Here is a 71,258-nt window from a genome sequence, read left to right as displayed (position 1 = left end):
ATCTCAAGATAAACATAATATATAAAGACATAACATGCATTAAACTAAATTCTTTGACAATACTGCTTCCTCATTGTGTAACTAGAGAATAAAAAAATAGCTATAAACTCATTAAACTGCTTTCGAAATCGATAAAACAGCCCCTTCAGGTGGACAAAAGCTAATGTCACTTTTTATTAGTATTTAATGCAGTAATTACAGTTTAAAGTGGAACGTAATCGAGAATTGTCAAGAAAAAAACCCAGACTATTAGTAAGGCCTTATAAATGTGCACCAATAACGTTTATTAAGAGGCAGGCAAATCAGCATGGTCTGCATAACTGTAATTGCACATGGTGCAACCAGAAAGTGACCCGGATTAATATTTTTTGTTGTCTTAAAAGCAATCAAATTCGATATACCAATGAAATATGTCGATATAAAAGAGCATGTTCTTCCACTCATCCAAAAAATAAGTACAAAAATGTATCCATGCTTTCAGAGGTTACGTAGTTCATTTGAAAAGAAGTTATGCATGTTTTACAACAAGAAGCTATAGCTGTCCATGGAATGACATTGGAAGCTATTGAGCTTCTTTTCCCCCTAAATATTGATGGACATTTTTGTTTGTTTTCCTTTTAAGTTTTCGTTCATTCATGGAGGTCTACGTTTAATTGTATGTAGTGGGTATTCATCAGTTCTTAGAACGGTAAATGATCAGTGGTAGACAGATGAATCTTGTGCTCTTTTTATTAAAAACAGACAGAACTTGGGAATAGAGTATGCAAATTACGTGATATTTTCACAGTTACTAGTCAATAGCATGCACTGTAACGGGGCGAGCCACATATTTTTTTCCTAATTCGATCAGCGTTCTTTTTGACTCACCCTGTATAGTTTTGTTTTGATTTTACGTAAGCGGTAAAATGAGCAAAAATGATTCATCTTTTGAAATGTTTCCTAGAAATACCGTCAATATAATGTGTCGCCATTTTGTTCTTATGCAGGTTTCAGTAAGGAGATACTGCGGTCTGCAAGCAACCCCGGACACAAATCTTCATCGCAGGAGAAGATTGAACACACGTACTTCACAAAGGAGTAGCGCTTCTGTGATAGCTTATGAAGATGAATATTAGATGTTTATCGTTTTACATTTATATGTAGTTTCTGAGCTGAAGTGTGGCTCTCAGAAATAGCCATATCATTTATATTCATATGATTAACAGTCATGTGATTAATAATCATGTGATTGATTAATGAACCCTGTACTCTAGAAGTGTGGCCAGGCGCAGACGAGCTCCGTCAAAACAAGGTTTTTTTTCGTAGAAATTCATGAGAAATAATGCGAACCCCCCCCCCCCAAAAAAATTGACTGGTAATAATGTCCGCCTGTGCACAAAATACGGACAGAGCCAGCTTGGTTAGGGAGTATTGGTACACTATTGTGTAATAATAGTGTGAATAATCGTCGGATTTGAAAGGCGCCCCCATTGAAAGTACAGGACGAGCCTCCCCCACCTACCACCGCCTGTTGATTTTCCGAGGCCAAGTGTCCGGACAAAAAAAACTGTCTACATTTCAGCAATGATTTGCTGATGACATCCCCCCCCCCCCGCCAAAATTCCTGGATCCGCCTCTGGTAGCCACGTTAGAAGTGTATTTTGACAAGTGATTCGTTTGCAACTTTTCTGATTTGCTGTTGTACAATGGTTTTGTCTATCATGAGTATCATTATGATCTATATGACACTTTATGCGCTACTCGAACTAAAAACAACACCCCATTGTTTATTATTGTGTACAAAATGTACTTATCTTCCTCTGGGGTTCAGGAGTCCTTATTTATCATCTGTCATTTGATATGACACTTGCATTATGAGGAAAGGGAATTAGTATCTGCATTTGAAGTAAGATAATGAAAACTGAAAGGAAATGTTCTTTTAAAGGATTGCATTTATTTTCAAGGAAGCAGTGTTTGAGCAAAAGCAAAGATGCGAATATTAAACAGGCACTTAATTTTTATATAGTAGGAGATTGCACGCATGGGATGAGTTTTGTCGATTTTATTGAGAATATAAGGCAGAATTCGATTTTGTTTTTAAAATTATGTAAATAGTTTTCTTTTGTGATATCCTTACCACACAAAAAAGGAAAGGATTAAACCCAAGGTAATGAAGAATTGAAATACGGCCAATTATGGAAATACAGGTTAGACTCTTTTCAGGGGCAGATCTAGCTTAAAGAAAACGTGTGGGGTGTTGATGTGGAAGGGGGAGGGGTTTGCAAGAACGGATCTAGCTTTCAGGAAGGGGGCGGTTGATTCGAAGGTGGAGGGGAGGGTTGAGTTAAGGCCTGTCGAATTGAAAGATGTCCAGGGGAAAAATTAGTTTTTTTCCCAAACGAGATCCGACAATATCAGAAGAGGGCGCTCTCTTTGCGTTATGCATATTCATGATGTCCAGGGTTTAAAAGAATAAGTCATTTAACAAGGATGGTGTTACACCGCTGATTCGTGAACTGGTTGGAAGTAATCCTGACTTATCCGAATACGAATCATAGTGAGCGTTTTCACTTCCCATTTTACCTTTAAAAGAACTGAAGCGAGGAAGGAACATATCTCACAAGACGTAAAGCCTATCTAGGGTTTGTGTTGTGGAGAACAAGGCATTAGATATGTAATGGACCAATCAGAAGATGGGAAACGGATGTCGTTTGGGAAAAAACAACTCGCGTCCGGGGTCCGGGTGCTTGCCCCCGGGAAATAAAAAAACTAAACAACTACTGTAACCATGCATGCTTTCTCCACGCAAATAGAATTATATTATAACTTTTACAGTGCAACTATTTGGAAACCAATTTGTACGATTTGCTACGCAAAAAATATTAAAAAGTATGGATTTCTTGAATTGGAAACGCTCTGATGACTAGTCAAGCAGTAATTTTTCGATCTATATATAGAATAGACTATAAGTTTGTTCTTGGGAAAGTAGCCCCAAAATAGGGTCGGTCGAAAATGCGCCTTTGTGATCACAAATAGTTCCAGTTTTAAATAACTGCAGGACTAAGGGGCCATTCAGAATTTTCAATGTCTTAAAATTTCGACTTTTTTTCCAAATTATTTTGACCCACCCACCCACCCCTAATTTCGATTAAAAAAAAAAAAACCTGAACATGTACATGTACATGTACATGTACATGTACATGTACATGTACATGTACATGCACTTGCATGTACATATACTTGATCATGAACATGTATACCCCTGTACATGTGTGTCTAGTTCAGTGACGGCGTGAGGTTGTCATTCTTTTGCACTGGGCAGGTGACCTTCAGTTTTCTTGTGTTTTGCCAGCTGATATGCTGTTGGGAATGACAGGTTGCAGTTTTGGAAGCCACAAAGATGACCGTGGTTTTTTCTTTTTTTTCTGGATGAGGTGGATGACATTGTGACATACGAAGTTGTGCCTGTCACGTGAGGTAGCTGAGAAAAACGCTCGTACCCCCCCCCCCCTCCCCCTCCCTGTTTACAGGGCGGGGGTACGAGCGAAAGAAAAACATCAGGTTGGGGCAGACATCACATCACAGGCTGTGGTCCTCGTAGTCTTGGAGTCCAGTGGTTGAATTTTCCAGTTTTTATAGCGATTGGTAATCTACGCCCGCGGCGTGTTATAGAGCCGATCTAGTACACCTGGTACCCTGCTGCCTCTGCACGGCCTAACCGCTACAAACGCCCGGCGTCCAAGTCTACTGAAAAACCACCTCCCTCTCATGCCACAGTGGGTCTATATACACATACATGACGTACATGTACAGTGCATACAGGGGACGAAGTTGGAAAAGAAACACGCATCGCGATATCGGAACGCTTGCGCGTAGTTCAGGCAAGTCAAAAGATCTATCTTTCTTTTCTTTTTTTATCTTTTTCCATGGAAAGTGAATTTCGATTTTCAATTATTTAGCTTGACCCACCCACCCACAATTTGGAAAAAAGATCGAAATTTTAAAACATTGAAAATTCAGAATGGCCCCTAACATGGATGGAATGGGTGCCTTTGCAATCACAAACAGTTTAATGTATGTAAGGCGAAATAAAATAAAAACATGTTAAGCGTCCTGCAAGGAAGCGGGAGGCCCTTTTTGTTTTTCCCCCTTCAAAATAATGGCCACCCGACCGGGCTATTTTTCAAGATGGCCGCCAGTTTTATTTTTTAAATGGCCGCCAATGGGCTCAGGAAATGACATAACAGCATTATTATGGGCTATAATTATGTAGCAGATAAAGAGGGCAAAATGATGTCACTGTTAAAAATTTATCATTTGTTCGGTTTGAAAAAAAAAGGAGGCGGCCTCCAAAAAGGAAGCGGGCGGGGACGCTAAACATGTTGTTTGTTTATATTTCGCCTAACCTGTAACTAACAATTGTATTATGAACGCATGTGGTCATGTGACACAATGAATTGTTTTAGGTTTCCGCATGCTGCTTGCATGGCTTAGTACAGAAGAATTTGCCGCACGAACAATCGTCATGTCCTCTTAATAAAAAAATGGCAAGACCAGTTTATAATCAGTCAGTCAATCTGTTGCGGTACTTCACCATGGAAGGTATGCACAGGGATCTTTGTAGGCACCTACTTTATTTGTTTCTGTTCATAATACTGACTGCGAGTGGGCAACTGACTGGGCTAAACGTCTGTGATGAGAGGTGGGTACCGCATCAAGTAATTCAGTGGTATTTAATGTTGGAGTTATGTGACGATGAATTTCCTTTTAAAACCAATTGAGCATGTAGAGTATAAAATATGGATTTCAGCTTTTTCTCTCATATCAACGGCACTGAATGACTGTTTTCTTGTGTACTGTTTCTCTTGAAGAGTGAGTGTCAGATTGTCAAGATCAATCAAGCAGTCGTACATCGAGTATGCCGTTGAAAACTGCCGTGGCCAACCAGCGCCATGTGTACTGTCGAGGTACGTTTGTGATGGTTAGAATGCGGTATAAATAAACCGAAATAAGTAAATTAATTTGTGGAAATATTTTGAGGTTTATAATTATAATCAATGAAAATGTCACATTCAACATTGTCTCTAAGGAACAAGACTGAATACTACATGAGCGAGAAGACTGTTTGGTTCTGTTGCTCAGGATGGAATCAAATCGGCAACGAGTGCTCACAACGTAAGTTCATGTTTTTTATATTCAATTTATATTATCTTCAATATAGGCCTATCCCGAAACAAATACATTTGTGCAGAAAAGACGAAAATTGGAAGCAGTTTTTGCATTATTGTTACGATGAATTTTAGTAAAAAGTGGATTCTTGATAGGTTCCGTTAGAGAAAGCATAGTTATGACGCCAAACATGCAATTCAAAATTTTCCTTAAATACCAAAATGGCAAAATGTTATGATTACTAGTGTTTTTAAACGGGTGCCATGGATATCCTGTGGGATTTGTTTCGGTAGCGCATACCATATTGACCTCCGATAAAAGTTAGGAAAGTCACCAAATTTCATGCATATCGCCCGAAGCCTTCCGTAGCAATTATAAGACGTTTCTGACAATGTTATCCCAGACATCAATGACAAACTAGTTCATCTATCATATGCTCTGCTCTTATAAAAGCGATTTTTGTTATGATTTTCTTTCTCTTTCCACTGACAGCATGTCTCAATAACACCTATGGACGCGGCTGCACCCAGACCTGCAATTGTACTAATGCGAACAACTTCTGCAACCCTTCCTTGGGGTGTTTATGTAACCCTGGCTACAAGACACCAAACTGCACCGTCCTTTGTGATGAGGGTTCATATGGACACAGCTGTACCCAGGAATGCACCTGTCTAAATGGTGCGACCTGCGATCCGGTAAACGGGTCTTGTTCCTGCACTCCTGGTTGGGTGGGTGCCGACTGCAACACGACTTGTCCCGCTGGCCGCTTTGGTGCCGACTGCGTTGGAAACTGTTCTTGTGGCACCGGTTTTACATGTGACCATGTTACGGGAAACTGCACACTCTCTGAGAATACTTCTCCAGATCCTACAAAACCAGTCAACTCCACGACAGGTAGGACAACTCTTACTGGTCAGATAAAGATCGATTTAGTGTCCAATGTTACTGTCAAACACAATAAATTTGCGATAAGGAATGTCTTAAAATGTAAGTTAAGCCTAGTAAAGCTGGTTCCAGAGCGCACCAAATTCTACTGAAGTGATTCAGAATGGTCTTTCACTAGAAGTCTGTTCACACATCTAGTTTGCACAATGAACTGGATTCGACCAATTGAGTTTGTGTTACAAGGTGCTCCTTGACGATATCACTGTCCAGCTGTCAGTAGCTGACAGCCAGTTGGCGATTGTACAAAGATGACACCAGACCTGCACTCTGGGACCAGTAAAAAAGAATAGTAACATAGTTTATTTTAAAGGAAAACATTCCAGTGTTCATTCCGCCTCGGAGCACATTATCCTTTCAAACTAATGATCAATATAATCTGTAACGCTTAACACTCCTTGAGTTTAAACTTAAATATTTAGACCATGCCAAACCTTTTGTCTTGTATTGTTCTTACTAAGTAGGATTAAGTTTTGTTGTAATATATTTTTTGAAAAGAAACTAAGAAGTAAAAGCGTGGTTTTTAAAAAATGTTTTGTGTACATCAACATTATTATTACTGCTGATTAATCAATGCAGAAAACTTCCCAGCCTATACAACTTTGATATACATTGACGGTGATCATCATGTCTTCAATGCAGGTATATGCCTCTATAACATTTTATGCATGCGGAAAATGTTTGAAAAGCATATCTTGAATGTGAGCAACCTAATGAATCCGCTTTCACACCTTTCAATTCTTACCAAGTACTCGCCTATAGCGAAGGGAGAAATCACCGGCCGTGGAAAAATCAAGGCAACACTGAAAAAAAAACCCTTCATGTTGTTTAAATATACATTAAACTAGAGGTTGTAGGAACAACCACACTGTGTTGGGCCATGGACTACCGCAAACTTTTCAAAACTATTCGACTCAAAATGCATGTTTTAATCCATGTTTTATTTAGTCAACATGCCGCTAGAGGACGCTGTCACATTTTATGACGTCACCTGTAATATTTTTGTAAAGTATAGCCTAGGCAGAAATTCACATCGTTGAAAGCAAGTGCACATCTTTTGCCAAATCTAAATTATAAGGCACTTCCGGTTTCGACCGGAAGGAAGGGTTACATGATTTTGCACTTAATACCTAAAATGAAGACCCTGCAATATTGTATCGATTGTAATAAAAAACAAAATCAAATCTGTAGTGGTTGATTTTATATTGATTGTTAAAGATTGAATATGGAAATCTTTATTTGCTTGTAATATGACACTTGATGACGTCATTGTGACGTCATCGCCAGAAACCTCCAGAGCTATATTAACTGTACTATATATAGCCACATCTTGATTATATCTGTCACGGTTGATGTTTTAGCAATTGTTTAAGGTTAAAGGTCTTTTCTTTATAACTTCCGGTATGATGACGTAATCCATTTATTTTCGTGCCCAGGTCTTTTCTGCATTAAGTTCATCACGTATATTAAGTTTGAAGCGATTACCACAAATTTCGCCACATACATCAAGTGATAACGTATTTTTCACGTTTTTTTTAACCTGCGCTAGAGGGCGCTCTAACATTTTATGACGTCACCTGTAATATGCTACTGAAGTACAGCCTAGGCAGACACTCACATCGTTGAAAGCAAGTTCGTATCTTCTGCACATTTTTAATTATAAGGCACTTCCGGTTTCGACCGGAAGGAGGGGTCACGTGATTTTGCACTTAATACCAAAAATGAAGACCCTGCAATATTGTATCGATTGCCAGAACAAAATCAAATCTGTAGTGGTTGATTTTACATTGATTTTCAAGGATTTAATCTAGAAATCTTTGATTGCTTGTAATAAGACAACTGATGACGTCATTATGACGTCATTACCAGAAACCTATATTGACTGTGCTGTATACAGCCGAATATTTATTATATCTATCACGGTATTTTTTCTAGCAATTTTTTAAGATTTAAAGGTCTTTTTATTGTAACTTCCGGTCTGATGACGCAATCATTTTTTTTTTGCGCACAGGTGTTGTCTGCATTATGGTCATTATGTACATTAATTTTGAAGCGATTACCGCAAACTTCGCCACATACATCAAGTGAAAATGCGTTTTTGATGTTTTTAACCAGCCGCTAGAGGGCGCTCCAACACTTCATGGCATCACCCATTACTTTTTTTGAAAGGTCAATCCAGGCAGACACTTAAATCGTTAAAAGCAAGTTCATATCTGTTTCCATTTTTAAATTACGCGCACAACATAAAATGAATATCATGTATTACCATGTCGATTCCCGCAAATTTCAGGTTCCTCACGGTTGATTTCATATGGAATTTCACAGATTAGTGACCCATGATGGCGTTATGATTACGTAATTGCCAAAAAAACACATCTGCGTTGGATTGGGCATTCACGTATTGACAAATGAAGTTCATATATGATTCCATTTTTCCAAACAGTTCTGGAGAAGGATTTGCTGAGAATATGCTGAGAAGAACAAAAAAAGTAAATTCTTACAAAACTAATAGGTGTTGGGCTCAAGGCCCAACACCTAATTAACAGTGTTTATGTGGCTTGGCTGATGCAGTACTGCATGCGGAGATGCTTTGCTTGACGGCTGCGCTATAACCGCTGTGGGCATTGGCTGAGCGGGGTCCGGTCTGTTCCTGCTGGTTCCTTGATTAATATCGTAGGACGTGATTACACGCACGGCTGACGGGTTAAGACGTCAAGATTGCCTCCGGGTGATGTCTAATCACGCTAATCCCTCGTGCCTTTTGAACACACACACACCAAAGTCACCCAACACGTTTTTACTATATTCATGAGGACCTGCCCCTTTCCTTCTTTTGTTCCCTTTTCATTGTATTCTAACTTTTTCTCGACATGTCCCATAAGGTTTGTACACGCAATTCTCCCGAGGACCTGGGCCCAGGTCCTCGCGTCCATTGAAATCGCACACACCCCATTGTCCCAAGTCCTCAGTCTGAATGGATAACCAACCCATGTATGCGCGGACCGTGTGTTGATCTTGACTTGGCCGTTGTGCATGGCCTATTGTTGTACAATTTACGCTCCAGTACAAACCACGCATTGAAACGTGAGGTTGCGGCAAGAAATATCGTACAAATACAGTTGAAGTGACTCTTGCTCAACAGTATTTGTGGGTGTTTGGCTGCAGGCCAATATCAGAAGTTGGCTGGAAAATTATTCCTTTTTTCGAAAATCGAAATTGCGCGTAATCCCTGTGCATATAGTGGTTATTCAGGCCAGTTATATTCGGCCGAATACAATTTACTTCTATTTGCGAATTACTCTTATCTACCGGCTTGCTATTTAATGTTTTTGTCTGTCTTATAATTTGCTTCTTGTCTTCTGGTTTATCGCCATCTTCGTGCTACAGTTGCAGAAACTGCCTCTCTTTCCACTACTGTTTTAAGCAATACCCAATTCAAAAGACACTTTCGAATATTTGCATGTGAATCATTCTTAATGAGGGTCCAAAGACAGTGTAACATTTCTCATGCGCTGTTACCTTGTCGCTCTGTAATGTGCCATCTTCAAGTATCATTATAAAAAGCATGACTTCAAATCATGTTCTTATTTGTTGGGTAGGTAGTTTGCTATTCATTTTTTCTTGGAGGATGACTGCATGAAGGAGTGCATCAGAATTATAAAATAACAGATGTAATATAGAATGACCCATTATGTTTGTACATGAAAATCATACATCTCTGTCATTGTTTTCTGTCTCTGTTTATTTGTTGTGTCATCTCATTAATTGTTTGGTTTTGTATTTCACATTCTCTATTACTATACTTGTTTATTTCATAGACAGTCGCCTGGTGTTAATTGTCTCGTCCCTTGCTGGTGCCATTGTCATCGTTGTCATAGCCATTGGTGTCATTATGTGCTTCATTAGCAAGCGATACAAACGATTCATTGACACGTAAGATGTTGCAGATAGCAGCAATAGAGCGTGCAAGTCTCGCGAGTCCACGTTCACTTTTTATGTGAACTTCTCGGTACCAAACACTGACTAGTCTAGTCACAGACTCCCGTGTTTGAATTTTACCCAATTATTGAACGGAAGTTGAATTCAATCATTCCAATTGTTTTTATTTCATAATAGTAATCAATTTGCAGAATTTTTAATTTTTATTTTAAATTTGATGTGTTTGTTTTCTTTTTCGAAATACCCATTTTAATTGCCCTTGAGTGGATGAACCCAGTTAGGACACAAAATAAATGCAAAAAAGAAAGAAAGAAATAAAAAAGAAAGAACCTCGGATGTACGGTATTCTCGTAAAATCTCGCAGGTTTTTTTAGGTCAACTTGCACGCTCTATTTATAAGCGCATTTTATATTGAGGTGTTGGATTGTACTTGGGGGCAACCAATCTTAGTAGATCATGTGATCTTAACCCTTTTCCAGAATCATGAATGGGCCACTTCATATATTGTTCCTTTTTTTCAAACAGCAAGATGATCTAGCATCAGTAGGCTAAACCAATAGCTCTGTCTAACCTTCATGCATAAGTTGTGAGATGATTTTGTACAATGCTGGCAGTTTTTGCTTCTAAATAGTAGAGCATTCGGGCCAAGAATATGTATATTATGTTTTACTGAATGTTTTGTAAAATCATCCAGGACACACAACTAAGTGTCCGTCATCTCGTCAGTTCCTCCAGCGCTTCAGTTCTGAAAAAGTGAATAGAAAAGTCGAATAAAAATGCGTATTCAGGAAAAGACGATTTTTCCCCATACAACTGCGACTGATCCAAGATTATGCGATTACTCTTTCTGTTACAGAGTCTCCGGGTTGAGAGGCAATTTCGGCGAACTACAAAAGAGAGGTAAGACATTTATGAGTAGAACATCGAAAGGCCTATCAATGATTAATTTTGATCGTTCTTCCCTAATAAGCGGCATAAAAATTCAAGGGTGTATCTGGGGGTGCACCAAGTTTTCATTGGGGGGGGGGGGGGGGGTTGGCACTGAAGGCAACTGATATATTGCTTTTTATATGCAATTCAAAATTGTAAATGGGGGGGGGGGGCACCTGGGGGCACGGACCTCCGATAATTACGCCAGTGTCCTTGATGTATTGTTACCTGCCTTTGCAGTTTGCTTGTTTTTGGGGTCACCTTGTCTAATTGTCTGTCTTTTTGTAGCTGTTTTTAAATTGACATATGCTATACAGGGTGAGTAAAAAAAAACCGAAACCCAAATATCGGGACCATTGTTTTAGTGAAGTTCTACATGTAGCACTTTTAAAATCTAGGATATAAAAGCCCAATTTATAAGCTTTCTTTTAGTTTAAGAATCATTCAAATCACTCTTGTACTTTTCAAGTTTTAAACAAAACCACCGTTTTAAAGTTCTGTCCACGGATCACAAAAAGGCGTGCGTTGTTTCATCAAAACTAAACAATTCACACACGTCCCTATGTGATTTGTTTTCGTTTTGCTGAAAGAACACTATTTTTTTTATTGTGATCCGTGGATCGACAGAACCTTAAAACGGTGGTTGTGTTTAAAATTCCTTAACTTGAAAAGTACATAAGTGATTTAAATAATTCTTGTACTAAACAAAGCTTATGAATTGGGCTTTTATATCCTAGATTTTAAAAGTGCTACATGTAGAACTTCACTAAAAAAAAATGGTCCCGACATTTGGGTTTCGTTTTTTTTTACTCACCCTGTAGTTATATAATCGTCCTCAACACCTGTTTGTTTTAATCCTCAAGTTTTATATCAGAAAATATTTCTTTTTGCTGTTTCTTTTATATTGTAGTGTATATTTTTCCTTATTTGTATTTTTTGCTGGTCCCAGAGAGACAAACCAAAATAGTCCTCTTTGGACCCGACTGACGGACTGACTCATCGACTAAATGACTGTCACTTGTGAGTTAGCTTATCCTATACGAATCCCTGAGCCATCCCAGCTCAGCTGAATCTAGTTTTGTGCGTTCTAATTGTACCAGCTTGCTTTACTGGACTAATACCTAGTCTTGTTTTAACGGGCCCACTTCAGGTCTCAGTACCCAACAATCAGAGGATCAACGCGAGGACACAGTGGAGGACACATTACCACCAGCACCCTCACCGAGCCTCGAAGAGGGAGAAACTACCGAGGAAGACGGGCCAGCACCGGGGAACCCTGCCGATGGACCGGCAGCTCCCACCACGGTGACCGTGCACGGTGAGAACAACGAGGCAGCGGCTGAAGCCCCAGCAGCACCCGTAGTGGCTGAAGCCCCAGCAGCACCCGTAGCGGCCGGGCCAGTCCGAGCGGGCACGGCACGCCGGCACAAGCGGGACGAGCTCCCACCGACCCTGCCTCGTCCACCGTGCTCCTGGGCCGAAGACGAGAATGCGTACTGCGAGCTTGGAGGTGGACACAAACCAGCAATAGGCAAGACATTTTAATAAAAATTCAGTCTTTAACTCAATATTCTCGAAAGGACAGTTCATCAACCTTTGAGATGCATCTTTTATGTAAACGTCTGGGTGCCAAACACAACTATTATCCAGTCATTGACTAATCAGATACATCACTGTGCTTGAATGAACAGGCTTCTGTGATCATAATTTTGGTCATAATTTCCAAAATCTCTCGATTTTATTTTTGAATTGTACGGTCGCTTAAATATTGAATATCACTGGCAAATCAAACAGGAATGTCGTACATCATTCCGTTTTTAGCACCCAAACCGAAACCGAAGGCCCGGACCTTTGAGAGACAGTCGCCAGCTGGTAGAGGAGAAGAAACGACTGGAGATGCGACTACAAAAAATCCAGTGGATCCAGTCTATCACGTCTTGAACCCAGACCACTCTGAGAATGATTGATGGTATTCCAGACTATAAGTTGACTTTTGATAAGCTTACATGGGCTTAATAATTTTGACTTAAGATCATTTCCACTTCACGAATATCCAAGTTGTCACAAATATACAAACTTCAAAGTTTAGGGGTTTAGTTTGGCAAAAATTAAATGGTTCTGAGGTGCGGGGATGAGACAAAATTGGACACGATGTCGAAGTTTGAAAAAAAAAAGCCTTGGTTATTAAGAGCTATACTATAGACTTTGTTCACTTTTGAACGTTTTGAAGCCATTTTTGATCGTATTCCCTGAACGGTATCTATATTGTAAACTGTTGTTTAGACACAAATCTTAAATTATTCATCAGAGCAGATTGGTATTAATTTGAAATCAACTTTAGTGCATTGCTTTCATTTCTTTTCTTTCATTTCAAGTTCCCAAAATGAAGATCTTACCTCGCTTTCAATTTAATATGGCCGACGCGTGAATAAAGCCTATAGTTAACCTTTATTGAAAGCAAATTTATTCCGTTGATAGTTTTACATTCAGTTATGCATTTTGGAGCTAATTTTGTGTAAATCATGCTTGAGGGTAATGTTGGACTGATATCATTGTAGAAATATATATTTATTTTAAAATCAGAAAGAAAAGAACATTATTTTGATATCGTGTTACAGAATTTTCCCATGAAGGAAAACTGGTACATATACATTCAGGAAATACAAGAAGCGAAAGTTTAGATTAAACCAACCATCGTTATTGAAGATCTAGAATAAAGAGCATGCATGGCTTTGATAACACGTTCTGGATAGATAACACATTGTTCTGTTTTTTTTGGAAACAAACTCCGGGAAATGTTTATTTGAACCCTGTGAGCAATATACCAGGGATAACTTCCTTGTCAAACAGCGAGTGACAAATAAAATACACAAAACAAATCCAAACTAATGATGTTCAAGAACGAAACCTGATAGGCCTACATCACTAAGTCTTATTATTGCTATTTGTTTTGTTAACTTTAAATATTTTATTCACCTCGACATATATCAAAACCAAAATACATACATTCCTGTCACCACCACGTTAATATATAAAGGAAAAACAGTAAAACAAATACGAAAGTAAATAAACCAGTAAAAAGGATACAAAACACAGCCTCGGCGATGGTCATGTAAAACAGTAACCCGAATGAGTACAAAATAAGCATCGAAAATAATAGTTAAAACTACAAGGCAAGAATTCAAGCAGAAAACAATTATAAAAGGTGTTAAAGTAAAAAAAAAAATGGAATAACAATACAAAATGTCTCCCTACGTTGCTGCACATCATGGAGTTCTGGGAAACATGAAACAAACAGAGCTCCGTAAATAATAAAAAAAGAGAGTTGAAATTCGCATTATATATAATGCGAACATAAATAATATATACTGTACATAGATTTCAGTTTGCGTCTCGGCTTGAAAGAAAATGTGCTTAAGGCCCTCATTCATCTGGACAAAGTGAAGTTATCGTTGAATTCACAAACTTGAAAAAAAATCCAGAAAAACACACGGTTCATATCGCTATCAGTTTTTGTACATTTTCGGAAGTTTTATATTTTAATATATATACCTTTGTGTATTTTTTTTACAAATTTTTAACGGTAAGAAAGTGTGTGCAGTAAATAAGTCATTTAATAAATGCAAAAAGACAAACACGTAGTGAAGAAATTTTGATTCGAAAAAAACAACACCCCACAAACACATAAACACGTGTTGCATGTTTGAAACCTATTTTCCTTCATGATGGCATTTTCATTTATATACCTTCATTTCATTTATATGACTTTTTATTTAATCGTTGCTTTTAAATACTTTTTTGGTTTCATGTTCAATTAGGCTCTTATGGTTTTAGCACTGTAGTATAAATGTGTAAATGTAGTATTGTCCACAATTGTGTGTATACCGGTAATGCTTTGACCGTTTCGCGATATTCAGGAAGACGCCACCATGGAAACACATCATTTAACAAACAGGGATTTCCTGAGTGCATAGGTCAATCGAACGTTACGGTGACCTATTGGCACCTAGTAAAAACATAGTGAACGAACCCAACAGGCTACAGCAAGTGGTTCATGTATTTCTTTCCGTTTTCCCTGCACTCAAAGAACAAGCAGGGCAACTCGGTTGCTGTTTGCCCAAATTGGTCGGCATACACTATTTTGCAAATTTCTCCCAAATGTTGGTCAATTAATACCCGAATTAATCAAGAATTGAGTAAGTTTTACACTCATGTTGGCCAAATGAACTTGCTCAATCCGATTTAAAATTTATACCCAACTGTTTTTAAACTGTACAGGCTAAATTAAACCAAGTGAAGTTCTTAATCACTCCACGACGCAAAAGTAGATTAGCAGATGTTAATGTTCGGAGTATGAAATGGGGGTCATGAAGTGGAAACCACGTGCCCACAGCATTCCCGTTCTCAAAATAAATCTTAAGGGTCTTTATAAGATATAATAAGGCAATTGATTTGTTCCATATAAACAGATTGATAGCAATCTATAGCGATTTAACGATTTCAGTTTGCAAATGATGGTGCATAATATTCAGTTCGAACAACATGCGTTAAAGTCAAATCCATGTTAATCAGTATATATGTTCGTTTCAAGTGATCATTTTCTCTGATACATATACGCGGATTAAATAAAATCAAATAATTATTGTGATATTGCATTATAAGCGGTAATTGTTATTAACGCTATTACATGTCCAAGTTAGACGGAGCCTAATGCGTATACATCTAAGAGCGATTCGCTTTATAAATTAAGATGAAGTATTGTAAAGAAAGAATTTTCGAAGCTGTTAATGCGGAATGTTTACAAATGTGTAATGATTGCCCAAAAAAAAGTAAGAATAAACGTCAGAATAATGACTATATGTCCATCATGAATTCTACCTTTTCCAGTTCTTGAAAACCTACTGTACATCACACGATGCACTCGAAAAAAAACCCGGGTATATTTTTGTTTTCCACCGCAGACTTCCATTAAATAATCCTGAATACAGATCAGTGTTGTACATTTGTACATGAAGTGGGGTCGACATAAATACGGGTATGAGTATACAAGGTATTTGTTCATACTCGAATTCGAGTAGGTTTCCATACGAGCATGTACCTTCCATGACAACGAGTACTTTGCTGGTATACACCAGCGGTGCAGCAACGCGGGGGGCGGGGGGGCGTGGGAGGGGGGACACGCACGATCCCAATTAGAAAAATCGTCCAGCCCCCACCCACCCCCGCCCTTTGAATTTAAAGAGGCCGGGTGTCCGGTGAAAAAAACAACCTGTCTACCTTTGGGCACGAATGAAACTGGGCGCCCCTTCACTGTAACATCCAGCCCCACCCCCCACTCGCCCCACCCCCTAAGATGACAACCCTGGCTATGCTGCTGGGGTACACTTGTCCTCGGGTGTGTTTTAGTGTCAAACTTGGTGTTAGACAAACGCAAAAGCCTGACAAAAAGTAGAAAATGGGAGGGGGGGTGTGCTTCGCTCGTATAAGTCGCCCTCAAACGGGGCACGGGGAGCAGCTATTATATCTTTGCTGTGAAGGAAGCATAGCTTACTCCCTCATGCACGTTCAGTCTTTCGCTCGTACCCACCACCCTGCAAACAGGGCGCTGAGAAGGGTGATGAGCTTAACAGAATCTTGTGAAGGAAGTGGGAATGGCATCCTGGGTAATTTATCATGACCTATGATAAACATTACCTATGATCGCTGTTCAAGAGCGCAGTTAGCCAATGCGCGTAAATGCTATCCGAAAACTTTCTCATAGAAATGCACATATTCCATACCGGATGTAATCTTTTTAATTGCGGACCATTGTGGACAAATTTTGAGCGTCGCAAAATGCAATCATTGACCCGGGGTACGAGCAAAGTACATTCTGTGATGCGCAGGCGGAAGGGTTGACCTGTTTTAATTTTCAAACAAATTCGATCCAATGAGGGCTCGAAGAATTGACGTCATGCATCCAGAAGATAGCAGCCCTTCCCATGAAGCGCACTGTTTGAGGGTATACTTCAGTTCGAGTACTACAACATGTCTAACAGATTTTTAAAAAAAATCATTTCTAGTGATTCATAATTCGTTTCAGGAGTGGTAGTTACTATTCGGGTTCGCCATACCCGTTTCTGACTAAACAGGTTCCGAGAAAGTTTGGATATGATGCATCCTTTCTACTTATAGTATTGTAATCAGGAAAAGAAAAACAGAAAATTATTGTCAAATAGAAAAAGATTCTAATCCTTAGGTGTGATGAATTTAAAAGAAACATGAACTGACGTTCAAAACGCCGTGTTAATACCAATTTCTTTTGAAAGCCTTTTCCATTTTTTTGAAGGATAAGTTCAAATATATATATATATTTTAGAATATTTTAGACTGTGGGTAATAAAGGCCCAATCGCAGCAAATTAAAAAAGTCCCAGATCTACTCACTTGTAATACGATATGACTACATACATGTTTTTCCCTATGACTAAACCCGACACTGTCTTGTCATTTCCTGGTCATCATATGACCGTATAATAATAACCGAAGGAAGAGGCGTGTTGCTATTTTAAAAGAACGAAACAAGCTTTCACTTCGTGTTTTCGTTATTTATTTAACAAAGTTTGTTTATGCAGACCCATCAAAATCACTTTCACGTGCCGATGAATAACAAAAGCTTGACACGTAATGGTATCGAGAATGATTCATACATTTACAGTGAAAGCAGTTGTATTGTTTTTGAAACTCTGTTTCCTCGTTTTATTTTAAAACCGCCCAAGAACAATTATCATTCAAAAGCTTTGTAAACTATTGTATGAAGAAAACAGGTTTGTTATAAACAGTAAAGAGTCTCTCAAAGGAATGAAAGTTTAACAAACTGTCAAAATGAGCAGCTCTGTAACAGCGACAGAAACGAAGAACTATTCACAATTTTAACGGATTATTTTCAGGCCTTTTGTCAGGAGTTTGTCCGGGGATGGCGGGGTTAAAGGACCTACCCAGAGTTCGATGTGATTCCACTGTTCGATTTTTCATTCTAACTGTCAACCTAAAATTGTTTAATATTGCTTTACAGCCCCATAGGTTAAATGTATGCTATATGCCTTTATGTGCACCAGCCTACATATTTCTGGCAGTTGTACTTGTAACATTGATATTATATTTTAGTTTAAAATTGTGCCGATTTTTACTTCAAAGGTCCACTTAAAAAAAGATTAATAAATAAAAAACACCCCACACTAGGCTGGCTACAAAGGCTTGGTTTTGAATCCACGTCGGATTTTATTAATGACATATGACGATGTTGAAATTCGATGTGTCAAACTTACAAATCATGGATCAGATATTACTTTGACCCTTCGCTTCCTTTTCATTGTTCAACTCAAAGCGCAACAGGAGACCTGTGAACTAAAATGGCGCCCCACGACAATGAACTCGCGAGAGGGCGCTTGTACACAACTGGCACGCGCAGGGCCTAGGAACCACAATACTCCCTGCAGGCTTTCACGTTGTTATATCATTTTCTTTTGAATCAGCGATTAAAATTTGTCACTTTGGCATGCTGGAGAGAGGAGGATCCTATATCGGGCGGGGGGGGGGGGGGGGTTCTCCCCCGGTTCGCTGCAAAAATAGAAAAATCATGCAGGAACCATAATTATGCCTACTAAACACCCCCGACAGCTCCTCCCCTTGAGCCAACTTGGATCTGCCCTTAAGATTGAAACACCTCCCAGCAAGACTACAAACCATTTTTTTTGGGGGGGGGGGCTGGATGTTACAGTAGAGGGGCTCCCCAATATCATCCATGGCGGAAGGTATATAGAGACCTTTTTTTACCGGAACACAACCTCCATAAAATAAAAAGGGGGTGGGGGGGGGGGTCCCTGGACACCATCTTCCCACGGGGCGCTGTTCAAAATCGACATCATGGTCAATAGATGGCACTATTCGCTTTCCACAGGGTTTTCGTGAAAAATAAACAACAATCGTGAAAAAAGACACTCTATTATGTTACACGCTAATCGGGGTAAGTTATAGCACTGTGTTTTTCTCCAGTTGAATAATTATTTTCAAGTTGGGGAGGAGGGGGGGGGGGCAACTGGGAGGGGGAGGATTGTTGCCCCTCACTCCCGGTAGATACGCCACTGGCCAAAAATAGTTCAAAACCAGCTCGGTTCTGCTTAGTTAGTCTGTTTAAAACTGCATCGCACAACGTTGATCTTTGCTGTGAAGTCTGCTATACCGGAATTCAGACTGTTTTCATACTTAAATAATACCGAAGAACAGGTGAAACAATAAGGCCGTTCGGCAAGCACGATGTCATAATTACTACATCATTACAACATTCGTCATTGACTTTTACGATGTTATTATCCCACAACTGCTCAAAACTCAAGAAATCTTTATCAGTCATAATGCACTCTTTCTCGGCATCAAAAGGGAACAAAAGTTGGGACGTCTGTCTGCAGCGGCATGCCACAGAACGGCGTCGGGGACTAAATTCACACAGATTGGATTGTTCTCCTGAAATATCCATTAAAACTAAGATATGCAATAATGAATACGGTCATTCGGACGGAAACCGTAATTAGTTGGACTAAAAATGTGCTGGTTAGCACCTGTGTAAGCATACCGTCAGACATGCTCTGCTTTTACAAAGACTAAAATCAAAATAGGAAATCATACTAAAGGCAGACGGCTGTTTTATGTTTTATCAATAAGGGAAAAGTAGAGCTACCGTGTGACTCAGATCCTTCTTCGAGGGACACAAATAAATGTTCTTTCGCAAATAACTGACTTTTGGGGGACACTCTCCCTGCACTGTAAGTTTGACACCTACGGTTCGTGTGGTGCTGTGGTCCAGTGGTTACGGTGTTCGACTTGTGTGCCATGGTACATGGGTTCGAATCCTGACGGGGAACATGTTGCTTGTGCGCTTGGGCAAGGCACTTTACAACGATTGCCTCTCTCCACCCAGGTGTAGTAAATAGGTACCTGGTAGGAAGAAATGCCTTCAGTGCTTGAGCGCCGTAATGGCAGCCGTGCTAAAGCCAGGGTAATAATAAGAGCACCAGGGATAGGAGCGTCACTTCGTGACGGACATGAGCGCTATTCAAGACGCCATTATTAAGTTCATGCACCTCTTGCAGTGATTAATGAGAAACAGAGGAAGTCAACTGGTTTTTGTCCTACCTCGTGATAGAAACTTTTTTCTTTTTTTTAATAATAACTTTTTCGGTTCAAAGTCATAAGCCTCTGTCCTTAATCTAACGTGTGTTTAACGTATTATCCCTTACATATTTTTTTAAACATAATTATATAGAAAGTTATTTTTTCAGCGCAGACAAGATCACTGACTTCAACATTGTTTGTGGTATGTGCTTTTCGCGAAGATCGATACATACGTACAACACGGCGTATTTAGTCTGCAACCATTTATGGCAGGCCGTTTAAGTTCAATGCTCCCATCAGGGCGGCAAAGGGATTTCAAAGAGGCTGTGATTGGTTATAAAATTATAAACGATTATCACAGAAGTTTCACAAAAATAATGTTTGAAATACGATATCGATAATGAACAACCTGCTGGCTGTATGCGCGCCTCTTGCCGGCAGCGCGTATACGCTCTCCGCGCAATACGCGCGCGCGTCCCCAATCCAGCTCCGCGTCCATGCGCGTAATTCAAACTGTATGTGACGTGACGCTCACATCACTGTGTTTCTGCACTGTTCTGTTGTCGAGTGTAAAAGTTCGAAACAAATCGTTTCGCAACCACTGGAAACAGAACCCGGCTTAGTGGGTGCCTCATTTTTTGTCTTGAAGAGGAAGCTGCGGGGGTGAAGTTCCATTGTCTGAAGATGTTGCCCTGTGATGTGCTTTCAGGTAAGATCAATAAAAACTCTGCAAGTTATACTAGTGCCGAAGGTTTCAGAAAGTTTGCCTAGGCCTAGATCTACCTCAATGCATCCCATACGGAGCCTTACTCCTTGAAATCATCACAGTGAAGTCTAACATCGTATTTTCAAACGATTGTGTAGTTACGGGCCATGTTCCTATTTCTATAGCCTAAGAATTTTAAGAGAACAACATTTTACGTAGGCCTAGGCTAGGCCTAGGTCTTCGGCCCAGGTTGGACGATGTCTTCATTGCATTACGACTGTACACAACGGAGTCCAACCACGGCTACCTAGGCCTTGTACTTTCAACTACAGTTAGCGACAGATAAATAGTAGGGAAACACTAACAGTATAGCCTAACACTAGGCCTAACACTAACAGGAGTATTGTGGACAGAGGGCAAGGTTTTGGTTTATTATAGGGAAACGTTTGGGTAAAACAGTGATGATGACGACAAAATCGAACACGAAAATAAAATAAAAATGAAACGCCTATGTTTCTTAGTCAGTGTTAGTCTTACACACGGCATTTGCGTTCGATTAAAGTCTTGAACTTCATAGGCATAGGGCCTATTGATCTCTAACCAAGTAACACCTAACCCATTTTTGTATTTTCTCTTCAACAGTTTTCCTTTTGGCAGCTCTGACCCCTTTCGGTGAGTTTTTCCAATAAACACTTGGCTCTCGGTCGATTTTATATAGAAATGAAACCGAAATGAACAAACTTTCATGACTTTAGACCTATAGGCCTAGCTCTGTCAAGGAAGGGTGATAAGGGGGCCTAAATTGCGGATCATCTCGGTTTTAGATGAGACAATAACCACAATTTGTCACTACAACTATAAAGTCCCCCTACGAGTTATTTTATTTTCGCCACAAGGAAAACCATATGTATTTACTTGTCTATGCTCTGCCTGTATGATTTGCTTGATTAGACCATTCAATTTCTATTTTGAAGATCGTCGTATAGGGCCTACTGACTCTGATTTTTTTGTATGTTGTTTTGGCTCGGGAACTTTTGTGAAGTAAGCGTCCGTCTGTATTTAAATTCCCGCCAGACATTGAATATAAATGCATCTTCTGAAGGCCATTTTCAACTCTTCGATAATGGGCAAGTTTCAACTTTGTTCAGAAGACGCTTTGAAGAGAAAATAACCCTGCTAATACTTTCTTTTGTTTTCGTCCCTTATAGCTTCTGCGTCGACGGGTGGTACGTATCTTCTTATTTTGTCTTTCGTCTGTCAAAATTTATTTTGCGTGGGGAAAAATATTCACCTCTCTTGTTTTCAATTGAATGACTGAAGCTTTTGCTAAAACAAAAACAAATTTTTTTTTTACACACCTGCCCTAATTTAACAGGGGTATATTTTCGAAAGAATTTGAAGTTTTGCATGGGGAAGATAAAGTTTACGGTTGCATGAAATATTTTGCAATGTCTCTCATGCACCTTGATATATATATTGTTATTTTTTTAAGATAAATATATTTACATATTTTTATTTGGCAACCGACTTTGCCGAACATTGGTTTCTGCGGCATGAAATTTTGGTACCATCATCGCGGTTCCATAACAGAGATCTGGAAGACGGAAATCGAATCCAAATATAGAGAAACCTTTAAAAAAAACTCACAAAAAAATATAAAATCATGAACAGTTTTCTTTTTGAATTTGACTGTTATTTTCCTTCTCCTTTCCCCCACAGCTCCTCAAACAAATGGTAAGTATTTTTTTCTCAATTGTATTATATTTCTGCTTCTAAATCTTTCTAATTGAGATCAGACTTCCATTAATATTTCCAGCGAAATTTGTATGCGGCCATTGAATTTCGAATACAGCTTTTAACCTGTTCCAACAAAGCAGTAGGTGGATATACAAGTGCTGGGATTTTGACATGAGAAAAATCAACGATCACTCAACAATTGTTTCACTTTTACTCGGTGAGACCGGAAGATTTATTCAGAACCTACAAAGAGTACCAAAATCGTAAAACCCATTATCTTGAATTTCCAATGTAAAAAGTAGAATACAAACGAAATTGATAATACAATTTGTTTCAACACCTTTTTGCCTTTCAGCCCCAGTTGTGGTCGTCGAGGAAGAGGTGATCATCGGTGTGGGTAACGTGGACGTCCGCTGCTACACCTGCGACAACGTGTATGATAATGACGAGTGTAACGGTGTGCATGTGAGTAGAATTATGTCCGTTTTGCACTGCCAGAGCCGCACTATTACTATGTGTGTGACACTTTCCGGACATTGCAAGAGCGCCGGCGGGAGGGGGGGGGGGCAGATTGCTAGACACCATTAGAAACTAGTTGGTGCTGTTGACAGAAAAATCTATGCACAATCTGGGCAGCATGTACAAAATGAACGTAGGCCCTATGCGCGGAGATTTATAGCAATAACGATTTGCACCATATTTTATACAAGTTTGATTTCAGATTGGCTGTGATCCTATTTCTTTCCTGTTTCAATGTTCTTTATTCCCCCAAATATAACCCAAATTCTCATTGGCGTCGCCAGGATTTTTTTCTAGGGGGGGGGGGGCAAAGTATATCCCCACCCCCCAAAATGCCTATTTTTGGAGGGTGGGCAGAGATATTGCCCCCCCCCCACCACCACCACCCATTAAATTAGCAACAATATGATTTCGCCCTCTTTTTCTTTGTTTTTTTCCTTTTCTTCTGCAAGCTCCCCCCCCCCCCCTCGCGACGCCTATGCAAATTCTCACTATAACGCAAAATGTCATTCTTTCTAAAAAATATATAGGCTATCAGGCCTACGGGAATTGGACGCTAATGGTCCAGGGAAATTTAAGGTCTAAAGACGTCAGGACTCGGGGCACATTTCGTTTATCGGGTTCTCAATCTTTCTCGGATGTTTGTTTGTAATTTCAGCTGGGAGGGAACGGCACACTAACCCAGTGCACCCAGGAGCGCTCCAACTGTTTCTCCATCCTCAAGATGAATTCGGCCGGTGACGGCTACACAACTCAGAAGGGCTGCATGGATTGGGTAAGTTCATCGTCCACACTAGATGTTACGCCCCAACTTGAGCAATGACAAAACTACTCCCAACTATAGTTGGGGCAGTCTCAATGTAGTTTGGACGATCCTACAACAATTGATGCAGTTGGGACGATACTATGGGCTTCGTCATTAATCTCCATTAGAAAGACTATCCTTTTTACGGATAGATCGGAAGTGTGCAGTGAAGGTATGCTGCGCGTTGCATCCTGGGACAGTTTGAGCGGCGAATGGACGTTTGTACAGCTCAAAATGACCCACAATGCATCACAACAGAAATATTCAGTGGCGCCTATCGGTAAAAAGGTCTATGGCTTAACAGCAGTCTTTCTGCTGACAGTTCTACATGTCCCTTTTCCAATTGCCCTCAGGTCGCCCTTACGACGACACAAAACAGTCGGCGACTGACTGTTCAGGATCAAGTAGACCCTGAGCTATGACCGTAGGCCAAACTATCTGAGTGCGATCTGATCAGAGTGCAAACTGCGACGATATTAAGGCGATAGTCATCAGTCGGCGCTCAAAGTAGAAACATTTGTCATATGTGGTATCTTTGCGTCTTCAATAAAAAAACCCATCATTTATGCCGTCGCTCGATAAAAAGTTGGATTTACGGATATATTCTGCGAACTAGTACATTGTACCGTTTTGTTTGTCTTTCCGTCCATACATTTCAATGGCAACAGGACGAGTGCTACGACAGGTTCTACGAGATGATGGCAGACCCCATCGTAGGTGGCGAGTGCATGCGCATCACCGTTATGGACCACGACAACGTCGCGCCCGACGCGGAGTGCTTCTTTTGCTGCTTCTCAGTCGAAGGCGGGTCCCAAGACGCCTGCAACCACGCCATGGGAGTCCAGTACCTTGCCCTTCCCGAGACCAACAACTGGGATCCGTCCGTGGACAAGTGGGAGGGCCACGAGCCGGTGGAGAACACGGTGGCTCCAGACGTCACCGAGGGCGCAGAGGCAGTTGCCCGTCCTCTGGCCACAGTCATCGGTCTGAACGTACTCTTGTTATACGTTCTTCTCGCTTAGCACAACTTTATCCATTTAATCAGCTGCAGAGACATAACCCATCCGGCAGCGGGAGATAGCTTCATTTGAAATATTCATTACTCTAAATAAGTAGGACTGACAATGAAATGGAATGGTCGAAATAATGTGTCCGAATGTGGATCAACCTTATGATTTTACCGAATTCGATCAACAAAGTTGTCAAACCAGCCTTTTCCTGCACTCCTTCTTGACCGAAATTCAAGACTTTTCTAAAACAACAAATCGAATCTAGTTACACATCTACAATACCATTCTTTTCAAATGAATATATTCACTAATTTATTGAAAGAGTTTTACCTTACGTTTAACAAAAAATTGTGCAGTTTTACAATATTATCAATATGCTGTAAAAATGTAAATATCGGTTTGTACGTTTCAAAAAAAAAAAAAAAAAAAAAAATAAGCCATGTATGAATTCTGGAAAATCTATTAACATAATAAACAAATAACTTCGAAAAGAAAAGAAAAAGAAAACCAATACAGCAAACAAAGAGGTTTATTTACATCTACATGGAAACGTATTGCATCATCGAGTTTAAGGTATTTAATATTTCATGCAATTTTTTTTTTGGAAAAAAAGCATGTAAGAAACGGCCTTCCAAAGAAATCCCGTGAAGACGTGAAAAAATCAACACTATAATATACATGCGCTATTATCCATTATAACTGGCCTCTTATGACGCTTTTGAAATAAAAAAGCCGATGTTCAAGACGGTCCAATTTCGATAACTGGAAACAGCCTGGAAATCCCTTTTTGAGTGTTTGTAATTTTGTCCTATTTGTAATTGCATAGTGCCTGCTTGTTATAATATGCTCTTCGGTAAATTCGTTTTCAGGTCGTTGTTTGTCCATTATAGTTGGCCCTATATACTTGCAAAGAGTACACAATGAACTGAATACACTCTTAAATAGAAAGAAGGCTTTAATAATTAATAGCCTGTTGGTATACAGTGTAAATGAAGCTTTCATGCATAAACGTTTTTAATTGAGGTTCATGTCGTGGACAAAACTTAATAACTCATCGCTAGAAAATTAGCAATTTATATCACGCATTTATGTGTCAGGGTGCATGTTATATATACAACGCCCCAATGGCCTATAAAATATCAACTCTCTCATCCCATCTTCGCCTTATTCAGTGAGGATGTTGAACCTCAGGCCTCGCGAGGCTGGGAAAGAGTGAAGTAGTTCGTACTCATTTAGAGGCAAGTCTATTTCTGGGCAATTTCAGGAAGATGTTATTAAGGTAGGCTACTAAGCACAAAGAATTCGATTTTCAAGTTCTGCTTTGCAAGATAGGTTACCATAAAAATGTTTCATGTTATTTATAATATTGCCTTTGGCTGGTTCTTTGCAGCCTCATGCAATTACTGGTCCTTAGTTCTTACTGACGACCAGAGCCAGCAGCAGCCCGGCACTTCAATTTGACGCAGCGGCGCAGCACGCTCCCCGTCGGCTTGCCAATGACCTTTGCCCTCCGTTTCCCGGTCTTCTGTTGCTTCAAATGGCTGCAGATCCGGGCGGCGTCTGCGCAGGTCTTGTCGCTCAGGTCCAGTTGGTACTCGATGTCCCGGATGTCCAACGGCTGCCCTACGTCCAGTGATGCCTGGGACTGGTTCGGGTCGAGGTACGGATTGACTAGGCCTTGTCTCGGTGACTTGCCGCGGCCCTTGTGGTACAGCTCTACCTGCCAGAGAGCGGACCGGCTGACCCGGTTGCTTTCGGGGGCCACGTCGGCGTGCAGGTCTAGGGTGACGTGGTTGAGGGTGCCGGCGGTGACGGCGCCCGATGTCACAGTCAAGTCGATGTTAGTGATGACAATCACTGTATGGGAAACGTTGAAACATAGACTCTTTTAGAGGTAGATAGGGAGTGTATAATAAACACTTCCACACGGTTGAGTTGCTGGAATGGACCAATGAAATGCCGTGGTTGCTTGAACGGACCAATGAAATGCCGTGGTTGCTTGAACATAGTAAAACGAAAGAGCATGTGTAAACTTGCACTGTATTGTGGGAAATTAACGTCAACGAATGGGGTTCACTTGTGCCTCTCCTGGAAATAGGCCTAGAGAACTCACAGACAAAAGTAAATAAATATGCTACGAGTTAATATTATACATACATGTATAGCATCATTTACTGTTTTTGCGAGATTTTTTTTCGTTCTAAGCAACAATTTTGCTCAAAATTTAAGACGGGTGCACAATGAGTAATTTATTGAAGTTTTAGCTCAGTAGCATTGAGAAAACAAAGAAAACGTATGCACACTTTTTGGGGGTTCTCGCAACTAGATTCCGTTGCTAACGCACGTAAAAAAACACCCTGTGCCACAGGACACACCTTCTTTAACCACTTTCAATGAACTTGTCTTCTGAATGATACCATTTTTTGCCAGAACTATCTGACAGGATAAAAGACACCAATCCCACTTTCAGTTTGAGCAAGGATGTTCTCGTTAAATCAGTAGGAATGTTTCCGGCTGATTGCAGATGTTCTTTCGTATCGTGCCCTTTCTAAAAAGCAAGTGTCAATTTTATGAAACCATCTCTATAGCCCCAACTCCCCCTTCCGGCCGTTTTCGCCCCGGCTGACATATCCATTCCATTTTCGCATAAAGCTATAGCCACTACATGCCATGCAATGATGTGCTTTCGAAGCTGCCTCCTATTATCCTTACTCGATCAAAACAAATTCTAAAACTCGATTGAAAGAAAATAATGTACCTTGTTTGTGATTCTTTTTGAGCTTCTTTGGTCTCTTCCGCGGTGATGAAACTTCTTGTCTTGCTGAAACCTGAACCGGCTGTTGTTGTTGTTGTTGTTGTTGTTGTTCGATATTCTGCGACGGTACGGCCGCCATGCCCCCCTCGACATCAGTTACGGCATTGCCATCGGCGGCCAGTCCGATGTCGCCGCGCCCTGTATCGGTAGCCAGCGGGCAGGGGCATTCCCCTCGGCAGGCCAGGTACAGTGAATGCTCCCTGCAGGCCGCGGCGCAAAGGGCGCACTCGTTGCCGTACGTCGTGCCGTCACTGCCGCAGACTGGACTCAGCATGCGCGTGCAGCCAATCCGGCACCTGAGCCTGGCGGCGGACGAGACCTGACCTTTCGCCTTCCCTGGGGAAGACAATGAGAAAAAATGAAGTCAATTCATTCAGAGATCCATGGTCAAAGATACACCTCACAGTATCGATTCGGTCCTAATCGTCAAGCATGGACACCAGCCGAATAATAATGCAACCTGACTTACGTTGAAACTATCTGTTTACAGGGTGAGTAAAAAAAATCCCCGAAACCCACATGCCGGGACCATTTTTCAGTGAAGTTCTGCTTGTAGCACTTTCAAAATATAGGATATGAAAGCCCAATTCATAAGCTTTCTTTTAGTACAAAAATCATTCAAATCACTCATGTACTTTTCAAGTTACAGAATTTTAAACACAGCCTCTGTTTTAAAGTTCTGTCCACAGATCACAAGAAGGTAAGTGTTCTCTCAGCAAAACGACAACAAATCACAAACATGGATGTGTGTGAAGTGTTTTCGTTTTGCTGAAAGAACGCACACTTTTGTGTGATCCGTGGACAGAACTTTAAAACGGTGGTTGTGTTTAAAATTCCGTAACTTGAAAAGTACTTAAGTGATTTGAATGATTCGTGTACTAAAAGAAAGCTTATGAATTGGGCTTTCATGTCCTAGATTTTAAAAGTGCTAGAGCTTCACTAAAACAATAGTCCCAACATTTGGGTTTCGCTCAAGACTAACCCAAATTTTGAGTGACACACCTGTTTGTAGTTCCGCTACTACATTATCAAAAAAAAAGTTTTCTTCTAAGACAACCAGAAGAAGGAGTGGGGAAAAAAAACCTACCCTTGCCTAACCCTCATTTTATTTATCACTTGATTCCCATTTATCTTGAATCTCATACCTGCACGTCGCCTGGTGAGCGCGCCCACTGCTGGATCTGACGCGCACGTGGCGTAGTAGTTATTGTTTGCCGATGACGTCACGCCCAGTGCCGGCAGCAAGAACAGAATGGCTGTCACTAATCTCATCGTGGTATATAAATTCACTGAAAAGAGGAAAGGATTGATTCATTAATTTCACCATTTCTCGAACTCCGACCATCGCGTCTGAAACTCCACACTTTGAATACGTGACAACGAATGTGATTTTACTGTTCATAAGATAAATTTGCGTCGGTATTAGGTTTTGCCCTTCACCGACGTATACTCAGTGTGTTACCTCACGAGTGAAAGTTTGAAAAATCACTCGGGTAGTCGGGTGGGACTCGAACCCAGGACCTCCTGCTTTCTAATGCAGGCGTCTTGCCACTCGACCACCGAGCTTGCGGGGTCGGTTGGCTAGTTCGAATCTGATGTACATGTAGCAGCGGGTATACCGCAATTAAACTATTCACAAGGTGAATTTGTGTCGGGGTGATGTAAATCAAAATGAATGTGATTTTTCTATGACAAACCTTATCTTTCAAGCAGGCTGTTTCAACCCAACCTTACAAGGAGGACCCTTGTGATGGATTCAGTGTCTTGTATGTTTTCATGTATTGTCTAACCAAACGGGACATAGCTCTGAGGTTTTGACCATTCTACCTAAATGGACAGACCACAGTTACCTACAATCCCGGCCCAAATGGTTGGGACACTTGGAAATAACCTAAGCCTCCAACGGTCACCAACTACCCCGCTCCCGATCCCCCGGTCAATGTTGTTGTCTTCAGCGGATGGTGCACACACCGGCGACACCGCGCATTGAGAGACAACATTGAGCGGGGACTGGGGGGGGGGGGGGTTGGGGGCCCAGCGAGATTTGGCCAGGATTGTAGCTCTTTTTTAGAGACCGCAAATTGAGGGGGGGGGGGGAGGAGAGGGGTGGCTGGAAATCATCTTACATAATGAATGAACCGGGGCACACCCCTTCAGCCCCTCTACAGCATTATCGTACTGAAGTTTTAGTTTATTCCCTTATTGACAATGGCATACCGTCTTGAAGGAACCGTCTGGGAATATATTTTCCAACTTGGTCGCATTAGCCCCCCCCCCCCCCAAAAAAAGTCTCCGGTTTCTGGTATGCGCGCGCGTCGCCGTAGCCATGCGCGTCGGCAAAATGAAAAAGGTTTTTTTTCAATGAAAGATGATGTCTCAAAACCGCCAAACTCACTGGTTTGACTGGAATTCTGCTGCTGCGCAATTTCAACGTGTTTTTAGATGGGGTTATGATCGAGAATAAGCTTTATGTGGCCTCTCTGGACTCCCATATATTTGCACTAAGTTTAGTCGGGCACCATTTGCAGTCATCAGCCGACATTTGAAGCAAAAAAGTCGGGTAAAAAAAAAAGCAAAAAAAAGCTCCATACCAGAAACCGGAGACTTTTTGGGGGGGGCCTTACTCATTAGGCCTGCATTTCCCAAACATCTAATGTCCGATAATCCAGATGTTATCGATCTGTTTGATAACTACACTGGTTCCAGGAACTACTCCAGCCAGCTGAAACCTAAAGGCCTCATGCATGTTTGCAGATCGGGAACCAGTCTCAGTGATATCGCAAGCGCTGTCCTCGTCCCCAGGGATATCGCTTATCTCTCTCAACATTGATTATTAACCCCTTGATCTTTAGCCCACATTGTGGTTCAAGGTGCGCTCTGCGGTTAAGGTTGCTGCTCGAGGTTGACTTCAGGACCGTGGGAACGGGGAGTCCACTGGATCGGAGTTTGTTTTGAAAGCTTAAAAGTGCATACAGAATGGAGGATGATTACAAACACAAGATTGTCTTCTGAATTTGATAATTGAGGTTCTTCGCTTACGAAAAATAGACATCCTAGGTTTGTGAAGAATTAAATTTTTGGGCTAAGTTATTTCTCCGTTGGACATAGAGGGGCCAGCCTATTGGGTGGTGCAAAAAGAAGGAGAAACACCTTTGACAGCAATTTTCACCTACTTGTTGCGCATATTTCAAGAATTCAAATAACCTGTATTAAAATATTGATCTTTAAACATATTGACGAAAAATGATCGCAATTGCATATTTTGTCTCTGGGATATGGTAGTTTTAAAACGTCGTGTCCCAAACCTGTTTGTCCACGGACGTATTTATTCTATCCGCTTGACTGAGCTCCGAACCTTGATTTGAAGACAGAAAACACTACACTAGACTAACCTGTGGAAAACAGTGATTTTGGTGACTTGTATTCAAATTAGCACAATAACACTATTCTTTCAATTTTTTTTAAAGATTTTTTTTCATCACTATGGTTGAAGAGCTATACTTCACTACATTATAAAAAAAAACAGTGTAAATAAATTAAGTAAGTAGCTTAAAATTCCTGTCAAAAGTGGGTTTCCTTCTTTCTTTTTTTGCACCACTCTGTAGCGTCCTCTTACCCAACTGACTGACTGTCACCTGTGAACCGGGCAGTGCTATCGTATGAGATTACCCCGAGCCACGGAATGTGCTAAACGTGTACTTCGATCCGGCCCATGCCTATACCGACAGCCCACTGTTTGTGTACACACGTACAGCTGTCCCTCTACCCACAAACACAATAATACGAACAAGCTACGAACGTATCATATAGTTTTATCATAAAATAGGGGCAGTATATACGTTTTGTCATATCGACTCCACTACAGCCGTCACTGCATTGAACCACATCATCAAAGTGTAACACTACTCTGACGCAAGTAGCATCTGGGAATCTTATCACGACCGTAATAACATTTAACACTGCTGCGGGATTTAGGCGCGCATACGGATTTTCGATTTGTAACAGCATGCAGGGGTGAGATAAACTAGGTCTCGATTTCTCACCCTGGATGGGTCATAATAAAGCAGCTGATTGATGGTGTACCAGTAACTGTAAATTGTCACGAATAAAACAAAACATTATACAAGATAATTATTCAACTGTAAAAATGAATCCCAAACAGACAAATCTGTCAAAATAATGGTCGAATCGTCATCCCTAGTATTTGGGGGATGGATTGGAATTATTATGGCATGAAATTCTGCATGAAAGCCCTTTGTTTGAAGTTTTGCCCCAAAACGAAACTGGACAGTGGACATTTGAAACTTATTCAGCATCCGCATCCGGTTGGGAAATACGTAATGTACTTTACAGATACGGAAGGTTCAATGAACGTATGTATAGTTGGCGTGATAACACTGCATGCAGCTTTTCTTGATCTCCATATATCCATATAGCCATACGAGTGGCTCATTTTTTACCCAAAATTGTAATCTTAATGAAGTAGGTTTTTTCCCAATTGTCTCAAACTTCTCTGTTCAGAAATATCTCGAGGTCACTCTTGCGCAATGATTCGCTCGGGCAATCCTGGACTGACCGTCACGCATTAAGAGCACTGTCACACACACGACACACACTACTTTCTGTCAATTTCGATTTGCATCGATGGGAAATTTAATGAAAATTGCGAGTTTTGGAGTTGCGAAGATTAAGGTTACAAGTCCAATGTAACATCTGGTCTCAACGGGATATGTTCACAACCGCGACAGAGAAAAGACATCTTGGTTTCTGAATTTCAAAGTTTAAAACAGTCTATTTTGCAATTTTTTTTTCATTTTTTTTTGTTTTAGAAATGATAAAAAGTTATAATTAATGTAAGAATATTGTTTTCTGTCATATAACCGTCATCTATTGGCCAAATCTTTATAGTGTATACTTTTGATTGGTTGATACGTAAGTTGTTAATTCTGTTATAATATGATTTGTGTTGAGTTCATACCTTCAACTTTATAACAAATTAACCTAAAACATTTGTCCACCTAGTTTAGACAGTTAAAGAAAGACTTGGGCAATAATATATGCAGTTAAAATTTGCCAATAGAATAGAAATAATGTCTGAAATATATTTTTTTTCTTAAAAATAGTGCCTTAACCAGATTTACGCTAAATTGTTACGTGCATTGACAACAACCATGGAGGAATAAGAACATGCAACAACCAATGGAGTTTTACGTGATAACTCTGACCACCGCACGTACGTGTAGTCCGCACGTGTACGCGTGATTGTGAAGGTTCGAGAATAAACGCACGAACACAATTTGACACCCGGACACGGATATACGTAGGCTTTGAACGGGAGTAGCTAGTACGTACCCTTCAGGAAAATGAAACCAAAAGGTGCTCGAAGTCTGACCTTTACTGTAATTGTCGGGTCATGCATGTGCCCCGGCCTCCCAGGTGGCGGGCATGGGGGGGGGGTGTATAAAAGTCAAAACCCGGAACCCCATCTTCAGCCGCAGACAAATACTAAAATCATGCAGAAAAGCCAGCCTGCTAAACCCCATACCTAGCAGCTAACCCCCTTCTGGATTCAAACCCAGTGGACCCACCATTGCCCCCTCTAAGTAATGCTGTATAATTGCTGTGCCTTGTTGGAGACTCCATTTGCTTAGCGATATGAGACGCTGCAGTACAAAGCCCAATGATGGCTAGCGAACACCAAGACTCGAAATCCTTGAAACTCAACAGGAATGCATGATGTGATTCAGATTATTATCAACTTAATCACAGATGGAAACTCAAAGGGATGGCTTACCGTCCTGCTGTCAGTTGTCGCAGGTTCCCACAGAAACACAATTGCTAGGCAGCAGTGCTGAAATATACTCGAACTTTGAAGAATCAACTGAAAACTCCGAAGTCGTCTTCAGTTGCTCACATGACGTTGCCAGTCTGAGTTCTGGGAAGACCTGCCGTGTTGACCTTGTGGAAAAAAGTCCGTGACGCCACCATGTGTGACGCAGAAACAACCCCTGCGTAGTATCCTGAACCAAGCTCCCGAGGAAATATTGTTTACAATTCCACCTCCGTGTGGAATTTAACACTTGGACGGAACTTCGCGTACGTTGGCCAAGATCTACTTGTTTTAAGGTGTATGTAAATATCAGTGTGGCCGTTGACAGACATTCTGAAACGAACGTGACTCGAAAACACTGATAGCGAGACTTTGGCTCAATGTCACGGCTCGATCTGCTTATATCGTTAGCGAAGGAACTTGGCTTGTGCGCATGCGTTAACTTCGTGCGAGATAACGTTAATTGCTAGCCTTACATTGCCCCAAATGAAATTTTCCCCTTTTTTCTATAAAGACCCTTCATGCATTAGCCAAGTAAAACAATTTCGTGCCTCTCAATAAACCGATTTCAGACAAGATAAGTTTGCGGTAGCACCATGTGAATAAATCTCTGTTGTGAGTATGTGTGGTTCTGAAAAGAACCGAAGGGACTCAACGTTTCGAACAGTATATGCTCTGCCCGTCGTCAGGAGCTAGAACGATTTCATCTTTTGAAAGGTTGATAAAAGGTCATGGCTATATTAAAGCAGACAGTTCCCCCCAAATAAACATGACCCCGTAGCTACGAAGATCGCCGCGCTCCCCATGTCCTAACATACGTTGCAACCTGACCCCATAACCCCGCCCATCAATGCCTGCCCTGCCCCTCCACTTGTATCATATGAAATTTGAACTCCTATAAAAATCTGGTATCTTGTACCTTTGGATTCACCCGCACACGTGACCTGTCACGTACTGTCTGAATTATTATGTTCACTGAAGCATGCGCAATACAACCACAGATCCGCATTTCATAGACTCCACATTTCATACTACACCGTTTCTGTGTTGTAAGTACGACTTTAAAGGTCCAGACTTCTTTTGCTGTTCAACCTGGGTGGTAGATGAAACACACCCCTCGCACTACGGCGAGGTATGCGCAAGGTCAAGGGTTAAAGGGAATATACAACATTTGCAAACATCGAGAAAAAAAACTACCAAGTTTTTGCGAAATACCTTAATAGGATGTTGGTAAATGACAGCCTGAAGCATCCTGTAAAATTATGGCACCTGGTATACTGTCATTTTCAAGAAAAGTGGTATTTTTGTATCAATTTCCAACGCTGATCGGCCGATCAGCGTTGGAAACAACTGGCTTTTTTTCAAATACTGGCCCCAATCGACCATTGCACTTGTTTGCAATCGATTACAAACCTATGAACGGGTACGAGCCAGCTAGACTGGTTCCCTGACCTTACAATTCCCCAATGTATGTAAACTGCTCTGTTTCTTCTTATATGGAGTCAGGGAACCAGACTACAGGAAAATGATCGTTTTTCTTGGTTTTTATAGCATTTTCGAACCCAAAACCTCCAAAAAGTCAGTGCAACTATATTTGCTTTATATTTCCACCCCCCCAATTCCATCCATTTCTGAAAATTACAGCAAAAGCAAATGATGTATATTCCCTTTAATGTTGACACACGGGGTAACTTAATTCACCTTGTCTGCGCCCTTGAAACAAGATGTAGTGACTGTGTTCGGTCACACATGCGCTGTCCTGCAGTGGCCTAATTTATGTGACGTCGATATAAGTTAGAATTTCGATCGATTATGGAAAATGATATGGTCTGCTTGCTGCACCACCGTGGAATCAGCTGAGGAACTATCCGATGTTTTACTCACATTTTTTTGTGCATGTTGCCCTTCGTTTCTTACATTGTTCCTGTTTCCTTGGTTTTGTGGTGTTTGATAACGTACAATTTTATTGTATTACCTCCCTGTTTCACTCATGTAATTTTTTTTATTATGCAAGGTTTAATCGATTTGCAAATTCATTGCTTTTAATGTAATTGTCATTGGAATTTGGCCCTCTAGGCCACGAGACAAATAAAAGAAATTAGATGAAATGAAAACTTAATAGTTCAAGATTTCAGAACTCCAACTCTATAATGTGAACTTGGCCTATCATTGTTGAAACACCACCGCCTCAAATGTCACACATTTTGGTTGGTTTTGACTGGTGATAAGACAAGCGGGACCACCCTGATGCCGGAGATATGCAAGACTCGGATATCGTGGAAATAAAAGAGATCATTCGTGCAGGAATCATACTTCAACAATCTCTGATGCATGTCTACAACAATTTTACTACTAAAGAACTCCAACAAATTGACAATAGGCTCGTGTTGAAAAACACTACACAGTCTAGTAGTTTACATCCACTGTTTTGATATCTGATCAGATATAGTCCGCTAAACCCTATGTAAATTAAAACAAAATAGTACGTGATGATATAAGTAGCGGTATCATGGTCACGACCACTGATTAGTTGACTTTACCGTCTGATAATAGTTTCTCGGGTTCATGTAGAGGTCATCTTCCCAAAAACAAAAATAAAGGTGAAACGGCGTTTCTGTGGCGGCGTGTGGAAAATGTCGGTTAAAAAAACCCAAAGGACAAACTAGCGGCCCCAACAACGAGACAACGATGAACCCGGTGTTTTTTTTTCAGTCTACCACTTTTTTTCTTTCTACCGAGTTCCCTAGAAAATGTCTTAATTCATTAATCAGTAATTTTCAGTTCCATGGAAACTAAATGAAACGCGTACAAAAAAGAGGACAGTCGCAAAAGAGCGCCCCCACCGACGAGACAGCGCCGACCTTCGTGATGCTATTCGTCCACCACTATTTCCCCATCTTCCAAAACCACTTCTTGGCCGTCTTCCAACTCCATTTCTTGGCCGTCTTCCAAATCAACTTCTTGGCCGTCTTCAAGATCATCATCACCGTCTTCTCCTTCTTCTTCTTCGTCTTCTTCTTCTTCCTCTTCATCAGCCCCGTCCGGGTCGGCCGCGTACCCCTTGGATTCGTGCAGGACATCGTCGGTTGTGCCCTCCGTGTAGACCGGCGAAGTGTACTTGGCTTCAGGGTTCTCCACGTCGTACCCGTAGTCTTCGGCGTAGTGATCCTTAGCATCCGTCTTACAGGCTCCTGTTTTCCCCCAAGAAAATAAGAAAAATGAGGATGAAATTTGATTATTTCGAGTAAGCACACTTTTGTTCAAATCTTACTCCAAATTATTTTATGTTCCAAAATTTGAGTTTACACGGGTACTTTCTTTCTAAACACGGGTACGGAAAAATGTCATTGGTTGGATGTGTTCGTCTATCGAACATTTGGAATAATTTGAAGTCTGTATTTCGGCACATCTAAACTGACCTCTACTTTAATTTATGCAAGTATTTAGATTAACATATGAAGAAGATAGTGTCTGTTCCAATCAACACCATTTACAAAAAAAGGAAATTAAAAGAATTAACTTTAAAGCCAAAAGTTATGTGGTGTGCCAAGCATTCAGGAGTTGGGCAAAGGAACTCTACTCAGTGACCCCATTAACGACTTCAAATCTACGACCGGCTCTCGGATTTCCCGGCCAACCACACCTCCTTCCCTGTCCATCCATATATAGGGCCAAACACCATTAAAGGGAGGAAGCGATGCGGCACCCAAAACCTAATTGGCTGTCGAGATCAGCCGAACGATCGAGCTCCGTACCTTCACGAAGATGCTAACCTGAACTTCGCGGACTATCTTAACTGTTGTGCTAAATGATGAAGTTGTAAGTTGGCTTTTTTAAGAGAGAGGATAGAAACGCATGGTCTTGATAAAAAAGAGAATGACAGTGTTGTTTTTTGTTGGCTTTGGTGGATGTTTCATGAAAAGATTGAATTGTGGAATTTTGTTGAAAGGTTTTTCTTTTAGATTTGGTGGCGAAACTGTTTGAAGATGTTTGAAACGTAGTGTTGTACTTGGTTGTTAATAAAGTACGGCTGTTGTCGGTGGGAATGAAGTTACAATTGAAGGACGTCTTCAAACAGACAGGAATGAAACAGTCATCGGATTGGAGAATGTAAAAAACCTACCATCCACACAATCTTCGGATGCTTCCATATCCTCGTCGTGAGGCTTGCCCTTGCAGGGGCACCGCCCGTCGCACACTTTGAAGATGGGTCGGCTGGGGTCATTGCAGGCGCTCTTGCACAGGAAACAGTCGTTCATGTGGCTCATGCCATCATTGGAACAGACCATTTTGACGGTGGGAGGACACTGGAACATGCAGGGATTTGTGTCGATCAAACCCTCGATATCTGAAGAAAAAAGATTTGCAAGCACATTATTTTGATAAATCTACAATCGGATGAAAAGCACAAGTAGCGCAGTATAACCTGGCCAATAACAACAAAGACCTTGAATACAAGGGAAGTACAATTTTGATTGAGTATTCTGATTTTGTAGTACTTAAGATTCCTCTCCCTCACTTTCGATGATTGATTTGAGACGAGCTGAGAGAGTAAGTTCTCAATTTTAGAAGAAGTCCCACACTTCTTCGCTTTTTGCGACATTTATGTTTTTGAGATCTCACTTTGTATATAGCCAGTGACAGGTGGTCAATTCTGTGTTCGCACGACCTTAATGTGCGTACATCGTGGCAAGTGACCTACCCACAATGCTTTTGGACGCCTGCGTTTCTCTTGCATTTTGTGTGTGCGTGTGAAAGAGCGCCCTCGGACAGGTTGAACGAGCAAAACTCACACAGTGGAATAACAATGGACTTGCAAAAAAAGGGCGCTGTTCGTGTCTCGTAGTCAGTTATCCCACAGGAAGGACATTGCACTTTGCTGGTTGAGGCACTTTGCTGGTTAGTTTTAAGTATGTGCAAACCCAGGGAATGTGGTTCTTCATGCCTATCTGATTTCCCTTTATGACGAGAGTATTTTGCACTGTAGAATTCCACAAGCCCTACATCCATACACTGTCACAGCTGTTATTAAATAAGGGAAACGAAATACATTTGTTGGCCTACCCGTGGTCTCAACTTCTTCTTTGCATTTCGGGAAGATGGAAGTGATGTCGGCTTCCTCTGCTGCCCTCAATGTTGTGATGACGAAGAGGAGGACAGCCCAGACCATGACCAAATGTCTTGCCGCCCGCAAACACGGCATCTGGTCTTCCATTTCTGCTTCGAAGGCACCGTAGAATTCACGTCTGAAACCCCTGGTGGGTAGTTAAAGTAGATTTAAGACCAATGTTAATTTAAACATGTGTATTAAGTAAAGTCTGAAACGAGCCAATATGACCCATTAGGCATGAAACGACTCAGAATATGTCCATTCCTCCTGGATGGGATGCCAGTCCAAAGCAGGTTACTCCCCAGCTAATACGGTTGCTCCTGGGTGGCGAGAAACAAGTGGAGTGAAAGCCTTGCCCTGCAAGGACTCAACATAATATACGGACCGTACTTGGCAACACCCCCACTCAAACAATTTTATTATACATTCATAAATACCTCAGACAGTTTAGCCATTCGTAATGGTCGAGAGCCCGTCACGCGGTCGGTCTTAAACGGATGATAAAGACATGGCTAGCTGGTCTTAAACACTTTCCCATCCAGTCTCACAATAAAATGTGGACTCCTAAAAATCCAGTGCCTCTTACCGTTTTATTGGTTGAAAGTTCACAGTCCTCACGTAGGCATGCGCAACTCTGTACCACCAGTGAGTCAGAATTTTATAGATCTAAATTCAAAACGCCCAAGGTGCGTTCTGCGCGACATCGCACAGAACGTGCCACGCGCGCGTAAATCTCCATAAAAGGGTTGTTTACATCTTAATCGCCAGCTGAGCACTCCAGTATTTAGCTAGAGTAGACTTGACTCAAGTCGGAATTGCTTTAAGTCGGTATCTAAAAAAAAGTAGCAAGAATCACTTAGTTTACGTCTTTCCAGATGCCCGACAAGGTACACTTCAGCGCACCTTCCACTTCAGTGCCGTATAACAATTCGCACTCACTGTACGTACAACACGCGTATTACACGCACATGTGTGTGCATGTATTGCAGAGCATGTGCATACATGTGGTGCAAAAGTTGCTGCATCACTTGAAAATAACATGTACATGTACGTTTTTAACATGATGGTCCGGATTCGACGCATGAGGGCGCGCGTTATGTACTGTAAGGACGTATGCGATATGCGCTGTGAGTGGATTTACTATAATATAGGCACAGACCGAGCGCAACCCAGACTTGGCCAGGTCTAAGTTACAGGGATGTTTCAAAAAGCATGAAGTGAACTTGTTGAACAAAATCGGGATTTTTTGACCGAAATATTGGATTTTTTGACCGAAAAGGTATTTATGAATGGGAATAAATATGTGCTCGGTCGGTATTAATCACTCTGTTTAAGACCGCTTAGAGTCTGGGTGCTGATAATTACCCTCGCCTCCGGAGTGATTAAAACCTCTCGAGCACACATTTATTCCCTTACTAACAATATTATGAAATGAATCGCTTCATGTTTGTTTCTGTTTCCCTTCCAGTATTGACCTGGATTGCTTTTACATTCAAAATCTGCATAAACAGTATTTTGTTATAAATTTGTATATAGATATCAAGTCTTCAGAATTCTTCCAATTTTGAATTAGGGGGTTAGGGGCGGAGGGGGGGGGGCGGAGGAGAAATTCAAAAAGACTTTAGGCGGTGAACAAGATCTACCATTGACGGCAGCTGCCGATACAATTTTGCTACAGGGAAAAAGGAATTTCTGTTTTGAGTTCACCCGCCGGCCAGCCCATGCCAGATTATTTTGGTGGTCGAGCTGTTTCGACGTTCGCACTATAGTGAGCCAGAGGTCGTGGGTTCTAGTCCACCCGAATTTCGAATTTTTCAATATTCATAACATATTATGAAGAGCTTAAATCAAAGCCTCAAGCTGGATCTACATAATGCATGTGTATTTATCGGATGAATGTCGCAGTCAAAGTGTCTCTCTTTGAGCGGACATTCTCGTAAAAGCATAGAACTGAATTTACCCATTGCACATTGCTAACGAATGTGCAGTGACTACCCATCACATTAATTAAACACATGCTAATCTGCAATTGACCTATCGCGGTATAAATCGCGTCAGAATCGCGTCAACGCAGCTTGTGAAATATTTTTCAATCACATGCACAGATATAGAATATTTGTTATTTTTTGAACCCTTTTTTTCTCAATTGAGAGTTTTCTAACAGGCAAGTGAAAAAATGGACAGAATGGAACAAGCACAACTACGAGAGAGGCCCATGATACACCGAATGAACAATTATTTCATTTCCATTTTATTAACGTACTTACGCAAAATGTCAGTTTTGCCAAAACAGACTCAATTTTGCAGAGCAGGTCACACATTTCTTTCTAGGTATTTACAGTACCGATCAGCTTAATAATTTCACTGTTCACTTACCTTCAAAAACGACGAAGCCCGTTAGAACCAAGTACACCCTTTCAGTAGTAGATAGCAGTCACTCCGAAAAAGAAGACACAAAATTGGGCTGTATGCTTTCGTCCGACCGTAGGGGATTTGATGTTGTTTCAACCGAATATTAACCCCTCCGTGTGATTGCTCATTTGTTAGACTCAGCAGTCTGACAAATCTTTTGATTTTCAGCCACGTGTCTGGATATAAACGAATGCTTACGTGTATGGTTATCATAGGGCGACCCAACAAATCAATAAATCTGACCCCATCAGCTGGAGTTGATTAAATCATATGCCAAAATTAATAGGTGCGAGCGCCAAAATATATATATTTTGGGGGGTGGGAAGAGAAGTGTACTGCGGACAGCGAAGACCCTTTAGTCATAGTCAAAGATTTTAAAGACTGTTTCTTTTAAATTTAACGACCCAACTTGCGTTTTTTTTATTTGAAACCTATTTTGGTTTACGCGGTAAACGTTTTAAAATATATATATATATGCGAGGTTGTCACTTTAAATTCAGATTCATTCAGTTTGCGAAAGACAAAATCGATGAGACGAAATCATGGAGGAGGGATACTGGATATGTGGTCGTCTGTGATTGGTTGGTTTTGTGTGGAACAGCTGTTTCGCACTGATTGCCAATACCAAGTATATGAACCAACAACAGGTGTAATCATTCCCACAGTGTATAATTAGTCATTGCTGAGTACAATCCGTATAATATGCTTCTACACATGGATTCTGTAACTATTCAAGGATATAACAGAAACATTGGTGTGTGGGCATCTTTGCAAATTTAATGTGTGCACAACACCAGTATACAAGGAATATTGTTTTTTCTTCCGTTGAGTGTAACAATAAATTTTGCTTTGGTTTTCCATTTTGTTTCCAACATTGCGATGTTCATGAACTGACCTTTTTTTTTTTTTTTTTTTTACTGTGGATCCAATAGTGTTTAGCGTGATAGGTTCATTAAAATAAACAAGTGAAAAGTAAAGAACTCTCTTTAGAAATAAAAAAAGGATTGAACGAAGACTCCCACATTCAATCTTGCAGTGGTTTATTCCCTTTTTAATTCATTAAGGAAAAACTGAAATCATAAACACTGATTAAAAAAAAAGTGTTTACTGAACATAAAAATTCAATTCCAAAATGATCCACACAGTGGACACGCCCCCTTTTCCCCCTCCACTATAAAACGGGCATTCACAGAATAACACATTTCCTCGTGCATTCTCTTTTCTGCCATTACCGATTTAGATTTTTAAATTTTACCATTAAGATGTTATTGAAGTTAGCAACTTCTTAATATTTGGCCGAGGATGTTGCGCTACAATTAATATTTTAGATTGTTTTGGTGATTCTAAAAATATGCAGAAAAAAGATGTCTGCTGATATTTTCTCATTATATACAACTCAATTAATATTTACAATTTTGCCCCATTATCAACTCTGTATTCATAAATTTAGGGAAGGTGAACTTTTTTTCTGAGGTTTGCCATGGCAGGGAGTCACAGCTCTTTAAATTTACAATAACAAAGGCTGGGACACTGTAGTGTTGATGCTCTTCCTGCACTGAAATCAAGACATGTTTCACTTGAATTGATAATAGCCCTCCGTTGTTAAACCTTCTATTTCCATGAAGGTTGATCAGCAGTCGTTAAGGACACGCTCCTGAAAAGAGAAAGAAAAAACAAAGAAATATATCAACCAACAAAATATATAACATATATTTAGTTTTTTACAAATTTGACCCAAATGTCACTGGGGGAGGGTTAATATTGTTGTGGGTTTTACTTGTCCTCTTTTTTTGTTGGTCGTAATTTTTATGGTGAAATAATGAACCCATTTGAAAAATAAAAATTGTATTGAACCTGTCGAAATTTTCCTCATCAATGAAAAATGCACTTGAGTGGTCAATAATTTTGCTGCGTTACAATGTTCTAACTACTGACATTGTGAAATTTTGCTGGTTAATTTATACGTATCTACATTTGAAACTTTTGGATTGGTTCTAACTCGAAACTCTCATGTAAAACCTGAACTATTGATAACACGATCTTCATAGGCGTAGCATGGTCATTTGCATGGGGGGGGGGGCATTCCTTGAAAGGGGCATTCGCACATCCGAGCTGCAGTGTAGACAGGTTTTTTTCTCCGGACACTTGGCCTCCGTAATATCAAACGGGAATGGGGGTGGGAGGTGTTATGTGTGTGTGTGGGGGGGGGGGGAGGGGGAGGGAATGGGGGATTTGGCGTGGGGGCTGGTAACATTTTCCAATGGGGTCGCTGTTCGAACCGGACGATTATGCAAACTTTATCTGATAATGGTTAGTTAAACAAAGGCACTAATTTGTTGGCAAAATGGCTCTGTTTAAAAAAATGGTACTTGTTTAAAAAAGGCACGCTTACTCCCATGGGGGACGGGGAGGGTAAACACTTGCGAAAAGGGCACCGTGAATGGAAAAGGGAAGTCTTTGCAAAATGGTGGGTTTTTTTTGGCCTATGATCTTTCGTGCTTACCTTTCCCAAAACAAAATCCACCGGGAACGATGCCGGGCCCAGGCGTGGGTTCCAACACCGGCACGGGGCTCGGGGCAGCCCCGTCCCCGTCCACGCGCCGTCCGCACGGGCAGAATCCGTCGCAGGCCTTGTGCAGGGCCTTGTGACTACACGCCGCCTTGCACAGCAGGCAGTCGTTCAGGTATTCCTCCCCGTCGCTACCGCAGACTGGACGGTAGCGCTGGGAACAGAGGATCGCTGAACAGTCCTCCCCCATGCTCGGAACGGCTGCAAGGAAACAAACATTATTTCCAAACATACGAGGCTTAGGTTTACATGTTCACTAGAACAACTAAAAAAGTTGCCATAATTGGCGCTTTAGGGTTTTCATCAATATAATCCCTGCTAAATGCGTCCTCCTGCATGCACTGGGTATCCAGCTTATTGTTACATGTTTCGTCGCAAACGGCCAAATTAAAATCAAGTATTAGCCCGCTATACTGACATGCTCCCGTTTACTCTTGGTTGTGTTTTATAGCTCCATGGTAGGATCAGGAGAGAAGCAATGAGTTTAAATTAGCTTGCCTAATACCAGTCCGCTCTGATGAATAATTTACAATTTCTGACTAAATATAACCTAATGCTTCAATCCACATCATTAGGTTATATTTAGGTTATATTAGGTTATAATTTAAAAAAAATTACAGTGAGGCCTGGAACGCCTCCAACCATGAAATAGTATGGCACCATCCCATTCAATAGTGTACCATTAATAATAACAACACAGGGAACACGATCGAAAATCGCGAATAAGACTTTCTCTAGCTTACCTTTGACGGAGTTTCTACATCCGGGGTAATAGTACTGATCGCCCATCACTGCCACACCGCACAAGACTGGGAACAGCACAAGGAGGAGGAAGCTCGCCATGATGAGTTGCACCGAGGAACTACGGAGGTGGTATCTCTGCAAAAGAAAAAATGATGAACAAAAAGGAGATAAAAAAAAAGAAATATTCCCACAAGGTTGCAGACCAGTAAATAAACGTCCATAGACCCCAATGGTAAAATGCTCACACTTCAGAAATTCGGGGAAAATACTCACAACTCTCAAGGGTGTTCGAGACACACATCAAATTAAAGCTTATTTCATCATCTTTCATTTTCTTTTCAATTTTTGGGGGTCAACTAATGACTTTTAGAAGAAATTTCCATCCGAAGATGATCGCCCCTGAAAATAGTCCTGAAGCCCATCGCCGTGTTGAAAAACGATGCCCACACTCCATTGCAAAATAGAGCGCTTTAAGGGCCCAAATTTCATCCAAATTGAACGGAACTACAAGCTCACAGTCCTGTGCACGGCTTCCACCCATATTTTTTTTTTACAAACCCTCAAGTTCATGGCTCACACCATGCTCGAATACTGAAGATTTTGAGGGCATGCAAATCGTAATTTGGCCGGCGCAGGCAATTTCGGACCGATTTACTGGTCTGCAACCACAAGGTATTTAGTACACGTACCAGTCCTATCTCCACTTTGAACGAGGCTGTTCTTGTTTAAAATAGCCAAAAGTACGTTTCTTTGTAATTGCAAAATGTCCTACGCGCCTTTAACTAAAAGTGAACGGGCCAGCGCTACGCAGCAGAACCTGTTTGTTCGACTTGAAATGAATTATACTTACTCTTAATATATTCCACAAAAACTAATTGTAATTAAGAGTGACCCTGGCGGCCGCTCCGGAAACGTGCAGTGTTTCTCAAAATATAATTATGGGGTTTGCAACAGAATGAAATACGGCAAAAGTTGTGTTTTGCATTGCAACATTTTGTGAATGGTATATTTGAAATTTTTAACAATATAAAACAAAGTGGTCACTCACCAATCGGAGAACGGAGTACTTGTCCATGAAAACACCTTTTACTCTAGAATTATGAAAGGATGTTCTTTCACATACGGCATCTCGTTGTACACTTCATGATGAATTTCATTTTTTTTTTTTGGCGGGGGGTATGAAAAAACAGAGCGGTGTTGACAAATAGGAGAGTACCCAAAATTTATTCCGCACGAGTTTTGTAACATGCGACCTGCATGAGTATGATGTACGAATAGAAACATACAATACGGGGCTTATTTTCGTCTGTCTGAATCATGCAAGTCGTGCATTGTTTTGCTGGACAATGGCTGGACCAAAATTATTGATTAAAATATTGTGAAACAGATATATAGCCTACTGTGTTCCATTGTGTTCTATCGATCGCCCAATCGATTTGGGTTGCTGCATATCGTTATCAAAATACTGTGCCTTATAATAATAATAAAGTAGGGTCAATAGTAGCCTAATTGTGGAATTATAATAAAGTAGGGTCAATAGTAGCCTTTAGTCAAGGCGCGCGTGTCTACCCGGACGCATGGCGCCCCAGATTCTGGCACGAAAAAAGACCAGTCGAGTGGCAAACTCGCGGCTTTGCCGCTCGCGCTAGTCTTTTTACGTGCCAGCATCCGGGGTGCGTCACGTGTCTGAATAAGCGCGTGGGACTTGACTAAAGGCTAGTTCAATAGATGACACCTGACATATTTATACGTTTACGTAATGTTTATATGTGGCAGTAAACAGTACATGTACTTATGATTTGCTTGAAATCATGATGACTGTGATTCAAAGAGGCGGCGGTTGTCATGAATAGCGCCACCATGCACCGCAAACTTTACATTTGACCGATAGCCGGAGAACTTTTTCTTCGTTGAATCATTCCAATTAGTGGTAAGTATCCGGATGAGCTCTTTTGCCTTTAATGAACTGGACTTGGGGTTGGAAAATCTTGTTTTGAGTTTCCGGATTGAAACTCGATTGTGAGAAAGCCAGATATGGGCCTTTAATAGGAACAAGTTGGCCAGTTTTGTTGTTCCTGAATGTATTTCATAAATTGTGAACTCTGTTGAATAGGATGGTGCGAGACTATTTATTCACGTCACTATAGCCTCAATTTCCTTTTTTCCTTCAAAATGTGGCTTAAATAATTATAAGAGCATGTTTAATCACAACGTTTATATTATTCTTCAGCGCAGACAGGTATTAATTTGTAACGTCATTGCTTTTATTTTTCGATCTACACACATTCCAAACCTGAAGATTTTTCCTCACTCTCAATCCAATATGGCCGACTCGTGAATAAGGCCCTGCAATACGTGTGCCGCATACAGTACCGTTGTCCGCGTATTGTTATTTTTTTTACCGTATTTTAATTGCACTACCTACCGCGTAGTCGCGGCCTACTTATTTGAGCACATATGCCTGAGAAGCGACCGTAAGATATTGACACTGGAACATCAAGGTCAAAGACAGACGCGCAGTGTGAGTGCCTTTCGTCATTGTTTGGATAAGACACGTTACAATAGATGCCTTCGAATCGATTTACCTAATAATAGTCTCTGCTGCCGAGCGCCAAGGGCGGGAGAAATTTCTCAGGCATTGTATAGAGTGCCAAAGTGTGACGTCAGCTGTTATTGTGCATATTTCACTCTGTTCCCGTGCTGAGTATTCACACACTATTAAGCGGTGCATGTGGAACAGAATACGCAGCCGATGCCCACTTTTCAGTATTCTATTTATGAGTTCGTTGCAGGTGCACCGTGCTTTCATCATCGTCGAATCATCTGTCAATTAAGCATCTCTCCGTTGGAATCAACAATTACTAATTTTGAAGTAGTCTCGGAATGAAATTCCCAAATTTGCGTCTAACAATAATTTCAGACTGAGGTTTCGTTTTCTGCTTCGAATTACAGGAATGCATCGAACCCGGGGCCATCATTGCAACGCCAACGGAAAGTATAACAGGTATGTGGCTTTAACAATATATGTTGGTTTCCCTGATATTTTGTTTTCAACGCAGATATTATTTTGTATCGATCCTATTAAAATGAAGAATTTGCTACAATGGGGGAAGATCCGTCTTCCATAGCCTATGCAGCCGGTTCAAAGACTGTGTGCGCACGGAAACCAATTTTATGTTATTCAGTGCTGTACGTAGTCTAAATGTTTCATTATAGATTTGATATTTTAAAGCGTAACAGTTAAAAGGACATAACGGCTTGGAATGCGCCCTAATGGGGAGAAATGCGTTTAAACGATTGTAATTACATTGACTGTATTAATGGTTATTCCAAAGTAGGCTATAAACATCCCTACATAACAGCCAGCCTTTAAAAACTGGGCGGTCTTTGTTATTCTTGTGTAAACCATGCGAGAACGAGTTTTCGGGGGTCAGATTTTGATTCCGAAAAATCGAGCTAGCGGTGCTAGTTGTCACGGTGATCCAGCTGTACGGACGACAAGACAGATGAGACGCGGGGTTCGCATTCCACGGACGTGTATTTGTTTATTAATTGGTTTGCTTACAATTGGGGACCCCCATTGTCCCTCTTTTGTACACTATTTAGGAAAACCAGTACACCATCGCAAAATTGGGGACCTTTGCGAATTGGGGACCCGATTGTTCAACGTCCCATATCGAATGCAGAAACAACCGCAAACTCACATAATCGTGTAAAGTACATTGAATTAAAACGACTTGGAAAACATACGTTTGTGCCACAAAAAAAATGTTCGCCGCACCGACGTGAACAACCGTTTTCCCCCGTCTACTTTCGTGAGTGGTAGGATATAAATAGGTTAGTTTGCTTTTAACCATACTTTTGGAAATATAAGTAAACAATCTAGAACATGATATTTTCGGGAATTCTTTTGATTCCACCCTCTCATGGAATACAATGCGATGCCAAACAAAAATGATTGAACCATAATGTAATAGGATCGTGCTTGTCCCTCCTCCAATAGGAAGATCCAGGGTCGTTCGAAATTAGGGTGGAGACATCGAAAAGGGAGATAAGACAGCGAACAAGTCCGTCTTCTATTACAGGGAGAAAAATTAATGTCGCACGCCATTTTGTTCATACAATGATGCTCTCTGATTGCATTGAATGATTAGACCAAAAAAAAAATAAGTCGGTCTCTGGTCAGCGCGCGCGTCGATTTTAATCATGCGCGTCAATCTTTTTTTCCCAAAATGTTCCGCGGTAGCTCCAACAGCGCCCTCTATTGCCGCACCTCCTTAATTTTTTTTTTACCAAAGAGCACCAAGGAATGGGAAATTGCACAAAGGCAAATGATCGAGAGCACCAAGGCAAATTATGGAGGACACCAATGTACATGAGGACACCAAATAGCAAAATAGTACCCCACCTTGTCTGTAAAAACCAAGCTTGAAGGAAAAAAAAAAAAGCCCCCCCCCCAAAAAAAAAAGCCGCGTCCCCGCGTCAATTCCGGAACTTTGGTCTGACCAGAGACCGAATATATAAATTTTTTTGCCTTATGGAATGTAAATACTCGCACGCACAAATCTACAATCCCTTTGGATCAGTCCTTGTCTTCCACAAAAATGGGAGTGGTTACCAGTGGTTTCTTCTCTTTAGCCAACATTTGATCCGGGTATTAACCACATCCAGCACAACTTTCACTGATATTCATCCATGCATGCAAAGGATATACAGGCCTTTCCTTTAAGGCTTCCCCAAAACACCACCAACACAATGTTTTAAAAAGATATTTTAAATGGACTTTAACGATGCTTAATGGCGTAAACGAGAACATGCAGAAGAGGCGCCAAGATCTCCAGATCGTTTCTTCAATTTACTTTGTTTTCTTTGGGAGTACCTCAAGGACCGGGTATACACCATAGTGGCCAAACAGCCTCCATGAACTTCGCCAACAAATTACTTTTGAAATCAGAGCCCTCAGAACACGGATGGTCTGTAGAGCTATTGCACACATCAGGACACGGGTACATTGTGCATTGATCCAAACGACTGACAGGTGGCATTGGCACATTATGCATTGATTTAAATGACAGACAAATGGAAGGTCGAGCAGTAGGACAGTGAAAATGTTAACCTTATCTGCAATAGACCGCTTGCAGACGCGTTCGATAATTGACGTGCTAAGGTGAGCGACGCCATGTTATGGGACAAAATGTGCGTGGATAGATATACGCCTGTCCCACAACATGGCGTCGCGCGCCTTCGCGCGTCGATTATCGAACGCGTCTGCAAGCGGTCTATTCACATGCAAGCAATACCATGTTATTCCATAGAATTGTTGCCCGTTCTATTATTCCATTTATTTCTTCCATTATCCCTAGGCCCATTGTTGCCATTGGGCACATGGCAAAAGGCCCATTATGAACTTCGTGTTTTGGGGTTGTTGTTGTTGTCGGCTTGTCTCGGGAGACATGGAGTTCTGCGCCATGATTAAGCCTCTTGTGGAGTTGCAGCACCTGCTGTGGCTGGTTCTGTTGCAGCTGCTGCAAGTGAAATCCGCACCGGGGTCTGTAGGTTCTAATGCCGCCCTCTGCCGTCTTCGCTTTCTCCACTCTTCTGCTCGCTTCTCTGAATTCCTTCTTTGTCAACCCCATCCAGTTGCTGCGATCTGCAGCTACAGCCTGTTGGGTTGATGTCACCCGCCTCCATGTCCTGTCTGGAGACAGGCGTAAAGACGGGTCTTCCTGCAGGTCTGGAGCCCGTAGCGAGTTCGACGTACAACATTTCCTTGGAGATTCGGCCATCCTCCACGTGACTGATGGCAGAGCCAGCAGAAGCGTCGCTGGGCGAGCAAGGCAAGCCAAACAGGTTTGGGATGCCTGCCTGTCCAAGGACATCCTTGGTTGGGACGTGATCTTGCCAATGGATGCCCAGCATTCTCCGGAGTCAGCGGAGATGAAGTTGTTTAGTCTGCACCCCAGAGGGTCCATGTTTCGCTGCCGCAAAGTAGCGTGCTGGGACCGCTGGCTTGATAGACCTTAGCTGCATCTTTGTGTTGGTGCTCAACATGGCGTTAACACAGACCCTCTTTGCCAGGCGAGCCGATTCGCTTGTTCAGCTCGGCTTTCTGGAAGAAGTTGCTGATGGAGATGGTGGAACCGAGGTAGGTGAAGTCATCTACCACCTGGAGAATGAAATCGCAAGACGCCCTGGCCCATTATGTTGGTCTTCTGGAGGCTGATGGTCGGACCAACTTCTGCTTGCACATGTGGAACAGTTGGTGAGTCTCTGCAGTGCTTCGTCGGTGTGTGCAGCCAGAGCGGCACCGTTGGCAAAAAGCATCTCTCTTGTGAGGACCTGCTTTGGGTAGTCACAAAGAAAGGCCTGTATCCTATTCATGCCTAGCTGAATAGTTTTCACGGACAGTAAACACCACAGACAGTAAAAATTTCATCAGTTTCAAGTTTCAATACCTGCATTTAAGTGAAACATTTACTGACTGTGGTCAATACCAATACCCAATGTTGGCTGAAGAGAAAAAATACTTTACTTTTCCGTTTTTGTTAGAGACAAAAACTTATCCAAAAGATACGTTTCTTTTATTCACCCTGTATTTAGGATAAAGACGTTTCAAGTTGATGAACACTGAAGTGAAGTCCCTTCGGATCTTATAGCCTTCAAGATTGTTGCGATAACGCCGCCTGTCCAATGGATGTTCTGCTTTATTATCCCACTGAAGTGACAGACGTCATCCTGTACTACCTCTCAGAGACCGACTTGTGTCGTTTGGCTCAGTGCAGCAGAGGTTGGAGGGAGAAAACCAACCGAGACTGGCTGTGGAGACCCTTATGCGTGGCTCGTGGCTGGGAGCGATACGGCACAACTGTTGACCTGAATCCGGACGAGGGTGTCTTAGATCACAGCAACGTCTTGATAGGAGAGAACGCCGAGACATTGGAAGCAACCTGTGTGTGGAAGGCATTCTTCCTAAAGGCAATGGAGCTGGAGACCAACTGGGCTGAGGGTCGTTATCATAAGATAAGTCTTTCTATTACCGGCGACTACAAGCAGGGTTTCATTTCAGGTGGCATTATGGTGTGCGACGGAGTCTATTTGGTCCGAGGATATCTTTGTGGCATTATGATATGGAAGCTGAAACCTCAAGAAGAAGCAGGAGCTAACAACCTCGAGCACACACTCTGCCTTCCTTGGGATCGCTTCTGGGATCCAAAACAGGTGTTGGTTTCTAAAGGTGTTGGTTTGACTTTGGGACGCCTTGACCATTGGAAAGAATACTTTGTCAGGACCTTCGATTGCAGGACTGGCAAATGGTTGGTGGGGTTCCTGTATCACTCCAGTCCAGTAATAAGCAGCTATCAGCTGGATGGCGAAACGATGATCGGTCAGCCGTCCGAAGCGGGTGATTTAAGAAAGTTCTGTGTCTGGAGCAGCGTCGATGGGACATTACGTCATACCCTGAATGGTCATGAAGCATCGATTGAGAGTCTGGCATTGGTTGGCACCATGGCCGCCAGTATTGCTGAGAACTTGAAATTATGGGATGTGAAACAGGAGGTGTGTCTTCGGAACTTTGAGTGTCCGGAAGCGAGCTGTGGCTTTTGGAAATGCAAACTCGGCGCCAAGTATGTAATGGGAGGTTACACACACAAAAAAGAGGAAAAAGTAATTATCTGGAACCTTGAATCGACGGACGCCTTGACGATCACTGCTTGCAAAGCATTACAGTATTGGAAAACCGCGGCCGCTTGATAGATTTTAATGAGTTCGCTGTGGTTCTGTGCTACCAGGATGAGTATAAGGTTTGGAACCAGATAGGGGAGTCCGTTTTTAATGGAACAGGGAACGTTTCCCTCGCAGGGACAAGAATGTTGCGACAAGCTGGAACAAGCGTCGAAGTCTGGAGCCTGGGGCCGGATTCCAGGCGTTGGCGCCGCCTGTCCAAGACTGCTCTCCTCTTGGTTCGTTCCCTAGATGTATTTTGGGCCGATGACACCAAGTTAGTTTTCACAGCGACCGGTGGATTGCAACAGCTGGAGTGTCAACCCCTTCGCGGAATTTCATCCGACCGACACGCCAACAAAGGACGAGCATTGGCAAACTTCTGGAGAAGGTTGTCTAGCAAAGCACCCAAAGAACGAACATGCACGAGTTATTTGTGGCATGAGGTTCACGCCCTCCATTTCTGGTAGAAACATGATATTGTTGCCTGCAAACTAGTTGAGCAGAAAGATTTGCCAACCAGTTCCCCAACGTTAACCTTTTACAGAGAGCGGGGAATGTAATAATAAAAATAATAATAATAATTGTAATAGGGAGACTTTCTCATAGACTTGTGCACAAATATTTTCCGAATTAAATGTGCCCTAACCCAATATTCCCTTGTCCTTTTCCCACGAATTTCGGTATTTTTACTAATTAGACCACGAGCAACAAATATAACCTAATTTCGACAGCAAAATTTTTCCTCTAAAGGGAGGCTGCGCCAATAGGGAGACACCTAGGTGTCTCCCTATTAAGCCCGTGTCTCCTTACTATCGACATTTCTACGCTAACGTGTCTCCCTAATAGTATATTTGTAGGAAAAATAATAAAAAAAAAAATAATAATAATAATAAATGGATTAGCGCCAAATTGCCGAGGGATACAGGGAGCTACAGAAATGAAAAAGGGAAAGACGACGAAGAAAAGAGGACAGCCAGCTACGATTTGGGGAACAGATGGGTCTTGAGAGCCTTTTCGAAGGACAAGACACTGCTTGTATTCTTGACGGGGATTGGTATCTAGGCTATTTCATATCTGGAGGGTGGCAATTGAGAAGGCCCTTCCACCACGTGACTTGTGGATGATGACAAGGGACTCTCCCGCAGAAGAACGAAGGGAGTTAGGGTGGGTCTGGATTGTAAGAAGAGAGGAGAGATAGTCTGGCAGAGTGTTTCAGTGATTTGTAATTGTGACTCAAGGGGTGAAACTGAACGCGTTTGGCGACTGGGAGCCAGTGTAATTGTTTGAGTAGAGGACAGGTATTGGTGTGTTTGGGCGTCTAATAAGCCTTGCTAGAAACCTCGTTGAATGTTTTAGCTGAGTGAAGATAAGAACCAACATCTATACACTTTCAAAATGGCCGAAATCTGTCCATAAATATCTAGTCTGTGGATCAGTTGCTTGCCCATCACGCGGAGTGTGCGGGCTCTGCTGAACAACGGATGATACTCAGACTAATAATTTCATGAAGCCGAGGGGTGCAGGCCAGTAAATAGGCTCAAACTTGCCCTTGTCCGGCCAATTCACTATTGTTATGCCAAATGTTCTATTATAGCATTTTGTGGGCCACTAACTTGAGGGTTTGTGAAAAAAATGAAGGCTGGAAGCCGTGAATCGGACTGCAAGCTTGTGTTTCTTTTAAATTTGGATTAAATTTGGGCCCTAAAATTGCTTAGTTTTGCAGTTTAGCGTAGGCATTACTTTCCAAAACGGCAATTGGCTTCAAGACTAATTTTAGGGGTAATCATCAGTCTGCGGATGGATATTCTCCCAAAAGTCATCACAATAGCCCAAAATAGTTGAACAGATTATTACAGATGATGAAATAAGCTTTAATTTGATGTGTGTCTCAAACACCTCGAAGAGTTAAGAATATTCCCCCTGATTTTTGGAAGTAAAAATGAAGCCAGATAACGAACTAATATTTCGAGGTAACAAAATAGTATTTCGCGGGAGCGAAAAAAATATTTGTAGGCAATGAAATACTATTTTGAGGGATAGAAAAAGTGTTTTGTGGGAACGAAATAGTATATCGAGTGAACGAATTTAAAAAAAATCATCATGCGTGTCCATTTAGGAGCTCCGTAGTAATTCTTGCGAACGAATTGCTAGTAAATCGTGCCTGAACGAATTAGCTAAATCGAGCGAACGATTGGTAATTCGTGGGAACGAATTAGTAATTCATGGGAACGAACTAGCAACGTATTTTCCCCCAACCTTTCCCTTATCTACTTCTCTGGATTCGTAAGGTTGAATAGACTGAAGTCTGTCAAGGGTCCATATAGAAGTCCATAGCTATATTAATTTGGCCATTAATCAAACAATGACGCAACCGTTACATGATTTCTCCCGGTGTCACGTGTTACTACAGTTTATCTAGAGTAAAGTCTTTTGTGTGCATCTGAACAATAACAAGATAAGAGTGCTTGTACTTGAACTTCGGCACGCAGAAACCCAACTGGTGTGCAGTGCTTGGCGAATTATGCCATGGAAAAACTGAGCTGGTCTTGCTTGATCAAGAGAACTGATGCGAAGCGAACTTACTCTTGCTGCCCACTTCTACACCGGAGAACGGAGCTGCCGCGGCCTAGACACGGTGACCTAGTCCCAAATCCGGGTAAGTGGTCATCTCTTAGTCGAAATGAAATCTCACTCGTAACATAAATGGTGGGAGGACTGAGAACGAGAGAATTCCAAAATGGCGAAGGTCACAATCGTCATCGGGTTGTAACGTGAATACTATTGGCATTACACATATCATATACATGGATTAAGAGTGACGAAGCTTGAGCGGATTTGTCTTTCAATTTGTCTTGGGCAGATTTGTTTTGTTTTATATTTTAGCGACCAGAATAAAGCGTGCTAAAAATTGGTAGAAATTGACCACATACTGGGGAGAATTTGCTCAAGGGTGAATGTTGACACATTTATCTTAATATAAACCTGAAAAGGGCTAGAAAAACTTTGTATTAACAAATATTCCATCTTCAGGCGTGATATTCAGTTCCACTTTGTGAATTCGTTTGAATGTGTGTTCTGTGTTCCTAGGATCAATATGGCCGAAGGTACAGACCAGTGTTCCATCGATGTTACTAACCAGGAACAAGATCAGTCAGACGATGAAGATGATCTTCTGGCAACAAGTGTAGATCGGTGTTCAATCGGTGTTACTACGCATGCAACAGATACATGCGTGGAGGCAGACGACGTCATTTTCCCCTCAGACAATCTGCTTGGTCTTCCCGTTGAAGTGACAGACGTCATTCTGTCCTACCTCTCAGAGACCGACTTGTGCCGTTTGACTCAGTGCAGCAGAGGTTGGAGGGAGAAAACCAATCGAGACTGGCTGTGGAGACCCTTATGCGTGGCTCGTGGCTGGGAGCTATACGGCACAACCGTTGACCTGAATCCGGACGAGGGTGTCTTAGATCACATGTACAGCAACGTCTTGATAGGAGAGAACGCCAAGACATTGGAAGCAACCTGTTCGTGGAAGGCAGTCTTCCTGAAGGCAGAGGAACTTGAGACTAACTGGGCTGAGGGTCGTTATCATGACGTCCCTTCATTCGGATTGGAAGTAGGATTCTTTGGAGGTATGTGTGTCTGTGACGGAGAATATGTCGTCAATGCAAGTTGCCGCTACATTTGGATAATGAAGCTTAAACCTCAAGTAGAGGAGGTGTTTAGCTTATCCATGCCGCAAGATACAAAATTCAACATCACGAAGATCTTCTTGTCTAAAGGGATATGTTTAATCATCGGAAAGTATAGGCGCGGCCATGGGGGCTTTTATACCAACACGTTCGAGTGCAGAACCGGGAAATGGCTGGTAAATTTTGTCTGTGACGCCTGTCCCGTTGCAAGCAGCTATCGCTTAGATGGCGAAAAAATGATCGGCCAGCCATGCGAGGAGGACGATTTAAGAGAGTTCTGCGTCTGGAGCAGTGTCGATGGGATATTACGGCACATACTGAGAGGCCACGAAACGAACATCAATGATCTGGCTCTTTGCGGGGATATGGCAGCTAGCGCTGCCGGGGATTTAAAACTATGGGATGTCATCAAGGGGGAAAAGATCTTATCCAACATGGTAAAAAAATACCCGGTACAGATCTGTCTTTTCTTGTCCACAATCGAGCCTATCTTGCTCTCTGGCTTTGCGTGCTGGACCCTAACCCCATAATATGGAAAGGTCACTTAGTGGATGCTATACTCGCATGGTCCGGGTTGTGCTTAACATACCTATATAGGAAATAATAATAATAAAAAACTTCCTTTGAAAGACAGGTTTACGTTAATGATATTATAAGCAGTTTAGAAAATATAACAACTAAAGAAATATGCAAGGTTTTATCGAAAACTGAAGCAGATTTCTACAATTAAAGACATTATGGAAATATTTAGTGATGAATGTTAAACCCTAAAAGAGGTACAATGACGTCATCACCCGAAAGGGGGCTTTCTGTCGGCACCTCAAATACAGTTGAACGTTTTGATTAAAAAAAAACATTCGTCAAAATATTCATCAAAATTGCCCATAGATAGTCTTTGGATAGCTACAAACAAATGGCTTAGTGAGGTGATGTGATAGACATATTTTGAATTTTGGACAGAGCTTTAAAACGGTGTTTGTGTTCAAAAGCATGAGGGCTTTGGAATTAAAAAAAAACTCCTATTTTTAATTTGGGTTGAATAAACCGAATTCCATCCAGATCTATTCCATTTCTGTTACATGATTTCTCCCGGTGTCACGTGTCACTACGGTTTATCTAGAGTCAAGTCTTTTGTGTGCTTCTGAACAATAGCAAGATGAGATTGCTTGTACTTGAACTTCGGCATGCTACAAACAATTGGTACAGTGCTTTGCATATGCTATGAATTAACCAATAGCTGGCCTAGGTTGAGAACTGATGCGAAGTGAAGGCTTGCCCAATTCTACACCCGAGAACGGAGCGACCACGACTCGACACGGTGACCTAGTCCAACATCCTAGTAAGTGGTCATCTTTTAGTCGAAATCAAATCTCACTCGTAACAAAAATTATCGCAGGACTGAGAACGAGAGAATTCAAAATGGTAAAGGTCACAATCTTCTTCAGGTTACAAAAGTAATGTGAATTCTAGTCTACATTGCAATACATATCATGTACATTGATTTCAGTGTGCCCTAGGATTTGGTTGAAGGGACGGATCTAGCTTTCAGAATACGATTTTTAATTATATTTGAGTGAAGGCGTGCCGAAATTTGTATGAAGTAACCTAATTGTTGTTTAATTTCGGTAAAAAATTGACCACATATTGAGGAGAATTTGCCAAACAGTAAACGTTGACCAACATTGAGCTAAATACCAACCCGAATAGTGCTTGAACAACGTAACATTGAGTTGCCAACTATGCCCTCTTCAGACATGATATTCTTTTAATATGTGTGTTTTGTGTTCATAGGATCAGTATGGCCGAAGGTACAGATCAGTGTTCCATCCATACTGCTAATCAGGAACAAGATAAGTCAGACTATGAAGTATGAAGATGATATTCTGGCAGCAAATGTAGATCATTGTTCCATCGGTGTTACTGATACAACAGATAAGTTTGTGGAGGCAGAATATGGCGACATTTTCCAGACATCATTCTGTCCTACCTCTCAGAGACCGACTTGTGCCGTTTGGCTCAGTGCAGCAGAGGTTGGAGGAAGAGGAGCAATCGGGACTGGCTGTGGAGACCCTTATGCGTGGCTCGTGGCTGGAAGCGATACGGCACAACTGTTGACCTGAATCCGGACGAGGGTGTCCTAGATCACATGTACAGCAACGTCTTGATAGGAGAGAACGCCGAAGCACTGGAAGCAACCTGGGCGTGGAAGGCAGTCTTCCTGAAGGCTAAGGGTTTGGAGACCAATTGGGCGGACTGTCGTTATCGACACGACCGTAAATATGTAGGATTACTGTTTCATAAATCCGGGTTCGCCTGTGACGGAGTTCATGTCGTCGTTGCTACTGAGTTTAGTTCCATATTTATAGAGAAGCTGGATCCTAATCATTTAAGCTGGAGGCTCGTGGAGCCAACATTTTGCTTATCCCTGGCGCAAGGTAGAGATACAAAAATCCTGAAGGTGTTGGTGTCTAAAGCGATAGGTTTAGTCATTGGAAGGTGTGACCTCGGACGTGAGGGCACCTATGTCAAGACGTTTGATTGCTTCACTGGGTCATGGTTGGCAGATTTTGTGTGTGACTCCAGGCCGGTAACAAGCACATACCAATTGAATGGCGAAACAACGATCGGTCAGCCGTCAGAGGAGGGCGATTTAAGAGAGTTTTGCGTCTGGAACAGTGTCGATGGGATATTACGGCACACACTGAGAGGCCACGAAACGAACATCAATGATCTGGCTCTTTGCGGGGATATGGCAGCTAGCGCTGCCGAGAATTTAAAACTATGGGATGTCAACAAAGGGGAGTGTCTTCAAAGCTTTCCGGGCCCCAAATCTGGCCTTGGGTTTTCTCAGTGCAAACTCGATAACAAGCGTTTGGTGGGAGCTTACATTAACGACGAAAAGTATAAACTGAGCGTTTGGGATCTTGAATCGGAACGTCACAAAAGTATCACTGCTTGCAGTGCACATGAGTTTTCGGAAGGGTTTCGGATGCAGTTAAATGAGTTCTGCGTTGTTCTCTCACACCCAAGTTGGTCAAAGGTCTGGAACGACAGAGGCAGATGCGTTTTCGATGAAACGGATGAGATTCATTTAGCTGGGACAAGGATTTTGCGACGTGTTGGGTCAAGCATCGAAGTCTGGAGCCTGGGGCCCGATTCAAGGCATTGGCGCCGTCTGTCTACGCTCCCTGAATTCGACAATCTTCATGCAATTTGGGCCAATGACACCAAGCTTAGCATCATCAGCTGGTCCAATGAAGGAGGCCACAGGCCACCTTTTAGCGTGCCGCTCGGGCAAAATCCGGATATTAATGTCTCCTGCGATTTTTTGCTAGACAGCGGCCTAAGCGTCCTCCATTTTTGGTAAAGACATGCTCCGTTTAATTTTCCTTTTGATCTTGTTTTTTTACCTTTTATTTAATGTTGCGAAAGAGGTAAAGATCAGTCTTATCTTAGCGACAATACAGTCTATCTTGCTTTATAGCTGTACGAGCAAAGACCACTCAGTTGATACTTGTACATGCATGCTTCAAACTGCGCTCAACATCAGCTGGTGAGAAAGTGTACTGCCCATTAAGGAGATATTCCTCAGGTTGGAGACTAGGTGGCTTATCGGAGGATGCGTTTGGTCCGATACTGTCTACTGTCATCAATCGAACTGCAGCCTGCAAGCATCTTTTGCCCTGGTAGCCCTGCTTAGCCCCGCGGAGCGAGGGTGGTAGAAAACCACCTTTGTGCAGGGTGATTCAAAACGAAAGTGACCGACTTTGAAAATTGTTTTAAATATTTAGCTCTCTCCATTTTATTAAAAAAATGCCAAGGGATAAGGTGCATCTTGTTGACTTTAAAATTTCCCACGGAATGTCCAAACTCCAGGTTATGTTTATAGTGATAAAAAGATCACAACTTTCGGCTTCCACAACTGATCATTTACCGTTCTATGAACTGATGAATACCCATTGAGTACAATGAAACATGGACGCTTTACCACCTCCTTGAATGAACGAGAACTTGCAAAGGAAAACATATAAAAAAAATCGCCATCAATATTCCGAGGGGGGGGGGAGAGTTGGCTCGTTCCTTGTACTCAAAACACAAAGTCTGACGGTAAAAGTAAGGTTTCAGTCTTGATTTCAATTATGAAAATCTCATTTTTGTGTTTGAATGCTTGTGTGTAAGCGGTAATTCTCACTAAGCTCAATAGTTTCAAGTTGCATTCAATGGGCAGAGATAAATGCACATTCGGTTCCTTGACACAGCAGAACAGGAAGAAACTCAACCGGGTAAGCAAAAGTGCTAAGCGTGTCATAGGTTTAGCCTTGCCCTGCTTGGATACACGTTTTGAAACACAAGCTGCTTTAAATTAAGCATAATATTGAAGGCCCAGACTCATTCATTTTTTAATTGCTTTGTTTTTAATCGTTCAGGCATAAACTCACTCCGTTTTCGACAATCGTTTATCCCAAATTCCAGCCATCTCTTCAATCACTTAACCAAGCGATAAAATGGCCAATATTATAACGTAATAAATATGAATATTTTAATCACATGTGCATGTACTGGTTATTATATAATAAGTGTATAATAAAATACATTTGTAAGTACTGGTGGTAAATTGTAAGTTTAAATTGAAAACAGTTTCATTTCGTCTTATTTTTCTTTTTTTATAGTTGGATGTATGTTGTATTTTGATTTATGTAACAGGGTTTTGATGTAATATTAGTGTTTTAATATAATTGTGTTGCCAATGGAATATGATTATCCGTATCTGTAACTTAGTACGAGAAAAATCTTGTGAAAATTATGACAATTATTCCGTGATGTGGATTACGGTAATTATATCAAACAATTAGAATTTAATCTGGTGCCGCTTTTACTTTAACTGCACATTGTGTAGGCAATAAGTCAAGTCGCCATCCCGAACAACGACAGGGGATAATTCATTTCTACAATTACTCTTCAAACTCTGTAGTCAAACCTGTTTCAAAATGTGTAAGATTTCTATTATTAAGGATAACGTTTGACATTATTTAACTTGGTAACGGAAGTTTAATTCGAGAAAATTCTTCTACATATTGACGATTACTCGCAATATTCCAAATCAGTATTTTGGAATATTGCAATTATCAATAAATTACGTGTCTTTGAATACCTTATCTTAAAGGTAATATGCACAACATTTGCAAACATTAAAACACTAAAATATCAAACTATTATGAAATACCTCACTTGACTGTAAGTGAATAATAGTCTCAAGTATATTGTAAAATTATGGCACCTGGTAGGCTGTCATTTTCAAGAAAAATTGATTTTTTTTTTAAAATCAATTTCCAACGATGGTCGGCTGACCTAATTTTTAAAGGTTGTGCACAGAATAGCAAAGGACATAAGCGTCACTGAAGCATAGCCCTAACAGTCCTGAATCCTCCAATTTCAATACGATTTTGCACTACCCCGTGGGGAGTTAGGGTTAAAATGAAGGGAAAAAAAGAACCTTCAGGGAAAAGGTTTAACAATTGCCCTTATTGAAAATTGAATGAAAAAGTGCAAACAACTCCTGGCTAGCATAAACAACTTTGCCACCATTGTCATGCTGGCCGGGGTGAATTGCTTTTGGGTCAAGCATCCATGATCGGGCGTAAGTATACTCTACTGGCGTCAGACTGTATTGCGCAAGTTGCTAGTTCAGAACACACGTTCAATCAAAAACAAAAAATACTCGTTCGATTTTCAAAATACATTTCTTTGTTCAAAATATTATGTGATTCAATCGCTTGATTTTAAGTCTGCTTCGTGGCCTAGAACGGTCCGTCTGCTAGAAGATACAGACGAACTGAAACACCTTGCGGCACTAAAGTTGGGGCATGAGTTATCGGCGAAGAAGTATGACCGGCTCTGAATCACGGTGAGGGGGTTCGGGGCTCATTTAATGGCCCCGAAATTTTTTTGGATTACAGATTTTCTGTGGTGAGATCTGAGGCAATTTCTGACCACTTAAACCAATTTGGTGGTGATGGTGGTGTACGCCGCAGTGCCTGCCTTTATTGCGACGTCACTTAAAAAAAAGGTTCTTTTTGGGAGGGGGGCATGGTCCCTGTTACCCCCCCCCCCCCCAGATCCGCCCTTTGAATTACCAAGTGGATCAAACCGTCGTATTGGATTAAAATTTATTGAGAGTTCTGAGCGTTATGGGGACGTGTGTGTACGTACAATTGTTGGTTTCTGTTGACAAATTACCATCTGTTGTTGATATGTTGCTGTTGTTTGAAATGGCCGTTTTCATCTAGCTCCAAAACACGAGGCCTTTGGAATGTTACAAAAGAATACACAAGACGTGCATGGGTGGAATAAATGCCAAGTCTGTTCCGGGCATTTCCATATCTGTATTCGACCCATTTATCAAACCGTGACACAATTGTCATTATTGCATATATGACCCGTCACGTGTTTTTCCTCGGCGTCACGCGTCAGTACGTTTTATAGGGTCAGCTAGGTCTACTTGTGCGCCTCTGAATATTGCGTGCCGGGTATTGATCGTCAGCACGCGCTACCGGTTTACATGCATGGTAAGTACGGTGTGGAATAACTCTGCTGGTTTGGGGCGAGACCATACGTGTCTGATAGTGATACTGACGTACACTATGTATCCTACACCTGAGGCGCTACCGTAGTATTGGCACCGTGTCTCTGTAGACAAGAGTATTTGACAGGTGTATTTATTGTGGCTTTGATGTCGTGCATGAAACATTGCTGGGTGTATCACTTACATATCCATAATTTTCCAGCATAAGTATACTTTCCATTTGGCCAAAAAAGGCTTCTTTACCACTGAAATACGCCTGCGCACATCAGAATATTTATTTTTTCAAACCCAGAACTTATACTTCCAGTTTCCACGAGTGTATAAGTTTGGATTCGCCTTGAACTGTACAACATGGTAGGAGTATAATATAGGCAGCAGCATGCGCGACTGAGCTGTGTGCATGCGTGGAAACGCTCATTATGAAAATTGCCCCAGATCAATGCAGCACTGCATATAATTATTAAGTTAAAAACCTAGTATGATGAAGAAGGGCGGAGTTATGAGCCCAGCAGCGTATTAACTTGTGGTAGGAGATAACTTGGTTTAACTACAAAGTTCTATATATAGGCCAAGGGTTAATAATTTCTTGTTTTGTTTTAGACATAATCATCTTGTGCTACGTACATAACACTCTGTGAACTGAACATGGGGCGTCACTAGGGGTTGGGGTGTGACACCCCCCCCCCCACACACACACACATTCTTTCGTTCATTGCTAAATCGTTGTGACCAGTCTGCATATAATCTGTCTTTCAGCACCACGAATAGCGCCACCTATATTTTCAGATACTGTCGAGTTCCGTTTTTGTCAATTAAACAGCACCCGAATCAGTAATCCATCCAGCCAACATTCTAGCAAGGAAAATTATGTAGAGAATTTCTCCTCCCCCCCCCCCCCCCCCACATACTCTGGTGATGATTCTAGCCACTTTTCGTGTTCAAGTCAGTCCCTTTCTAAAATTAAATTCGTACCGGTATTCACTCAGGTATGCATAAAAATTACGCGTGGGACGGAACGTATGCGGTTCTCGGGTATAGCAGCATATATTATGTTTTTAGTATGCGCGTGCTGCCTGACGATCACGCATTGAGGAAGCTTTGTACTGTGAGAATGTTCAACATTAATAGTATTATTTGATCACAATTTACAGTCAGAATCAGTTGGTCTGGGAACCAGACTACAGCATTAATTGAGAGACTAGCTGCAGACAGATCAGCGCAGTGCGGGCATTGCGAGTATATAGTACGGTTTTTCTGCTGAGAGATACGCACGAAGTGAAACACCTTGCAGCAGTAATTATCGGTGAACTATGGGCGACTCTGAATTACCAGGTAGGTCAAACGAATTCAATAGGTTGAAAACATCAGTGTGAACGTGTAGATGGAGTGTGTGAACGGGTGGAGCGGGTCTACGTGTATAAGAGCATTTTTTCTACAACCAGTAACTGAACATTTCGTGTTTTTGATCACTGTGTGCATTGTATTTTGTTTGTTGAGGTCGAATAAATTAGAACAATATTAAAGGGCATTACGGCATGAAACGAAACGAAAATGTTATGTTTTTGGATTGTTTACTTATACTATTTTAAAAGTGTAGTTGAAAGGAAATTAACCTACTGTCTTACCGTTCCCGAGAAAAGACCAACAGAAAATCCAGTTGTTTATATCGAACACGTACGACGGAGTACGCAAACGTATTTCCTGTCGATTTCATTCAATGTACGATACACGTTGTTTGTGAGTTTTTTCTGCATCCAATAGGGGACGTTGAACAATAGAGGACAATAGGGTCCCCAATTCTCGAAGGTCCCCAATTTACGATCATATACAAAACATAGGTCTTCCTAAAAAGTTAAGCCGGGTACAAACAAAAGAGGGTCCCCGATTGCAGGCAAATACAGATACAATTACGTGCGTGTCACATAAATTACACACAGCACTTATGCACATACGAAAGCCCGTTAGTGCCATCGAATGTATAAATTGCTCTTTTGCAAGTATATGTTTGGTGAATCTTGTTTTTCGGATGTATATGTTTGGTGAATCTTGTTTTTCGGATGTATATGTTTAGCAAATCTTGTTTTTTGGATGTATATGTTTAGCAAGTCTTGTTTTTTGGATGTATATGTTTGGCGAATCTTGTTTTTTGCAAGTATATGTTTCCCGAGTCTTGTTTTTTGCAAGTATATGTTTCCCGAGTCTTGTTTTTTGCAAGTATAAATTTGGCAAATCTTGTTTTTTGCGAGTATGTTTCGCGAGTCTTGTTTTTGTGAAGTCTATTTTTAGTAACAGTCTTGTTTTTTGGAAGTATATGTTTCCCGAGTCTTGTTTTTTGCAAGTATGTTTCGCGAGTCTTGTTTTTGTGCAGTCTATTTTTAGTAACAGTCTTGTTTTTTGCAAGTATATATTTCCCGAGTCTTGTTTTTTGCAAGTATATGTTTCCCGAGTCTTGTCTTTTGCAAGACACGGGAAATATATACTTGCAAAAAACAAGACTCGGGAAATATATACTTGCAAAAAACAAGACTGTTACTAAAAATAGAAAACAAGACTCGCGAAACATACTTGCAAAAAACAAGACTCGGGAAACATATACTTCCAAAAAACAAGACTGTTACTAAAAATAGACTTCACAAAAACAAGACTTGGGAAACATATACTTGCAAAAAACAAGACTCGGGAAACATATACTTGCAAAAAACGAGATTCGCCAAACATATACATCCAAAAAACAAGACTTGCTAAACATATACATCCAAAAAACAAGATTTGCTAAACATATACATCCGAAAAACAAGATTCCACAAACATATACATCCGAAAAACAAGATTCACCAAACATATACTTGCAAAAGAGCAATTTATACATTCGATGGCACTAACGGGCTTTCGTATACACACGCCCAGTTTTTAAAGGATGGTTGTGGCCGGGGAACATTTAAAATGCTTCTTTCCAATTAATATTGTTCTGTTTAAAACGCGTTTTGCAGCCCAATTGGACGTATTCCAGGCTGTAATGTGGTGATCTACCCTACTATAATTCTAGGCTGGGGTCCGTCCTTAATTAAACACGGATGAACGCTGGATACCAATCAATCACTTCTCGATCACTACGGTTTATTACCAATCGGATGCTTAGTCATATCCTGACATTAGCGTACAGCATTCTCCTACATGTGTCCGAATTTCTCATTGATCGCCCACTCGAGCTCTCCGCAAAATTATTTCTCATTGAGGGAAAGTCCCTCCGCACGCAATCGCGGTGCCATAGAGATAAACGATTAACACACCATGCACAATGGCGGTGTCCTATTATATCGGGACTCCCACAGTAATATCCCTTTATAAAACGTTAGAGCGAGCTTTGTTTGGCTACCGCACGGTTGAATACCGTATTACGATTAACCGGTTAAGGTATTATCGATCTTTGGCATGCTTTTCTGTTTGATTTTACAATTGAATTATCCATCCTCATTTCTTTTTTCTTTTTGTGGACAGCTGAAATTAAGAAACTCATAGAGCAAAGCCAAGAGGCCAAGACGCATGCGTACTGTCCCCACAGCAAGTTCCATGTAGGCGCTTCCCTGCTCACCAAAGACGGCAAGGTGTTCAATGGTAAGACGCCCTCAACGACTCACAGTTGGCCAGGGTAAAACCAAAGTGCTCATAAAAGGGTCAAAATGTGATCATGACAGATTCGTGTTATTTTACAATATTTAGGTCGCCAATACCATGTGTGACCCCTTTATAAAGGAATTTAGCTCTACGACTCGTCGTAGTAAAAGCTATTTAAATATAAAGACCCTCAAATACAGAGAAAAAAGCGATGAAAGATGTATTTCACAATGCAAAAAACAGGTATAGTTAGCGTGCTCGAATTTCACTACAGGCTAATTCAGAGTCCATATTTCATGGACAGCATATACATAAGTTGTCAATATTTTTCTAAATTTTTTTAATAAGAAACGGAAAATGTATCAACGCTTACTTTTGATGGCAAAAATGACACCATGTCGTTGGGGGAAAACAAGTAAATCTTTTGAAGAAAAACAAAAAAACAATATCCTTGGGAATGTATTGAGTAGTGACAACTATTTTCAAGTGCATTAATATGAAGTTATGAGTCAACAGTAATGCTGTTTTATTGTCTTGAATTCCGTTGTAATATATCAGTATAGCACCGATTCTCCGAGTTGTCACCTCTTTAAGTCAGGCGCGAATTCAACCTTTTGTTCCAGTCGTCTGCCCCTGTAGTGTGACACTCCGCTGGAAATACCCCTTGGGATTTTCAACACTGATAGTTCATTAATTTTCCCAATGAAATTATAATCATTTTACCCTCCAATGCAGGTTGCAACGTGGATAATGTTTCACACTCAATGTCGATTTGTGCGGAAAGATGTGCCTTCTTCAAAGCTATATCTGAGGGTCACAGAGACTTCAAAGCTATCGCTGTGGCGAGGCAAGTAAAAAAAAAACCACACACGGTGGTTCAAGAAATCGGTAAAAAATGACGCCCACAACATTTTCCCGAAGAGTAAAAAAACTAAATCTCAAAAGCTTTGGGTCTTACTCTTTGTTTCCTAAAAAAACAACCACGCAGCCACTCAATCAGGCAAGCTCAGTGTACCACGCTCCTTGACTTTCAAACAACGGATACGTTGTGTCAAGGGCGGATCCAGAATACAATATTAGGGGGGCCAAAAAAATGTTGGTCCCCCCAAAAAGTGAGACCAGAACTTACGGCGTGGGGTTCGGGGAAAAGTTTTTGGATTCTAGATGCTCTGTGGTGTGATCTGAGGCAATTTCTGACGTGACCACTTTAACCAGTTTGTATGAGGACAAGATGGTGATGGACGCAGTGGCTGCCTTTATAGCGACGTCACTTTTTTTGGGGGGGGGGGAGGATGGCCCCCGTTGCACCCCCCGGATCCGCCCTTGTGTTGTGTCCATGCATATATATACTCTCCATTGAAAAATTATCAATGCTTCTGTTATGGGTCGAAGGGTCACGTGGTCACTTTTCTGCTTGTCAACCCCCAGTCATTATAAGGACGCACTTCCAAAAAAGAGGCCTGACAATTTATTTGCACCGTTTTTTTATCTAGTGATATGGCAGACAAGTTCATTTCACCGTGTGGCGCTTGCCGACAAGTCATGTATGAAGTAAGTGTTGCTTTCCCTGTTTTTACTTTCGTTGAAAAACTCAAACGAAATCTAAACGCCCAGCATATATGGCACCATTATTCAGATTTCTGATGTTGAAAACAATTTGTTTCCCGGATTGATTTTGCCAAGACAAAAATACTTGGGTTACACCTCACCTCAGCGTGACCATCTCGTACCAGACCTAGGATGGATGCATACTTTGACTTCCTTTGTGTTTATATTTTAGGAAGCCAAAAGAAAATCCCCGGGTGTACCTGACTAAAGGTCTTTGCTTTGACTTCTTTTGTTGCAGTTGGGTGGGAAAGACTTGGAGGTGTACCTGACTAAACCCGACCTGTCCTGGAAGCGTACGACCATGGAGGAACTCATGCCACTTCCCTTCGACGAGTTTAAGGTTGCATCGAAATAAGACGCTACGTATACGTTCCTATGACAACCAAATGTTTGACTTGTGTTGTGTTTCTAGATAAAAAAAAACCCAACAAATTCTCATTGTGAACGCGCTGTTATCTTTATTGGCTTATTTAACTTTGCTCTGAAGATGTGTCTATTAAAGTTCTCTGTGCACCATTACTTGTGATATGGCTGCGTTCGATTAGCTAACATGTGTTAGTAAAACGTACATGAGAGCTTTGCTCGTACCCCCTGCCCTGCAAGGGCGGATCCAGAACACAATTTTTTTTGGGGGGGCCAAAAAAATTTGGTCCCCCCCAAAAAAGTGGGTCTAAAAAATTACGGCGTGAGGGCCCCGAAAATTTTTTGGATTTTAGATGCTCTGTGGTGCGATCTGAGGCAATTTCTGACCACTTTAACCAATTTTTTTTGAGGAAAAGATGGTGGTGTACTCATTGCCTGCCTTTATTGCGATGTCACATTAAAACAAAAAAAAATTGGTTTCGTTTTGGGGGGGGGGCCATGGCCCCCTTTGGCCCCCCCCCCCTGGATCCGCCCTTGCCGCCCTGCAAATAGGACGCTGGGATACTCTGATGAGCTTCACAAAATCTTGTGAAGGAAGTGGCCTATGACCTATGTATAAAGCATCTGGCTGCAGCTATTCAAGACCGCAGTTAGACAATGTGCGCAAATGCTATCCGAAAACTTTCCATAGAATTGCGCTCATTCCATATCGGATGTGATTTCTGTTTCATTGCGGACCATGTGGACAAAATTTTGAGCGTCGCATAATGCAATCCGACCGTTCGTGATTCGAAACGGAGCCTGAGCCGAGGAACGGGAATTGTAAATTTGCAACACAGATAAGTTTAACAGAATTTCCTACATAATTATGCTTTTCAACGAGAAAAAAACCATCTCTAAACTGGAATAAAAGAGTAATGAATCAGTCTTAACGGCCGTTTCAAACCTTGCAAGAGTCATGACCTTGATGACGCGCAGGTCACTGGTCACGCAAAATCCAACCAATCAGAGCGAGAATTCATCAGAGTATCCCAGCGTCCTGTTTGCAGGGCGGGGGGTACGAGCGAACATGAGAGCGTCCGATTAGCCATCACGTGATATACTTCTGTCTCCCCTAGTGTCAACCACCACTGCCCCAGCTCACGAGTGGATATCTGCATGGTGGCTGCCCGGGTGAAATGACAATAACCGGACAATTCGTGGCTAGCTAGATTGAAGATAGCGGGAACATGAATACGAAATGAATACAATAGAGAGATTTATGACACAAATATTTCCGATTATTAACACTGTTGAATTGGATGAAAACATTTTGATAATTCAAATCATATATCTTCCGATTCCAGCAATTATTGATCTGGTAAGAATAATTAAACTAAATTTACCAGCGAAGCAAACTACAGTTTGCCTGGTGAGGTTACATTTTAGACTGGAGTCCCGCCCCGCAACAACCTCGGACCTTAATTTTGCCAGAATGCCCAGGCGAATACACTGCAGCATTCGGCTCGCCTCATTTCGTTGCTTCCTTTAGAGTGTAAACGGCCGTGTTTGCACGGGGAAGCTTATCGAACACATCCACTGTCAGCTCGGCTTTGCGTAGCGCGTAGCGGTTCACTCTAAAAAATATTGCATTTATCCCCCCCCCCCTAAAAAAAAGTAACCCACCGAATTATTATTAAAAAGCGTACTTATTAATAAGAGCGTACTGGTACTAAACACCCCGCAGGTGATGCAATTTCTTACCGTGTCAGTCGATTGACTGATTTTGGTGCTATATGGACGAAATTGTGTTTTAGGCCAAAACAAAAAATATTCGGTCTCTGGTCAGACCAAAGTTCCGGAATTGACGCGGCCACGCGGCTTTTTTTTTTTTTTTTTTGCTTTCTTTTTTTCTTCAAGCTTGGATTGTACAGACAAGGTGGGGTAGGCCTACTATTTTGCTTTTTTGGTGTCCTCATGTACATTGGTGTCCTCCATAATTTGCCTTGGTGCTTTCGATCATTTGCCTTGGTGCAATTTCTCATTCCTTGGTGCTCTTTGATAAAAAAAAATTGAGGAGGTGCGGAAATAGAGGGTGCTGTTGGAGCTACCGCGGAACATTTTGGAAAAAAAAAAGATCGACGCGCATGATTAAAATCGACGCGCGCGCTGACCGGAGACCGACTTATTTTTTTTTTTGGCCTTATGCTTGGTTTTTCACTGTTTTCTCAAAAAGTGCAATTTTCACAGAGCTGAAACTTCTAAAGGTTAGAGTTTTAACATTTTTTCTTGGGTTCTGAGTGGTGTTATTAAAACGATTAAAATACATAAAAAGCTTAATGATCCTATATGCCTTTGCCTTTTAGTCACCGTGCATAATAAAACAGAGAAAGAAAATGTGCTTCTCGTTAGAGACTCCAATTGAGATTCTGTGTCACTTTAAACTATACTTTTGAGCAATTTTGCGACATTATCACACAATCTTTAATTTCCTTAGGATTTGTAATTAAGCCATCAATTGCTGCAGATAACCCTGATCTAAACTAATTAGTAATTAAACACAATTGAAAACATGATTAACAAAAAGATGAAACGAAGATTAAACTTAGCAGACATTATGACCATGCCCTTCACAACACGTGAATCGAATAGAGGCGTCACTGCATGGAAGGAGTGGATACGTGGGAGCAGCACATCCCTCCCCCATTCTTTCCGTTTGTTGTCAAGCTCGTTTACCTGTCGGCAAAATATTATAGTCTTTCAGCCAACACCATCAAGAATAGCGCCACCTATTTGCAGATATGTCCAGTCCCGCCTACTTTCAAACAGCGCCCAATTGGTATGGTACCCAACTTATACCCACCCCCACCCCCATATCTTGCAACCATCCAGCACCCTAATAAGTCAGCAGTTGTTTTGAAATGTTAAAATTGAACCGTTGCTCTTAATAGGGTTAAAGGTTGCCAGTACACGTATAATAGTCGACCACGGTGTCAAGTTGATAGTTTGCCAATACGTCCACACATCTGGTACATGGATCAATGCGGCACGGCAGGCAACCTGCAATGGTTTCGAGCACAACCGACTAGTAACCGACACAATCCTTGTCGTTGTTTGCTTGGTGAAAGTGTCAACATTACCGTGACAGTTTGAGAATGTAAAACAACAAATATTGAGAGTCCCAAAAAGTGCGGCACAGTATTGCGATCATTGTAATTTGTATTCAACAGCAAGTACGCAACCTACGTTGCTTAGATAAACGGACGATATCTGACTCAACTTGCACAGCTAGAAGTTGGGTCACGAGTTATCGGTGAACTATGGGCGA

General features: G+C 41.4%; 6 protein-coding genes across 7 annotated transcripts in view; 3 read left to right on the top strand and 3 right to left on the bottom strand.

Annotated features, from left to right (window-relative positions):
* The first annotated feature begins 20,792 nt into the window (after positions 1–20,792).
* Positions 20,793–24,946, top strand: LOC119718844 (63 kDa sperm flagellar membrane protein-like). The gene is made up of 7 exons (XM_038188264.1): positions 20,793–20,817; positions 21,457–21,486; positions 22,023–22,040; positions 22,534–22,548; positions 22,907–23,016; positions 23,729–23,845; positions 24,544–24,946. Exons 1-7 carry the CDS (start codon positions 20,793–20,795, stop codon positions 24,895–24,897), a joined length of 669 nt encoding a protein of 222 aa, XP_038044192.1. The 3' UTR covers positions 24,898–24,946.
* A 64-nt stretch (positions 24,947–25,010) lies between these two features.
* LOC119746201 lies at positions 25,011–33,895 on the bottom strand. Its single transcript, XM_038223010.1, has 4 exons — positions 33,495–33,895; positions 28,846–28,989; positions 27,644–28,036; positions 25,011–26,742 (listed from the first exon to the last, which is right to left on the bottom strand). The coding sequence occupies exons 2-4, from the start codon at positions 28,970–28,972 to the stop codon at positions 26,303–26,305; spliced, it is 960 nt and encodes a 319-aa protein (XP_038078938.1). The 5' UTR covers positions 28,973–28,989; positions 33,495–33,895; the 3' UTR covers positions 25,011–26,302.
* Positions 33,896–35,837: 1,942 nt separating this feature from the next.
* On the bottom strand, positions 35,838–41,194 carry LOC119746164 (B3 domain-containing protein At5g60140-like). The gene is made up of 4 exons (XM_038222972.1): positions 41,017–41,194; positions 38,595–38,785; positions 37,654–37,878; positions 35,838–36,721 (listed from the first exon to the last, which is right to left on the bottom strand). Exons 2-4 carry the CDS (start codon positions 38,743–38,745, stop codon positions 36,402–36,404), a joined length of 696 nt encoding a protein of 231 aa, XP_038078900.1. The 5' UTR covers positions 38,746–38,785; positions 41,017–41,194; the 3' UTR covers positions 35,838–36,401.
* Positions 41,195–42,692: 1,498 nt separating this feature from the next.
* On the bottom strand, positions 42,693–45,655 carry LOC119718838 (ovomucoid-like). The gene is made up of 4 exons (XM_038188257.1): positions 45,414–45,655; positions 44,365–44,500; positions 43,556–43,822; positions 42,693–42,706 (listed from the first exon to the last, which is right to left on the bottom strand). Exons 1-4 carry the CDS (start codon positions 45,438–45,440, stop codon positions 42,693–42,695), a joined length of 444 nt encoding a protein of 147 aa, XP_038044185.1. The 5' UTR covers positions 45,441–45,655.
* Positions 45,656–62,281: 16,626 nt separating this feature from the next.
* On the top strand, positions 62,282–68,218 carry LOC119744400 (cytidine deaminase-like). 2 transcript variants are annotated; one of them, XM_038220317.1, is made up of 5 exons: positions 62,282–62,348; positions 65,864–65,980; positions 66,716–66,827; positions 67,474–67,531; positions 67,827–68,218. In XM_038220317.1, exons 1-5 carry the CDS (start codon positions 62,342–62,344, stop codon positions 67,941–67,943), a joined length of 411 nt encoding a protein of 136 aa, XP_038076245.1. In that variant the 5' UTR covers positions 62,282–62,341; the 3' UTR covers positions 67,944–68,218. The 2 variants fall into 2 exon arrangements, with proteins under 2 accessions (XP_038076245.1, XP_038076244.1); XM_038220316.1 differs by lacking the exon at positions 62,282–62,348 and adding an exon at positions 63,415–63,697.
* A 2,715-nt stretch (positions 68,219–70,933) lies between these two features.
* Positions 70,934–71,258, top strand: part of LOC119718830 (cytidine deaminase-like) — a 2,272-nt gene continuing 1,947 nt past the window's right edge. Inside the window, exon 1 of the mRNA XM_038188248.1 lies at positions 70,934–71,258. This exon is cut by the window's right edge and continues 14 nt beyond it. Within this exon, the coding sequence (XP_038044176.1) occupies positions 71,251–71,258 (8 nt within the window). The 5' untranslated portion in view covers positions 70,934–71,250.

Source organism: Patiria miniata, unplaced genomic scaffold, assembly GCF_015706575.1.
Source record: "Patiria miniata isolate m_02_andy unplaced genomic scaffold, ASM1570657v1 HiC_scaffold_7, whole genome shotgun sequence".
NCBI classification, from domain to species: Eukaryota; Metazoa; Echinodermata; class Asteroidea; order Valvatida; family Asterinidae; genus Patiria; species Patiria miniata.
Note: the sequence above shows the minus strand (reverse complement) of the source record. Positions and strands in the feature narration are given on the sequence as shown.

Coding starts and splice junctions, on each gene's coding strand:
- LOC119744400 (XM_038220316.1), top strand. CDS start 63,676: ATGGGCGACTCTGAATTACCAG. Junction 63,698..65,863: donor GGGCGACTCTGAATTACCAG/GTAGGTCAAACG, acceptor TTTTGTGGACAG/CTGAAATTAAGAAACTCATA. Junction 65,981..66,715: donor AGACGGCAAGGTGTTCAATG/GTAAGACGCCCT, acceptor CCTCCAATGCAG/GTTGCAACGTGGATAATGTT.
- LOC119718844 (XM_038188264.1), top strand. CDS start 20,793: ATGTTGCCCTGTGATGTGCTTTCAG. Junction 20,818..21,456: donor GCCCTGTGATGTGCTTTCAG/GTAAGATCAATA, acceptor TCTCTTCAACAG/TTTTCCTTTTGGCAGCTCTG. Junction 23,846..24,543: donor AGAAGGGCTGCATGGATTGG/GTAAGTTCATCG, acceptor CAATGGCAACAG/GACGAGTGCTACGACAGGTT.
- LOC119746201 (XM_038223010.1), bottom strand. CDS start 28,972: ATGAGATTAGTGACAGCCATTCTGTTCTTGCTGCCGGCACTGGGCGTG. Junction 28,037..28,845: donor GCTCACCAGGCGACGTGCAG/GTATGAGATTCA, acceptor TGTCTTCCCCAG/GGAAGGCGAAAGGTCAGGTC. Junction 26,743..27,643: donor CAAAAAGAATCACAAACAAG/GTACATTATTTT, acceptor TTTCCCATACAG/TGATTGTCATCACTAACATC.
- LOC119718838 (XM_038188257.1), bottom strand. CDS start 45,440: ATGGACAAGTACTCCGTTCTCCGATTG. Junction 44,501..45,413: donor AGTACTCCGTTCTCCGATTG/GTGAGTGACCAC, acceptor TTTCTTTTGCAG/AGATACCACCTCCGTAGTTC. Junction 43,823..44,364: donor ATGTAGAAACTCCGTCAAAG/GTAAGCTAGAGA, acceptor GTTTCCTTGCAG/CCGTTCCGAGCATGGGGGAG.
- LOC119746164 (XM_038222972.1), bottom strand. CDS start 38,745: ATGGAAGACCAGATGCCGTGTTTGCGGGCGGCAAGACATTTGGTCATG. Junction 37,879..38,594: donor AGAAGAAGTTGAGACCACGG/GTAGGCCAACAA, acceptor TTTTTTCTTCAG/ATATCGAGGGTTTGATCGAC. Junction 36,722..37,653: donor ATCCGAAGATTGTGTGGATG/GTAGGTTTTTTA, acceptor GGGGGAAAACAG/GAGCCTGTAAGACGGATGCT.